The sequence below is a fragment of the Parasteatoda tepidariorum genome, chromosome 10 (assembly GCF_982258835.1).
Source record: "Parasteatoda tepidariorum strain Cologne lab strain chromosome 10, Ptep-v5.0, whole genome shotgun sequence".
NCBI classification, from domain to species: Eukaryota; Metazoa; Arthropoda; class Arachnida; order Araneae; family Theridiidae; genus Parasteatoda; species Parasteatoda tepidariorum.
In genome coordinates, this window is record NC_141764.1 from 70,339,954 (window position 1) to 70,402,066 (window position 62,113).

At 29.9% G+C, this 62,113-nt stretch overlaps 1 pseudogene across 1 annotated transcript; it reads left to right on the top strand.

The window, feature by feature from the left end:
• Nucleotides 1-31,198: 31,198 nt before the first annotated feature.
• LOC107436249 (uncharacterized) lies at nt 31,199-39,916 on the top strand (annotated as a pseudogene). The gene is made up of 4 exons (XR_015429534.1): nt 31,199-31,539; nt 33,445-33,508; nt 36,091-36,365; nt 38,141-39,916. The product of XR_015429534.1 is annotated as an uncharacterized LOC107436249 (transcript).
• The last annotated feature ends 22,197 nt before the right edge of the window (nt 39,917-62,113 follow it).

Here is a 62,113-nt window from a genome sequence, read left to right on the forward strand (position 1 = left end):
GATGAGGTGGCGCTGTTGTCGATGTGTAGAGTGCAAAAAACAGTCGTTCAGCTTAGAAGGGTAGTTGTTGTGTGGCGTTAAAGTGAGGAGTTTCGTTTCCATCGCTCTAAAGCATGTTTTCAAAAGGCTTAATGACGAAAAAGACGAGATACTTGAACCCATCGTGCTACTGTCCAATACGGTAAAGCATTTACCCCACAGGCTTCCACTAATCCTCGTTAGCATTCTGTTGCATTTTTACCACGGGCAACCTCGAATTTAAGCGACGACAGCTGATCACCTTTTGAAAACATGCTTTAGAGCGATAGAAACGAAACTCCTTTCTTTAACGCCACACAACAACTACCCGTCTAAGCAGAACGACTGTATTTTGCACTCTACACATCGACAACAGCGCCACCTCACCATTCCCATATCCTATTTGCGCATGCCCGCCCTTCTGTGAGTTTCAAGGTTAAGTTGCCACTATTTAATTTACAACCCTCGTATTATTCTTAGTATGAAAGGAGTTATTCATATTCTTATTAGATTTATTGCCCTTTGCTTTAGGAGATTATTCTTTATAATGGATTTCTTCCACTCTATCACGCTGACGTCTTCTGAAGTGGAATGATGTCGTTAGGTCACATGTTGTGGCGTAATGCAAGACTGTTCCACGGGTGCATTTGCTTGATATAATGATTTTAAACTTCAGGCTTTGAAGGGACTATGCTTCGTGAAAAAGAGGACCAGTTCTCTGGGCCAGTGAAACCTTTAGAATCAGGCTTTTTTTTAAATCCTGATTCTGGTTTATGTTGATGCAAGTTGATTGTTAGTTCAGATAAACGTACGATATCGGAAGCGGTATGCTATAGGTGTTGGTATTCCTGCGTTAAAGGCGTCTTCTGCTGATTTATCAACTAATTCCTTACCTTGTCTGTCCATATTCGCTTTTACCCAGGACATTCTTATTGTGTTATTAGTTGAAAGCGGTGACAGGATTTCTTGTAGAATACTGTGTCTTGAACTGTAATTTCTTATGACTGTAATTGTGGATGAGCTATCAAACCAAATTGTTTTAGTGGTGGCTGAGTTATTATTAATTTGTGGATTTGATGGCGTCTAGGAAGGCTCTGCCTGAAAGATGGTGTTTTCCTTTCTAACTTTATATTTTTTAATTACTTGGTCAGATGTAATAGTCACCACGGCAGCTACTTTACCTTTATCCATCAGCCGTTAGTGAAAATGTTTATTTGTTACCTTAGAAATTCGCTAATGTGCTAATGAATACGCTTCGCTAATGAATACGCTTTCACTCTAGTTGAAGTTAGCTGGGTGTATTATGTTTAATTTTGGTTTTCTCTCCAGATCTTCGTGTTCAACTACATTGGTGCCGAAACTGATGGTTGCATTTATGCTCTTTTGGAGGTTACTCCTGATGCCTTATTGCTGGAGGACGATATGCAGGGGCTGAAGTGCTGAAATTACTACTAGGACATTGCTATAAGCATTTCTGTATGAGCCAGTTATATTAGTTAGAAATTTGCTTTGAAAACTGTCTAATTGATCTTTTAAATATTGTTTTGGGTTCTGGCACCAGATTACGACGCCGTGTGCCCTTATTCTCTCCATACAGGCTTTGTAGATGATTCTTCTGTGTTTTGGCTCTATGCCCCAGGAACCCCCAACAATTCTATGGTGGAACCCATCGTCTTTATCTTCTTGGATATTAAGACATACTGTCCAGGGTAGGGACTCGATGTTTAGCACTAGAAATTTAAATGTGCGAGACTTTTTTCGATTTCGTCTAGTCCACAGTAAGCTGCCGGATCGCTGCTACATTTAATAAGCAGATAGGTGTATGTTTGCTTGGAGATGGACAGTCCCTTGGATTGACATCAATCACTAAAATTATTAAGAGCTGTTATGGCTAGAATTCTTACGTAATTTTATGTCCTTGCACCTAGGACGAAAGTGAAATCATCAGCGAATGCTCTGAGCGAGATTTCTGCATCTTGTTAATAATTGAGCAGGTTTTTTAGTTTGTTCCAGTCCATCCGAAGTGGCTATCAGCTGTCTTGATCGATGATACAATAAACAACAGAAGTATTTTCATTTGTTTAAATGAAACAACATAATTAATGTGCGAAAAATACGATTTAAAGTTGAAAAGATTTCCAAAATCATGAAGTGATTTCAGTATAAGTTGCATAATTAGATTTGCATAACAATATTCAAACCATTTCTATAAGAATATTCAAATTAAGTGGCTGAAAAGTTTTATATACACTCCATAACAAAAAAGTCGATGCACCAAGAAGGAGTTGTCCGATTGAAACGAAAATGGGCGGATAGGAAGACAATGTACAGAATAGTAAATGATTAAAATTTCAGAACAATTGAATAATTTATTGCAGAGTGACAGAAACAAGTGCAATAAGGTGTTGACCCGCCTCTAGCCTGGATACAAGCTGCCACACGGCGTGGCATAGACCGATAAAGCTCCCGGATGGTCTCCTGCTGTATTTCCTGCCAAATTCGATCCAATTGTCGAACGAGGTCATCAACATTCCGTGCCAGATGCAATCGCCTTCCCATCATATCCCAGACATGCTCGATGGGAGAGAGATCTGGTGATCTGGCAGGCCAAGGAAGAGTTTGACAAGCTTGAAAACAGTTCATAGCAACACGTGCCGTATGTGGTCTGGCATTGTCCTGCTGAAAAACCAGCCCAGTGCGCTGCAAAAGCAAAACAGGTCTTAGGATGTCGTCGACGTACCGCTGTGCAGTAAGTGTACCTCTAATGACGACCAAAGGGGTCCGGCTGTCAAAGGAAATGGCATCCCAGACCATAATGCCTTGTTGAGGGCCGGTGTGGCATGCAATAGTGAAGGCAGGATCCCCCCTCTGCCTTGTGCGTCTCCAAACACGTCTTCGATGATCGTCAGGACGCAGTTGGAAGCGGGATTCGTCACTAAAGACTATACGCCCCCAGTCGGCATCATTCCAGCCATATCTGTTCAAAACATTCATGCATACGAAATTTCAAAGCAATCGGATGATTACTTCTTGGTGCGTCGATTTTTTTGTTATAGAGTAGAGCAGTTACTTGAAATTTCATAAAAAAAATTTCAATGCGCAGGGATATATAAAGTGATCCACGTGAAAAATAGCGAATATTATAACTTTGTAATTGAAAGTTTACTTGACCATTTGAAACAATATAACTCCGTAGGTTATAATTGAGCCGTAAATGCTTATAAACAAGCTTTTATCGATGACGAACAAATTTCCACCTGTTACAACCAAGTTCAACTCTTTCAAATTTGTGATTAAAGCTGAAAACGCACTATGATTATTTTCATCAGCTGCATATTTCCACGAATACTCCAAAGCAATGGTCTTCAACATTTTACCACTGTTCCGCACTCTGGATCCACTTAGAGTAAAACGTATCGTTAAAATTGTACCTAGAACAGCAATCAAGGCAGATCTAATCTTCAACAATTCTGTAAGGAAATTAGCCTCCGTAATCATCATACTCGTCAGATAATAAAACAAGAAAACATAATTACAGTACGACACCAGTGCAATTGAATTCAACGCCTCATCTGCTGATTTGATTAGGTATGATAGCCGATTTGTGGAACGGATAATGCTCGCAATATATACTGCCTTTATATTCGGAGCATTCAGTTTGATTTTCATCTCTTCACCAAATGTTTCAATAATACCTCCCAACACTGTGTAATGTAAATCACAAAGAATAGCCGCTAAGCTTGTTGTTGCTAGAGCCACACAGCTAGTCATTGCATTGCATGCAAAAAGGAAAAATATTGCAAAATTCATAACTGTAATCTTGCCTCGTAATTCAGCAATAAAGGTTTTAATATCTTTCCACACGAAAGAAAATCTAACGACAGCAATTAACTCTAGAAACACTATAAAAGTGAAGTGTAAAATGATGAGAGACCTAACTATTCGATTGTAGCCTACATTAGTTTGTCCCTTAGTCATGAGTGTTTGATGATGAATAGCTTTGAAAAGCTTCCATATTTTTTGTCTGCTCATGAGCATAACAACTCTAATAATGCAACCTGAGATGACATTAAGAACTGCGGTTGTAAGGCGCACATGAAAAGACTTAATTAGTACACTAAACGTGTATAATCCACCAGCAAGAGCGACAGCAGCTAATACATTAATGATACAAGACCAAATCAATTGAAAATGTCTCACGTTTTTTTTCCTTCTGTTATTTTTAAAGGGAATGCCCAGAATACTTGAAATAATAAAAATTATTTTAAATGACTTCAAAAGTTGATGCATGGTTTCGATTGCGTATACTGATAAAAAAGTAGCTAAAGAAATTGCAGGTTCTGAAATCACCAGCAGTTGGTGTGCAGATTAGTCACAACAAAAGAAGCTATTGAATACTAGTAATTCTAATCGAAAATATTTATTTCCAAAAGAACGAACTGAGTGACTTAAAACCTATTTATGATTTAAAACAAACTTTCCTTTTTAATATTGAATCCATATATTTTTTCACTCTTGATAATTATTATTTTCCATATGATCTTTTTATTCTTACATAAATTAGAAATCTTTGGTAGCGTGTATTGTACATTATTTTCCAAATCACAATAAAAGCTATAATATGATTAAAAAAAGGCTTAATTGATTTTTTAACAGTATTAAAAATCTAAAAATTAAATTTCTTAATGTTTAATAGTTTATTTCATGAGACGGAAAATAATCAACAGAAAGTAGTAGTATTTAACATTAGCAGAACTTTGAAAGGGCTATTAGTTATTATTACTATTACGTTACTATTTTAGACTATTATATTAGCTATTTCGCGTGTTTTAAAGAAATTATTGTTGAGATATTAATGTTATTAAAATCTTCTCTTTTTGTGCCTAATATATTCATTCAATTGAAAATCATCGATCGAAACAATAAATTATGATCCCGTTTGAATCACGGTGAAAGAATCAATAGTAAATCAAACATTGACGATGAAAATTTTGTTTTCGATATTATTTATTGTTAATAACATAGACAGGAAAACAATTTAAGACACTGATCAGTTAAATTCAAAAACTGCGAAATTGATCTTTAAAGTACGTTAAAATCTCTTTTGGTTATTATATATATATATATATATATATATATATATTAAACCGAAAAGCAGTTACAGCAAATGACATCCTAAAAATCAAAAGGGAAAAACACTAAAATAGAAATTAAAGAAATTAGTTAGGCACTGACATAAATGACAGCTTTATCAGGGGGGCATTACCATGTAGTCAGTGCGGGAGCAGTTTCTGCGGGTTGAGGTAAATTACCGCAAACAACCATGTCCCGACTACCCAAAGAAAAATGAAAAGAAAGTAAAGACAAGTCAGATGAAGATTATGTATTATGTAATAAATTAATAAATTACGTATTTTATATTTTCCCTCGTAAATTTTCATTATTATTATGTATCTTAAATTGTATATATATATATATATATATATATATATATATATATATATATATATATATATATATATATATATATATATATATATATATATATATATATATATACAATTAGTATAGTATATTTAATAAAACAAACTATATATATATATATATATATATATATATATAGTTTGTTTCATTAAATATACTCAATGCCTCTATTGGTCAAATTAACCAAAAAATTTAAAGAATGAATACATTTGTCTTTATTTATTACTAGCTGTACCCTGCGTGCGTTGCAACGCTTTCAATTTGAGTTTGAATTTTGTATTTAAGTGTGTAAATGACATTTGCGATTATGATTTGAAATGCAAATTTTATTTAATGGTGAAAAAAACCAGTGATAGTCTCAGCAGTTAATTCTCTAGGATATCATTAGTGCATTTTCAAACAGACATGTATGGTGATGCACACGGAGCATGAAACATATTTTGGACAATGATCTGAAATAAGACTGGATCTATGGTGACATCAAGAATTTCTGCTGATATCTGATCAGTTTGGCAAGGTGGTTTTTTTTCAATAAGCCAAATTAGAATGTGTGCCTGAGGCAATCCTCGTTTTTGCCATTCAATAGAGTACACCCAACACCGTGTCTCTCTAAAAACATGACGCTTCACAATGAAATCAAGTAAAGATTATCATTTTTGTTTGAACACACGTGCTATAATATCATGACGATCCGATGATGATTGTCCTGGTAACAAAATATCTCTAATTTCAACCCAAGCAGAATTGCACGTAAATGTAATAAATAAATCTAGGAGCCCATATGCGAGAACATATGTCATTGCATCCTGTGAGTATTCTTACATGTGCCTTGGAGTCCAAGGCACATGTATGAATACTCAGACATGTATGAATACTGCATTTGCAGGGAGTCCAAGTTTTTCTCCCTGCAAATGTAGTCGGCAATCTAATCATTTTCCCCACATCATTAGGATTAACGTTACCATCATTAATTATTGCATCCCGTAAATGAATGCATTCTTCTGAACGTAATTTGGTTTGATTTAATTTAATATACAGTAGGCGTTCAGTTTCAATTTTCGCATACATATCGATAATGTATTAATGAACAAATTGTCGACATTTTAAAGTATGATTATCAGCGTTTTGGCAATCATTAATCTATATGCATAAAAACTTATTGCACTTGCTTTCTTATTGGTTTTCTCGCCTGTTTGCGGACTTCTTAATTTTATGTTAAAATAATATCCCTCCTCTCCTCACCAAAATAAAATAAGATATTGCAATGCATCATATGATCGATAAGTTTCTGAGAACTCTTTGAACGTCACGATTTCTGCGATGAAGAACTGTATCGCGGGAGGTAAATTCTTCGCCAACTATAACAATAGCCACTTCATCCAATGTTGGCGCATTGTATTTTTCTTTGTGGTGGCCTACAGGTGTTTTTTCAGCTCTAATAACAACTTTGTAAATATCGGATGACATTTAGTCAAGGGCAATTGTGAACAGCCTAATTAACTGATTATGTTGATCGAAAAATTTTTGTAATACGGTAACAATTTTTCGTTTAGTGCCATTGTTTACCTGACAACGTTGATTGACTTGATCATTTGTGTTATCCATGAAATAAATTTGTAGAAATTTATGATCTGCGTTAGGCATTGAAAGAAGTGATCCTGCACGATGATAAATTTGGCCTTACACTTTGAATGTTGGGATGTAATTCTCGTTCACGATACGTGTAGCACCGAATAAAGTAATTTAGAAACACGAATTGTACCGGCGTATATGCGCCAAAAAATGTTTCGATTGGTTTGTTTGACCTGATACGAAGGTTGATAATGTCTCGGCACGCGACGTAAAATCTTGTAGTTTCAGTATGCCTCTAGAACAGCAAATTTCAGCTGTTTCATTTTTAAATTTGAGAGCATTACAAAACATACATAATTGATATATTTCTCCGATGATGACACTTGGGGGAAGACTATAGTTTGTTGTCGGATCATAGTGAAATGCACTGAAATTCAAATCAGAGTATTGGCAGCGTCTGAATAGCGAAATGCGTTCTCGGTCGGTTTTCATTCTTGCTTCCCGTTGCTCTGATGTTTCCGACGAACGGGCTTGTGTAGTTCGTAGTTGATTTGTTGACAGTCTTCTTTCCTGTTGCTCAGACGTTTCTAAGGAACGGGCAAAAGCATTCTGTTCTCGATTAGTTTCAAGTCTTTTTCCCGTTGCCCCGATGTTTCTGAAACACGGGTAGTTTTCACTCTTTTTGCGCGCTTGAGATGTCGACCGACTAAGAGCGATTTGCTTAGGCGGCATATTTTTGCAAATATTCTTTCTGACAAAGAAAAAGAAATGTAAAAGTTGACAGTGGTCGCAAATTTGCTAAATCGAAATATCACATACATATTTTAAATAATAAAAAGAGCAATAAAAATGAGATGAATAAGAAATATGAAAATTATAAGATTTAAAACAAAAATCAATTTTATAAATGAAAGAAATAAAATGGATGAATTCGAAAACTTTGCATAAAAAAACAAACAAACTAATAGTTTTCAAATGACAACTGTCACAGCACTGAAATCTTCGAAAAGTATATTTAATTGTGCTAACCTAAAATTACGTAATAAATATAAATATTTCTGAAAACGTGCAATTTGAATGAAATTTGCTTTTGTCTTTATATTTATTAAACAGTTTTCACAGTACTGAATCCGTGATACGACCAACAATTAAGAAATCTATTCTCGTTGATTTTACTTGCTTGTGTTCACCTGACATAAAGAAACGTGCGAATTAAAAATTAAAGTATATGCAATTTACTTTAATTTACTTTTCTAAATGAATAGAGTTATAAGATAGAAAATATCACTGTTGTTATCTTCAAGATATTTGAAAACTGAATCGTTTATAGCAAAATTTAAAACAATGGCTAGCTTTTAACCAATCAGAAAATTCCATTTCGACTTTCACTGATATCGCTGGAACGGTTTATCGCAGAATGTTCTAATGTCGACAGAAACCTTCCTCGTGCTTTGAACTATCTGTATGCCAAGTTTCATAGCTTTCTGTCGGATGGTTTAGGAGTCTATAGAGGACAGACAGACACACATTCACTTTTATATATATAGACTAGTTGAATACATATCCTTCATATTGGGTGAAAAAACTAAACTGGCAATATATTATTTGAACTGAACAACACTATACGAAATTATGCACAAAATTGAAAGGTTCATACCAACACAGTGAATGAAGCTAAAATAATCAAAATGTTTTTATTTATTACATTTTCTCCTTCCCCCGGAGGCTTTACTTTATTCGATTTCTTTTATAACCGTCGTTGAACAGCCGTCGTTGAACACGGTTAGTCTGACGGCAAGGGAGCTCTAACCCATGATCCGTCTACCACTGAGGATATTTCTCGTCAGCACTGTGGTCGGTGCAAGACGGATGCGGAATTCGTATCGACCAGCCATCGCTGGGATAGAACCCCGGTTCACATCATTTGAAGGCGAACGCTCTATCCCCTAAATAGTATGGCGAATATTTTTGCGTTTCTAATATATATATATATATATATATATATATATATATATATATATATATATATATATATATATATATATATATATATATATATATATATATATATATATATATATATATATATAATAGTGCAAAGGTATTCATCTCTTTAATAAAATAGTAATCTAATTAAAAGTTTTTTATTAAATTTCTATTATTCATTAAACAGAAAGAGCATGTAAAATCGTGTAATAGATTATCTTTTTGACAGGAAAAAAAACAAACATATGAAGCAAAATAAATATTAACAAGAATTTAGATAGTATCGGAAAGTTGGATTTCAGGTAAATCAATCTCTTGAAAGAGCAATGAATTATTTACTCTTTAAAAAAAAAAAACTATAACTTTTTTTCTGGAGAACAATGAATAAAATATTAGTGTAGTCAAAATTTTGATTTTCACATTACTGTTATAAATTATTTATCAAATCTGACTGTTGATTTAATAATAAGTTCCAAGCATAAGTCTCCGAACATTTCCTAATGGTAAACGTAGTCGCACCAGGACATTTCATTGCCAACCACGCAGAATGACCAAGTTTTATACAATCATGGCGGCAAGACCAAGTAAAAGTATTATTGATATTGTATGTATGATAGCTGCGATACTTGGAATGCCATTGAATTCTTCGAGAGACAAGCATGGAAAAGTACAAAGTTATGCTATTCCATTTTGGAAGTATTTGTTGAATATCGTTAACTTCGTCTGTTCTATAATCAGTTTCTATTTAATTCACAAATTCGTACCATCCATTCAATTGCGGTTGGCTATGGATACAGCAATAACCTCTGGTCTTCTGAGTCGATTTATATTTTCTTTCAAGAGGAGCGAAATACGGGACACTTTGAGAAAAATCCACATCGTGTCACAGTCCTTCAACATACAAATGTTCGTTTCGTATAAAATTATTGTTGCAGGTATGGTTGGCTACGTAGTCGTCCTTTTATTCTGCGTCGCACTTGTTCTATTTCACCAAGAATATTATAATTACAGGTCATCTTTAGAAACATTCTTAGGAATTACTTCACCTTCTAGTGACATGGTAACAATCGTAACAACAGTTTGTATCATGCTACCATTTCTGCTAGGAGGAGCTACATGTTGCTTTGTGTATTTTCTTTGCCAAAACATCTACAAATCTTTAGGGGACATTCTCAACGCTTTCGCCAATGGACTGAAAAAGCGATTGCAAATGGCGACTGTGGGCAGCAGTTCCCTAGTAAGAGAGATACGAGCAACCAATGACATGTTGCAACTTGTCAGATCTGCAGACCGTGCGTTGAATCTTGGAGCATTGATGCTGTATACTGTTTTCATTTCGTTGGTGTTTCTCAGCATCAGTGCGTTCTTATCAAAGGAGAGCGCGTTCAAATCTGCAGTTGTTATGGTATATCTTGGATGGAACTTATTTATCATCGCCTACTTGTTTAGCAAATTTACTTTGATTGGTTCTCGCATCGCGGAGGAGGGTAAAAAAGTGAAAGAGCTTGTCAGGAAAGAATCGTGGAGATTCGCATCAAGCAGAGATAATTTCGAGGCATACTCTATTTTATCGAATAACTTACGAGATATGAAATTCGCGATGACGATTGGTGAGACATTTTATATAGAGAAAAGGCTTTTCTTCACAACTATTAGCTCTATGGTGACATATGGAGTAATATTATTTCAGATAAACTATTGAAGTCTTATGATATTGCAATAGCAATATTTTGCTTCTTAAGTTTCGTTTTTTGAGTTTTCTTAGCTATGTAAGAAAATAAGCTATTCCAAGTTTCGATATTTAATTCTATTATTCTTATAGTAACTATTATTAAAACTGCATTGTTTGTCTTTCACACATTCACTTAATAAATTATTGGAAAAATTACTAAGACCATATGTTTCAGATTACGGATCTTTCTCCCTTTATTATTTTCGCAAAAATCCAAAGAAAAAAGTGTTTATTCCAAGAATGTACGTCTTCAGGTTTAGATTCGTAATTTCAAATACTGCCTTCACACCTTATGCAGAATTTACGGAGTGAATCTGCAGTACTTTCTTCGTAAATCGGTATTGGTCTACGACATCAACAGACAGAGATTACAGAGAGAGAAATTATTACTGCAAAAATTTAGCTTAAACTAACTTATATGTCGAAAAATTTGAAAATATAAAATCCTTATGCATAAAAGCTTAACGTTTTTAAAAATTTTAAATTTAGATTTTATGCAAAATGGAAGGAAAAAATACAGAAAAATCCTATTCAGCTAAGTCTGTGATCAAGTAACAGAGAAAGAATAGGTTTTTTCTCATTTCAGCCTTTTTATTTTTATTAAAAACACGTTGAGAGATGTTTTAAAAAATTTCAGCCATTTATTTCTTTGCTTTTTAGCAGTAAAATGAAAATTCAGATTATAAATAATCTACAGATTCTTAAATAATCTGCAGAGCCCGTTGCCGTGATGAAGGGTTTTTGCAACCGGGGTCTGCACAAACTAGTTGGTATATTTAAGATAAGACTGGTGTACAAAAAATTTCTATATAATTGAAAATCCGATTACCAGATCAAAAGTTAGTAAGGTGTTCTGTTTTTGTGTACTTGACGTGCAGATTAAACTTAACTGTCATTTATCAAAAGCAAATAGAGTAATGTTTAATTTTTTCTAAACCTTTAATTGATTATTGTATATTATGAAAATTCAGTGATTTATATGGAGCTCACCAACTTTTACTGGAAGACGCCTCATTGAGAAGCGTTCATGTGAATTTGCACTCTAAATATTTACAAACATTTTCATGATGAGCAGCGGTTGCTAAGGGGATAGCGGTTGCTCGTCCCCCAACCATGACTGGGAGATACAAATTCCGCACCCGGCTTGCATCAACCATAGAGTTGAAATACTGGGTAGAGAGAGAAGAATAACCCCCGACCCGTGGACAAGATAAAGTCACGTGACTGTAGCCCAAACTTGCCGCTCACTGAGACCGCTTCGATTCCCGTCCATTCGTTTAGCATTGTGATCCTCTGATGCAATTAACTGTCTGTCTTTTTAATTCAGAAATAAGAATGGTACAAAAGTTCTGAGCATTTTGCTGCACGGAGAAGTTTTCTAGGGACTGTCCGATAGCTTTTTACAAGAAAGGGCGACATTTTTTTTCACTTTTTCTATTTTAAAATTGATTTTAAAATTTTTCCGATACTCAGTCATGCTCTGATAATCGTATTTTATTTGCTTTAATAATCAATTACGCTCGTTTTTGCTCACTTTTTTTGCATTTAACATAAGTTTTTATTGTTTCTTAAACTTTAAACTTATAATGTTTAAGTATATTTCAATATATATTCTATTTTTAGCTGAAATAGCTGCAAAGCTTTGTTGGCTTCCTTGGCGAGATACTTTAGCGCCAAGGAACAGTTGAGTAAACTTTCGGTTTTGTTTTAGTTCTCTTTAAATGTCGATATCATTTCTGTATATTCTGAAGATTTTGTATATCTTTACCTCTTGATTACTAAAACCCAATATTTATCTTGTTCTAAAATGTTTCCTTTAAATATATATATTTAAATAAAAAATATGGTACATAAGAAGTTGTGTTTTTTTAAATTACATAGGAATGCTTAAAAACCAAATTATTTGTATATTCTTATATGTTTGATGAATAATTAAATTCTATGAAATATTTTTAGTATTTAAATATAAAATAGTGTATAGTAGTTTTAGTGTTAATTTTTAATAAAATTATATAATTCTGTTACTATACATAAAATGAATACAAATTATGTACTATTTAGAAAATAAATTAAGGTATATTTAATATAATCATTAAGTACTTGTTTATCTTCTTTTTATTTAAAAATAGTTGCTTTATTGGAAATACTTTATTTTACTAGTATATTAAAGCGTAGAATTAGTTTGATTTAGTGCAACAAATTTAGAAAACATAACATAGAAGTGGATAAGTTGTATAGGAGTAAATTAGTGCAGTAAATTAGCGCATGTAATGCATTGGTATGGAATAAACTGCTCAGACGGCCAAGGCTAACAGCTGGCTGTGGTGCAAAGATTTAGCATCGTGAACCTCTCTTGTAAAATTTCAACTGTTTTTACCTTTATCTAGATTGTATATATTTAATTTGCAGCTGGCTAAAAGATATAGTTTTAAATGCACTTACTATTTTTAAGAAAATTACATTTTTTATGGATGGGCATTGTAATTTTCTTAATGTCCATAAAATGATTATGGTTCTTTTATTTGTAAAGTAAAATATTTTTAACTGCTACTTTTTAAGATACTGGTTTTCTGCATAAAAATTATTAAATATACATTGACCTATAATAGTTGCATAAATTTACCTCATAAAAAGTTGCATAAATTGCAATTTCTATCACAAATAAAAGTAAGATATTTTAATTATAAGTTCGTCATTAGTTTCAATCTACATTTAGTACAAAGTAAAAATTCTAATTGCTTTCTCTTTTATTTAAGTACTTTTTGTTTAAATTTCGAAAGCTTTTCTACTAGTCTCTTTGTGTGTACAATTTAAACTTCCTAGTAATTTATGGAATTAGATTGTACATGAAATACAAAGTAAAATTTCTAATTAAACTCTTTTATTATTTTCTTTGATTAGTTTAATGCTTTTAATCTTATATTTTTCTCTATTCGGAGCTGAAAACTTTTATATTAGAATAAATATTTTATTTCATATTTAGACAAATTGTTGAGTATTAAGTTAAAATGCAACAGCAGTTTATTTTTGAAAATATCTATTTTAAGTGTCAGGAAAAAAAAAAAAGTCAAAATTCTAAATTAATAATGTAAATAATCTTTATTGTATAAATAATTTAATGTATTCAATATATAAATAAAATTCTAAACGTAATTAAATTTAATCAAAAATATGTTTTCTAACTAATCTGTTCTACTAAAAACGGGTTTTATTTTCCCCGAAATTTGATATTACCTCTCGAGCATTCTCTTGGTGAGCATAAATAAAAATGATAAAAGTGTTGCAACATTAACGTTATTTCTAAGCATCGAACTTTTTTCAGACAATCTGTTTAATTTTACAATTTGTTTTATCTAACAGTGATAAAACTTTTAAAACGTAAAGATTAAATTAATTTTTTAAACGAACTTGTGTTTCATTAAAAAAGAAGGGCAACATTTTCAAATTCACATTTTAAGCCCTGGTAGATTTAAAAAAAATCCTGATTTTTGTATCGAAGTTATTATTTTTTTTAAAAAAAATAACAATAGTTATTACAATACATATTAGTAATTTTTTTTTTTTAAATAGGTCTTTGCAATAAAAACATTTTTAAAAAAATTTCTGAATATAGTAATAAATATAAGTGATGCAGAATATCATTTTTTATTTTTATATAATGAATAAATTTTAAGGAATAGTGTTAAGGGTACAGACGAGAACTACTGAATTTTTTTAAATAAAGGCAGTACTTTAATTAAAAATTATTTGTTAAGAGAAAAAAAACTCCTCATGTTTTAAAAACCCATTTAATAATATTAAAGAAATATGATTAACGAAAATATTTTTTTTCTCTCTTTCAAATGCTCCGATTATTTGCGCATCGGTAATATCGAAATAAAGCTGTTTAAAAACTTGTCTTTCAAATACTCCGATTATTTGCGCATCTGTAATATCGAAATAAAGCTGTTTAAAAACTTAGTGCGCCAACATTTGTAATACTGCGCCAAGTATTGCACTCTTTCCATCACGTGATTGTAACTCTTTGCTTGCTATCTGTGGCGTGTCTTTTCGGAAGGAATAAAGCGGACTTGGTTCCTCTACCTACTATATCAACTCTATGGCATCAACTACAGTGCAAACTCAGTGGTAGACGGATCATGGGTTACCTCCCATGGTTAGCCTTTGCCGTTAGGCTAACGATGTGAGGTTTCCGCTGTTTTTCTCTCCAAGTAGCGATCATGTCTGTCCCAATACTTGATTTAGGAGTTCCCTTGTCTTATGGATTAGGTTCAAAATTATAAGGTTACGGAGTTGAACATTGCTGGTCGCTAACTCAAAATTGGGTCGGCTGTTACACGACGGATATGAAATAAAATTAAAACAAAAACATTTTCCTGCACGTATTCTCTCAACTGAGCCTCGAATCTGTATTACAGATATAATAGTTATGATTAGTGATTGCAATACTTAAGGTAGTGATTGTTATAGTTCTGGCTAGTTTTTAAGCTTTATGAACACTTCCTTTTTTTATTTATAAAAAGTGTATTTGTTTCTGCTAAAGATTCACTTCATTAGTGATACTGATACGATAAAGTATGGATTTAAGATTCTCATTTTACCTGGAGAGTATTAACCTTAATGGCTTTCCTATCGTTAAAGCTTTGTATTATAGTTTTTTAATTGTCATCATTGGACATCGGATATACAATAACATCGGAGAACAGATTTTATTTTGTTTTCTGTTGAATCAGATTTTTTAACAGAGCTTATATACACCTTCGTATTGCTTACGCAATTGATTTCTCTTTCCAAGCTGGTTTTTTTAATGACATTTTTAGTGTATTTCTTGTCAAAATGTACAAGTTTGAAAAACATTACACATAACAGAGGGTTTCATAAATGTTGCGAGAAACTTCTACAGGAGTTAGGGCACATCATCAGGATAAAAATTAGCTGTGTAATAAATTTTTTTCCTATATATTTAAAAATTAAAAGTAACGAAATTTTAAATATATCTGTTTTCTTAACACTTAAGCACAACTATAAAAAAAAATTCCAACATTATATCTTATTATATATAAGTTTTATTAATGCACATATCATATCTTCCGACCCCCATTTTCTAAAATTCTGAATATTTATTACGACACTCCAGAATAAATTTCACACTGCAGTAATTAAGTATTAGAAAAATCATGACAAACATTATTATTTCATAAAATAATTATTTTTTTAAAAACAAAATACACTATAAAATAAACTTCATTCAATTATAAAAGCATCATATTCTTACCCCCATTGTTTAATATAAACATCTCGATAATCTTTTGGTAAAATACAAGTTAAACACGCATATTTGTTATTAAATAAAATAATCTTTATTCCAAAAAGCAACAGCTGGACTATGGGCTTTTATTTTATTTATTATTTTTATTTAAATTTTTTCTCCAAGACTTTGCAGTTATTTCATGCAGTTTAAAGTTTTTATTCCTTGAATTGCAAGTTTTTGTTTGGTTGCAACTATTTTTCTGAGCAATAAACAGAATAATCTTTAAATGTTTTTTTGAAAGATTTGATAAAATGATCAGCGACAGTTAATAATTTGTCAAAATTGAATTGTGAATGTGAGAAAAAAAATTAAACTTTACATTGAAAACACTTAATTTAAAAGTATTAAGCATTAAATATTTATTTGAAACTCAATTATTTAATTTGAAAATGTTTTTTAAAAATGTGCTATCTTTTATAACAAAATACAATGGGTAGATTTCGATATATCAATACCTGCGCCAAAACATCCCGGTATATTCGTAACCGCAATATATAGCTTAATATTGTTTTAAGAAAATTAAATAGAAACACCGCACAGATATTAAAAGATGAAATACTAAACTTAAAATTTGAAACAAATATTTTTCTAACAAAATTTTAAAATGTAAGTTTCCTTTTTACAGACTTTTTTGTTCAAATGTTATAGAATGATAGCTTCCTTTTTTCCTAGCTATTGAAAGTTATCTAAATAAATAATAGTATATTAGATTTAAAAAATAAATAAAAAATATGGTTAAAAACAATTACGCCCTATGAAGAAAAAAAAGTTTTAGAATATTTTGAATAATTACTTAGTTTAAATTGATATTTAAATAAACCTATATGAGGATTTTAACTTTTCCCTGCTTTATAAAGATTTAAAATAGCAAAAACTTCAACAGTAAAGAAATTCTGAGGAAATATAATCTGATACAAGAAAAAATATCTTATTAATTACGAAACAAAAGTGCACTGATTTTAGACACTATGAATTTTAACTTCGCAATTCTGAGCTATCGCATCCAGAAAATCTTACTTTTTAAAATTTTTATCAAGTACATATTAATGTATAAAATCATCACAAGATGGAAGCACCAGGAGAATGCAAAGACTTAATTTCTGATAACATTTTACTACTGTTTTTGTAGAGATAAATTTATCTTAGTTCACTTATAAGGTAATTTTCCTAATTTCTTTGTTTTAATTATGATTCTAACACGTGTCTGTTTGATGTGATTTCTGATCTAATTCAGTAAACAGCTGAAAAAATTCTAATTAGCCATTATTAAATTCTTTTTTAAAAATGTATGGAATTTCTTTAATAATTTTATTATTTTATACAAACAAGAAAAAAAGAATAAAAGAAGGTTTCTTTTTCTTTTTTTAAATTTTATATTGAAAGGAAGGGAATCGAAAAACAGGCGGAATTTCTTAATACAGGTTGGATAAAAAAAAAATTATTTTTTTGTTTATATCACAAAATTATTAATTTATAAATTATGAAAAATAACTATTTTACTCTTGAATACGTCACCACGTTCTATACGTTACAGAAATGTATCTTTTTTGGAAGTAAAAATAGTTACTTTAATTTTAGACCTTTTTCTTCATTAGGAAAGTTTAATATTTACGTTATAGAATGCTGAAATTTGAAGATAAAATTTAAAAATTCGAAAGAAATTTTTTTTTTTTTTTTTTTTTTGAATAATGAATTCAAAATCTACTACATAACTCAGAATTTCAGTTTATATTTTATGTTTTGTTTTTCAGAGCCGTTTAAAAAGCTGAAACTATAACTCAAAAGAGAACTGAACTATTTATAAGCTCCGTTCAAAGAGAAATCGTTTAAAATTTTTCTTTTAATTGATGAAATGAGAATAGTAAATATGAGATCTTCATTAAATTTGTATGTTACAAGTGACAAATATTCTTTAAATTATTTTATTCTATTTTTCACACTATCAAAAATTTATGCACTTTCTTCCATAAAAGCAGAGAAAACTCTTTTTTACTGAAATTTAAGAACTTGATTTAGTTACAGCATATTTTGTTATAGTTTTAGAGAATCAAAAATATTTTTTACAAAATACAATTTTTTTTCCTTATTGCAATGGAATCATAAAATATTCTTTGCACGAGCTTGCTTCTAAATATTATGAATATAAGGAATAGGGTACTTCGAAACATCCTTCAAATAAAAGAGTGAATTTATTTTAGAGATAAAATTTTGCAGCTTTTCTAATGCAGTGCTGTTTAATCATTTGATCAACAATACCTTTTAATTTTATAAGAGCCCATTAAAAAATAAATAAATTATGAAAATTTAACTTTAAATATCATGTTGTATTTGCAAATATGTAAGTGGAATTTGTTGAATGTTTTAAAGTAAAATATTAATAACATAATAAAAAGAATATTTCCAAAAACCATTTAACTAAATATTGTTTTAGTGATTATCTTTTACTCTATAGTTTTTTACTAATGTAATTTAGTTTAATCCTACATATTTGTGCCTATTTGACCAAAGCACCCTTACATAAGAGCTCATTGAAAAAGTACAAAATTAAAATTTTTGATAATTTGAACAGCAATAATTCTCACAAAAATAAAGATGATATCTAACAGAAAATCAGACGAAACTATAAAATTCGAATAAATTTTCCTTATTCTTTAGAGTATATTATCTTTAAAAATTAATGTAAAAGTAAAAAAAAAAAAAAAATACAGACCGACACTCCTTTCTAAAATCATCCATTACATCATAGCATATTAAACTTTTCGTTATATTTCGTTTTATCTATCTATCTATTTATTTTTTTCAAGTATTTACCATTAATTTTCTCCAGTTCCATCTGCAAAAGGCTTAAGCGAAATTCGAAGGCTGACAAATGATGTTCAAAATCCCTAATTTACATAATGATGGCTTATGGAAATGTTCACATTTATAGAGAATGCGTGTAAGTCTGATGAATAAGAAATATTTGAAAAGGGATTCCTTAATAGAGGGACATTCTAGCTAATTAATATGTTATTTGTCTGGATTAGTGATGGAAAATACCATTCTGAGAAAATAACTTTTCTTTTTGTTATAGTCATCGAAAATCTAAAGACTTATTTTTTTATGTACTGTTATTTTTAAGAGAACATGACAGCCATTCATTAAATTCTGCATTTAAACTTTATATTTTGGGTAACAAACGTCACAACCAAAAAAAAATTAAAAATATATGAACGAATTTAAAAATACAAATAAATAAATAAGTAAGTAAAATTAAATAAATAAGAAAAGATGTGTGAGTAAAATTTATAAATAAAATTAAATTTAAAAATTAATTTCTTTGATTTGAAATTGATACTACAATATTGAAACAATAATCATAGCCAATAATGTATCAACATTCATGTAATTTTGATTCTATATGTAGGGGAGAGGGGGGCACATGTGAACAAATTTTTTTATTTCTTCACTTTCCGAAAAATATCATCAATTTTTCATAGTAAAAAAGTCCATATGTTTAAACAGTATTTTCTTTGTCTTGTGGAATTTTTTGAGATTTTTCAATAAAATATTTCTTTACTTTATAATATTTTAGAAAAATGACTTCAATTGTTCACATGTGCCCCTATTGGGGGCACATGTGAACAGGCCTGGGGCACATATGAACAAGATTAAAAACACAAAGCAATCATCATATTTCAAAGAAAAAAAATCTTTAGTATAACAGATATAGATACGCATTATACTGAGGGGGTTGTAGCTCACTATGTGAATTTAAATTGTACAACAGTACTGTCAATAAGAAAATAATTTTTCAGCTGTACAATAATTTATCCGTAATTGGGTTTTTCGCAACTTCATGTTCCACGGGTGTTGTAATGGGCCTTTTTCTTTCTTCTCTAATACTCTTTCATGCTTTTTTTTTCATTTTTTCTATCTTTTCATTTGTAGCTTTAGCAATTCTATTTTCTCAGGTGTATCAGTTAATAGGCGTGATGCGCGATCAACCATTTAATAAAAAAAATTTTTTTTAAAGGAAAAATTAATAAATTAATTATGGAAAATTAAATAATGATAATTTTAAATGCATACATATTTTTTAAACTTATAATATCATGAGGATAATAATCTTAATACTATGTAGGGGCACTTGTGAACTGTTCACATCTGCCCCAGATGTTTTGTTCACAAGTGCCCCCATCATCCTTCTTAAACCTAACTTGAAAAATAATGAACTTTTAATTGAGTAAAAAAAAAGAATAATTGTCATAAACTTACCTGAATGTTCATATAATGATCTGCAATAGTTAATTTTAGTTTATTAGTTGATTTATATTATGCTTTCACTTGGAGAAGCGAGCGATTATAATATATGCAACACCAGCTGATACAAAGAAATTGTCAGAATAAACCAACAAAATGTCTCATTGCTCTGAAAGTTTTTCAGAGAGGTAGGACTAGTACTGCCATCAATTGAAAATTTTTCGAGATTTTTTATTTCAAATCATATTGGTAAAACATACCATGTTCACATGTGCCCCCTGTTCACATGTGCCCCCCTCTCCCCTACTTTTTTCTATTCAGTTCTTTTTATTATTTTTTTTATTTATTTCTTTTCCTTTTTTGACCGAATGTAAACGCCATTAAGGTATTCGACTAGTTTTGACAACTTTTCTTATATGTATTAATATAAAATTTTTATAAACTAGTTTATTTGTTTTAATATGTGTAAAAACCTTTAAAACTAACAACAAAAAAATTTTATTGTTATTTTTTTAATAAACTGGCATTTTTAGGCAAAAATAAGGTATTTTTTTTTGCATAGGAGCTAAACACCGTGAAAAAAGTTCTATCGCCTGAAACAAATTATCCTTTGAATTTTTTGTTAGAAGGCTATCGACTATATTTTGCACTATTATCTAAAGAGCAAATGTATATACTACTGAGTTAGGGATCAATGTACTTAAGAAAGCAAATTTTTAAATATTTCCGCACTTGCGCAAAAAACAGGCATAAAAAATAAAATTCTACTTTTTTCTCTTAGTCTTCAAAACATGTGTGCTATAATTATTAACACTCATGTATAAAATCTAGAAAAAAAATCTGATTTTGAGATAAACGCATTAAAAACTTAAAATCATTAGATTATCCATTGTTATCACCCTTCAGAAAACTGCTATAACTTAGTAAATAAGTACAAACAAAATTAAAGTATTTTTAGAAATCAAATAGTTCAAGGATTCTAAATGTATAATAAACTCAATTTCAAAAATTATTGTATATAATTATCAATGAATCCAAAACAACAAATAAATAAAGAAGCGTGTGAAAGTGATGAGAGAGAGAGAGAGAAAGAGATCTTAATTATAACAAACAGTCTAATAAATACTAAAAATATCTGTTAGATTATCGGATTATCGGAATTATATTTATACTAAATTATAAAATTCAAAAAAAGTAATTTAAATTTTTTAAAATTCATGTTCAAAAATTTATCAATTATTGATTATGTAAATTAAAGAAATTCCAGTAAGGAATAGCTGTTTCTGTTTGAACTTACTTACTTACTTACTTATCCTCTACGTGCCTTGGGCACTTAAGGCCTCTAGCATATCCCTCCAACGCCTCCTGTCTTTAGCAATAGATCTTGCTTCCTCCCAACCAGATATTCTATATTCTTTTAATTCGCTCAAAAACATGCGCTGGATGGTAAGTCTGGGTCTTCCTCTTGTTCTTTTACCATCAGGGGCCCATGTAAGCGCAATCTGTTTGAACTAAATAACTCTAAATAAGTGCAAATTTGAATTTTTTTTTTCTTTTTTTTTTAAATGAACCGGTGTTTGAAAGATTTTATCTTTAACTGAGAAAAAGACACTGGTGTCTCACGCCGTATTTCAAAACCATAAATTATTAAAATGCTAAATAATATAATTTTTACTCATTTTGACTCAAATTAATACAGATCCGTGGTGGCTCAGGAGATAAAGCGATCGCCTCCCAATGAGGTGAACCGTGTTCGAATCCCAGCAATGACTGGTCGATACGAATTCCGTACCTGGTTCTCACCGACCACAATGCTGACGTAAAATATCCTCAGTGATAGACGGATCATGGGTTAGGGTCCCCTTGCTGTCAGGCTAACCGTGGGAGGTTTTAGTGGTTTTCCTCTCTATGTACCGCAAATTCTTGTTATTTTGATAAAAAAAAGTCCTCCAGAAGGCAAATTTCTCGCAGTACCTAATCCAGGAGTTCCCTTGTCTTCTGGATTGGGTTGAAAACTACTAGGCTACGGCGTTCAACGACGGTTATAAAATAAAATAAAATAAAATAAATGAATACAAAATAACGAAAAATATTTTTAATAAAAATTCTGCGTCAAAGGTTTTTTTTAGAGAGTAGAGAGAGAGTCTTTTTCGAACTGATGATAAAAACAACTAAACTTGTGTTTCGAATAGTCATTTACGTTGAAAATTGAGTGAAGTATTTAACTTCACTTGTCTATTTTAGAATGCTATTTATTCTACTTATAGGTTATTTTAAGAAGATTTAAGCCATCTGTTAAAGCAGGAAGTTATTTAAAAAAGAATTATAACTAGTGCCAAAAGTATACGGTTGTTTGGTTAAAAAGCTAAAGGATGGACGGATAGACGATTAACTCTATTATACAACTTAAAGCTTAAAGTAAACTTTCCTCGTGTTTTACTTTTTTTAGACTTTTCATTTTTTTAAACTACAAAGTTAGTGTCAGACAAGCTTTACGGATAGTGACAGTGAGTGCACCCTTTCCTTTTTTTTTGTTTCTTTTTGAAGAAAAGAAAATAACATTTTAGCACCAGACCATGAACTCAGATTTGACCGTGAAATAAATAGTGTATCATAGGCAGTTAATTTTTAATTTTAAGTACATACACACTATTGCACTTCAGTTAAAGTTTACACAGTGGCATTAATTGTAGTATTACTATTTAAAATATTATAAAGTTCATTATTTTTTCAGTCACGATAACTAATATTTGAATAATACGTGCATATATTGTTTTTAATATATATTAATTCGCAATAAACTTAAAATCAGTAAAATATTAAAATATTTACTATAAAGTTCATTATTAGTTGCAGCGATAAGTAACGTCTGATTTTATAAATTATACTAGAAGAATAGATTTTATTTATAACTATTTTATCAAAAACTTCAAGAACTTCCGCTTAAAATGAGATACAATTTTTTAAAATCCATTTATTCTATCCTTAGATATTTATTTTAATTAAAAACAACTTTAAAATTTAATTGTTAACATCTTGTAAAATAAATTAAACTAGTGGGCTGCGCCCCCTGCTCGCTAACGCTCGACAACACCCAAAAATTGCTACGCAATCTTATATGGTTTGTTTCGCTCGCTACTGCAACTAAGGTACACTGCAACTGCACAAAATTCTAAGAATTCAAAGCAATCATTCAAATCCACATAACAACCTTTCTTTAAAAAAAAAAAAAAAAACATCTTTTTAGTAAATACTAAGTCATAAAATAAATTTGAATTCAAATAAATGGCATGTAATTCGTTAAACCTATTAGAAATGTGCTATAGTATAAAATCTTAAGATAAAATTTCTAAAACTGATATCTCTTTAAAAAGATTAAAATTTTGGCTATAATAAAAAAAGTCTATTAAAAATTGAAACAAGTGAATTGCAATGGAAAAACCTGCATAAGCAAATAAATGTTAGTAAAACAAATAAATTCGTGATAAATCAAAAATTGTCAAATAAATTCGTAATATTAATAAATTCGTGAAAAAAAGCGCTTTCGACAAAATACTAAAATAGAGATCTATCTACAAAGACTACTTACTTCTGCCTAGCTTATGCTATCTCTGGTTATTTCAGTTTCCGTTTTTAAAAGCGCTATATGTTGAGCCATCTCAGCTAGATTTGGCATGTGACATTTTTAGCGGCAATCATTGGTTGATTTTCTAACGTTGCCATTTGGGGAGTTGTAATGAGGCTTTTTTTTTAATCGCCGTGTAAGAGAAATATATATATATAGATTTGAAACTTTAATAAACGATCATCTTTACATTATTGTGACGAAGCATAATCATTTTGAAGATTGTCTGCGCGATTTAACCAAATCAGAATAGTAAACCATAAGTTATGCAATGAATATTTTTTTAAAAATAATTTACACTTGACTACTGTTTTGAGAAATAAATTAGAAAATAAAAATAAAGTGAAATTACTAGAAAAAAATTAACTGGTGGTTCGCAGACACAACCATTAATTATATAAAATATATTTTAAGGATTCTTCTCAAATATGAAGTATTAAAAAATAGGAGTTAAGGATTAAAAATAAGTATTTAAGATGGATAAGAAAAAGTAATTCAAAAATATAACGATTTATTATTGGGGTTAGTTTAGCGCTTAAACGAACCAGAGCGACAGTGGAAGAGTGTATATATATATATATATATATATATATATATATATATATATATATATATATATATATATTGTATATATATATATACAGTAGAGTGCCGATAATCTGAACTATATCCGATTTTTTTTTCTTTTAAGTTAAGAATACTTTTTAACCTATCGAAAAATTTTCTAAATTTAGAAAAATAAATAATAGCCACTACATCGGAAGACCATATTTAATTCAGTTGATTCATTTAAAAAGAATAAGGGATATGGCTGCTCAAAAAAGAGCACCTTCTTTGAAACAAAGGTCTTTTCTGGATTTCCTTTGCAATGGAAAATAATGAAAAATGTAAAATCAGTAATATATAAATCAGTAATCAGTGTATAAATATTTGTAATCGAAAAGCATAGAACTAGAAGAGACTGTAATTTTTTTGCAGATTTTTTTAAATTAATGTTGTGTTACAAATTAGTAAAAATTTGAAAGATGAAGTTAAATATTACTGCCTTTCTAAAAATACGCCATGAATAATTTCAATACATTCTATATAGTAGATATAATAACCATTTAACAAATTTTGTTTAATTATAACTATTAAATAAAATTATAATTAGTGATAAAATATTTTCTATTTAAATGCTTAATGTTCTTAGTTTCAAAAATAGCTGATCATCGTTTCCTATCTTTTCAAAAGAACTAAAAAGAGTAAAACTTCTGGCTGCAAACGATAATTAAATTTTTTAAAAAGCTCACTTCAACTCAGCTCCGTGACGTTCTTTTCTATTTACTACCCGAAATGAAGCGATCGTTCTTTTCCCATTCCAAGAGATCACACAGAAAAGACTTCCCAATTACCTTTTCAGCTATCATCACTCACTTCTGTGCACTTGCAAAAGTGGCGCATAGTTTATTTTATTTTAATTCAATTAAACCGAACTTTTTTACTCCATCATTGAAGGACTTCCAACTTCCTGTCATGGCGGATGGCTAGCGCGTGGCAGTAAAATGGCGCAACCTCTTGTCATTATTGCCAATGACATGTGGGAATCAGCAAAATGTCTTTTATGAGTTTCTGTCTGAAAGGTGGTAATTCCATGAATTGAGGAAATAGTACATATGGCGTAGACAAGAGCTTGCTCCCTCCCCCCACTTTTTTCCCGTAAAAAAACGCAGATGAAATGTGATACATTAATGACCTCAGAAAAATATTTGGGTTTCTTAATATGAAAGTGGCATAAGTCACTTTTTCACAAAATCAAGTTACAGAAGAAACAAATGATTAATAATTGATATATAATAATTGTAGATTACAATATAAATTGTAGATTATATGATTAATAATTGATATTAATAATTGATGATGATATTGTATTCACCTGTTCTAACGGGGGCATTTTGCTATGAATTCCGTTCCAATCTGACTTTAATCGCACTAGCTTCGCAAAAGAGGTCACCAATGATTCATGGAAAACAAATTTTATGTTATAAATTATTTTTTTTTCATAAAAACAAACTATGAGAAAAGTTATGAAAATTAAAAAGATTTGATTAACTAAGAATAAACCGCGTTGTACTACATGTGTACATATCTCCGACATGTGTAAAGAATATGTTGCATGCAGAACGTAATTTAAAATTTACTCTTTGCAATTGCAGTACAATTATTTAATTATTTATTTTAATCTTTGAAAAAAACGATGCAAGTATGTTAAGCGTTATAATTTAGGGAAATAAAGTTTAGAATGTGACCAATCAAAAGTAAAATAAAATTTTTTGCAAAAATTTTTTTAAACTTAAGCAGGAACTAACAAAAGAAAATACCCAGTACATTTGACTATTAACTTATTTCCATTCCATTAACTTATTATTATTTCCGTTAACTTATTTCTATTACCATGATGGTGATTTTCTTGCTATGATTTACTGAGATATCATATAGAAAATTTGAATAATGTTATAGTTAAAATCGCAGCAATATTAATTAAAAATCCACTTGTTTACACGACCGGCTTCTTTAATTTCATAAAACTAACATTTTTCTATATTTTAAGTAACAGATATATTATAAGCAAATTTTATATATTTTAACATCTATTTTAAGTAAAAACTTACGACCATGAAGCTGACTTGGTCCTTGATTCGGGATCAGGACAAAATTATTGATGAGTTAAAATGAATAAGCGAATTAAATTACATATTTCTTGCAAGCAATTAACAAGTTTTAGTTTTAAGATTTTTCTCGACTTTTAAACTTGATATTTTAAGAATGTCAAAAACAGTCTTAATCTTGAGACATTTTATTCTAATAAAATTTGAGAACTATGCACCTTTATGTCCAAAATTTGGGACAAACATATTTCTGCGTGCAACTAAAGAAATAATGCATCAAGTCAAATGAAATTTTTTACATAATACATCCAAGTATGACAAAATACGATAATAACAAAATGGTAATGGTCATGACAATGGTTTAGTGAGCACCAAAGCAACATAATAAAAAACACACTCGTGTAGGTTGGTTAATATTGGTAATGACCCTTGGTTATGGTAATGAAGGTTTCACAATAAACTCTTATACTGTTCACGAAGTGAACAAATGTTATAGAACGAAGAGACACTAATACCGATTAAATAAGGTGAGTCACTAATGCCAATTTCTCCATCAAGGCATTTCTTAACTCGGCGAGGAATCTGGGAGGGAGTGACGAGTGCCAAATGCTCCCTCAAGAGCACTCTAGAAATGTTCTGTATCGTTTAGGTGGTGAGATTTATCTGACCACTGTATATTCTAAATGTCTTCGGCTTCAAGGTATTCCTCGTTCTATCACGCCCAGTGTAGATACGCGATGTCATCCGTGACAATAACACGACTCTAAGCAATCTTACTGAAGGCTTTGAGAGCTCAGCCCTATATATCAGATAAATCAAGGTGCCTTCCAGAAAGATGCGTTGGTCTTTGCGCCGGCCCAGACCATGATACCTTGACTTTCATAGTGGTTCACTTCCGAAGTATCGGATTTCTGGTTCTCTTCATCTGTGAACACATCGGAAATCATTATTCAGGCTGAATCGAGATTCATAATACCTACTGAATCGAGATTCATAGTGAATAAAACAGATCCACAGCGTCTGTGTCCGAAATTGATGTCCTGCTGGTCAAGAAAGCTGTGGATTATCAGGAAAGCAATCTGGCCTTTTTGAGATATAGAACTTACATCTTAAAGCTCTATATATGTTGAAAAGCACTGCAGTTCCTCTTCATAAATGATGACGAGATATGCATGATTGGACAGGTCGAGAAATGCTTTTGAAGCTGAAGATATTCAAAGAATGATGTGGTCAAGTAGATCTCCAGACCAGAATACCATGGATCATATTTGAAGTGTTTTTGGCAAAGTTGCTACTCGCCATCCCCTCCCAGAACTTAAGGATGATAATAAGTGCCTTAATGAAGTGGAATTTAATGTTCCAAGATCTTATAAAAAGTATGAGAGCTCATTCTGTCATATCTTATGTTAAGCCTGTCATATGTGTTCTTTTGCTACAACATTTATTGACTACATTGCTCTAATGCCTATTAATTAATGATCTTGAGTTCATGCCATCAGCTTTCTTTTTTCTCATACTTTGATACATTTTTATATTAAATTTCACTTGATATTTGTTCATTATTTCTTAACCTTCAACGGTCCAAAAATATTTTTGGCTTGCGTGAGCCCGAAATAATAATAACTATACCTGGTGGGAAGTACTTCCCACCAGGTATAGTTATAATGATTAATTACAATACTATAATTAAAATTATTAATCATAACATTACTCATAGTTCTATAATAAATTGGAACTAAGTTGATTGCAAATATGACAACAATAAGTGCAATAAAAATGGTAAATTGATTTTAACCATCATATGCACAGTATTTAGTCCAATAAGTGAAAGTATATGGGTTAAACTTCAAGCATTCATTAACAACTGTTTAAGAAGGATCTTACGTATCAAATGGTTTGTAATGCAGAAATCCTTGGAAAAGCGAAACAGAAACCAAGTGATCTTAAAATTAAAAAAACGTAAATGGAAATGGATTGGCGACGTTCTACGTAAAACTGAAAAATTCAAAGTAAAACAATTTTTTGATTGGGGTCCTCAGGGCGATAGAAAAAGAGGGAGACTTGAAAATACATGGCGATTGCGAACGAATTGAAAACAATGGGAAAGACATGAAAAGAGACAAAATATCTTGAGACGAGAGTTGAAATGGAAAGCACTGTGCTCCATTTCGGTGTGAAATGGACTGTTAACTCGTTTATAAGGATTTTACGCAAAAATGTTTTTGTTCCTTTACTTTTGAACATGAATTTAGAATAATATCAACAGATTTTTACAGACTTAAGAATTAAAAGGAAAGAGGGAAAAGAAACTCATATGATTTAAAATCAAGTCAAGAGCAACAGGTTAGATAACATCGTAAGCTCAAATCTCATTGAAAGGATTATGGCTTATGCCACTTTTAAAATGAAGAGTTTATTTCTCCAATTTGATCTCCGAAACCGGCAGCTTTTGCAAATGCGATGCCTCCTCTATTTAGTTAAATTGCTTTAGTGCTTTCCTTCTGCGCTTTTCCATTTTTGTTGTATTGGCGCAATTCAAGTGAAGTAAAATAAACCGGATTCGTGTTGATAGATAATTCTTTTCATTACACTCCAGAATCATTTGTCAAAATTAACTGTTGCTCTTATGCAAGCATAAAGAAATTGTTTGAAAAAATGAAAGGATGGCAAAAAGTTATAACTCAGGAATTATTTTAAGAAAAATAATAATAGAATTGAATTAAGTGAAAATAAGTATTAAATGATACAATAGGATATCCTATGTGAAATATTTGGCAATTTAGTTGGATTGTGTGGTAGTGAAACAGATTATGAGACATTATTTTTGTGTCCTATCTTTTTTCAAAAGATATATAATTAAAACAGAGGCAAATCATTTGTATTTAAAGAAAGGAAATTGGTGTGTGTCATTATGAACAATACGTTTTGCAGAGTTTAAACGACAAAACAATGTTCGTCCTATATTATAATTGAGGGCAGTATTTTGCATAGATAAAAATAAGCAACGGTCATTATGAATAAAAAAAATACAGGTTCTGGATATTTCATGTAATATGCACAATAATGCAAAAATTCGTTTCCGATTTTGTTTTGCAAATCTAAATTGGTTTAAGTGTGTAAATATAGCATTTAGGAAGGGGGGGGAGGTAAGTAAGTAAAGAAATCGGGTTAAAAATGATTTCAAAATTTATTTAACATTATATTTAGTTCAACGGTTGATTTAATCTTTAAATTTTCCTGAAATCTGGAAATATAAATATTCCGAAATCTGGAAATTGCTTTTAAAAAAATTTTTCATGCCTAAAATGGATGTCTAAAGTGCGTCCTTTTCCACAAGGTGAGCTTCAATTTGCATTTTAAATGTACTGGGGAAAACCAAAAAAATTGCGATCTCGACAAGTGAGGTTTTGCTTCTTTTGTGTCTTTTTTATATGAAACCAAATTTAAGTTAATACGAGAGAACGAATAGTATGAAAGTTTAAAAGGTTTTATGCATTAATATGTCAAAGTCGAGAATTCTTTAACTAAAAAAATTTCATAACTTTTAAACCATGCCTTGATGATTTATGTTTGTCTAATTGGATTCGCAAAACAATACCTCACTTGTCTAGGTAGGAAAGTCAAATGAGTAAATATGTTATTTTATGTTTTCCTTCTTAGGAAATTCAAAATGGGGGCTAAAGTTTACATTTGCTGGACGGCGGACTTTATTTTTTTTCATCTTGGATCCAACCCAAAACCTATTACATCAATTTCAAGCTTACGACCAATTTCTTAAGCCCTTTAAACAAAGATAATTTAGGTATGTATAATGATCTGTTCGCAATTATCAGTTTTTTTTATTGTTAACGGAACTGGTCTATTAATTTTTGGTCAAAACATTTATAAAGTACTTTCTCAAAGGAGGATACAGTTATATCCTCCTTTGTTATTGATAAGGCAACGGACTTATGTCTGAACAAAAAAATTCTAAAGTTCCTCAGAGAAATACAATTTTAGCTATGCATATAAATTTATTCGTAAATATTATTTTTTTATATTGACATGGGAACTTGAATATAAATTTTTGGTTAAAAAATTTCCAAATTATTTCCCGTTAGAAAAATAAAATCTTCGGTAGGCGTAAGGATTTTTTTCTTAAATATATATTTTTTATTGAAACGGGAACCGGTTTATTGATTTTTAATTAAAAAGTTTCTAAAGTTCTTATAAGAAACACAACTTCCAATATGCTTGAGTAATCAAAAGTAGATTTGTATAATTAAATGCTTTATCTTAATATAATAATTATAATCAAATTAATTTTTAATTAAATTTTTAATTAATTACCATAAAATTAATTATTAATTAACTTTTTTTAATTAATTATAATAAATTAATTATAATTAAATATTTTATCTTGAAACAGCTTAACTCTTTTCCATATTGCCATATAATTTTATTATCAGGAACTTTTAACGGTCAAAATTCATTTTTATATCTTTAATGAATGAACAAAGTTCGATTTTACCTTCGATAGATATTTCGTTCCAAAGGTCCTCCATTCAATAGAAAATAAATAAATTACCGAACCTGCCGGTTTTCCAGACATCGCAAATATCCGTTTTATTTTTAGACGCATTCACAAAAGACCTTTGAAACGGAAATTATTTTTAGAAATACGTCAATTCTGTGAAGAATGGGCGGGTGTAATCTTGAATAATCGAATAATTTTCAAATTTATAAGTGTCTTAAGATTAATTTATGACTCAAAATTTGGTCAAAGTTTCTAAAGATAATTTATAGTAATTAGAGAAATGGAGGATCTTGAAATCATTTATATTGAGAAGTTTCAGAGATTTAGTATCATTAACTTGCTCTAGATGTACAAAGCACTCTTTAAAGGCTCTTTTATTTGTTTATATTTACAGCTCTGCAAAAGGTAATACATTTATGAGTTTTAATTTTTATTTATTTATTTTGATGACATAATTTTTTTCTGATGATGCTCATTAATCTTTAATTCATTCATTTTTACTGTTTTAAATGAAATTATTTTGAAGAAATTTTTTTTTGCTTACAATTAAAAGAAAAAAAAAATTTCTTATAAAAATTTATTTAAATTTTTTTTTTCCTTTAAAAGGCTTTGAACCTTTTTGTTGTCACTCATAAGAGCTTCAACATACATTTTCTAAATTGTTCTTCCTGAATCCAGTTTGTATGTAGGAAAAATATTCATGGTAATATTTTAAAAAATCGTGTTTATTTTTGTTTCGTATTTATGAGATGTATTTTTACAAGTGTGAAGTGCTCAAAATAATAACCCAAAATAAAAAAAGGCGTATTTTTAAAATTTGATTTCCCAGGAACTATTCGACGGATTTCACTCAAAGTTTGTGTTTTGAAATTTAAAATTATGTAAAAACAAATATAAACCGTACAATTCAATTTTTTTGACCATTATTAAATAAAATAATAAACATTTATTAAAAGTATGCATGATTAAGAATTAAATTTTAATAACATTTAAATTTTAATGCATAAAAATAATTGAAATTATCTATTTATTCATTATTATGAAATTATTATTTATTTATTTATATTTATTTATTTATTATTATTCATTATTATGAAATTATTATTTATTTATTTATATTTATTTATTTATTATTATTCATTATTATTAAATTATTATTTATTCATTTATATTTTTTACGGACTGTTTATACAAAATTGGTTAAGTTGAATTAAATAATTAAATTTAAGCTATTAAACCAACAATATTTGATAGAATATATGCATGATTAAGAATTAAATTTTAATAACATTTAAATTTTAATACATAAAAAATAATTGAAATTATCTATTTATTCATTATTATGAAATTATTATTTATTTATTTATATTTATTTATTTATTATTATTCATTATTATGAAATTATTATTTATTCATTTATATTTTTTACGGACTGTTTATACAAAATTGGTTAAGTTGAATTAAATAATTAAATTTAAGCTATTAAACCAACAATATTTGATAGAACGTATGCATGATTAAGAATTAAATTTTAATAACATTTAAATTTTAATATATAAAAAATAATTGAAATTATCTATTTCTTAATTCTTCATATTTAATGTACGAAAAAAAATTTAAAAAGCGTTATTAAATGTTATTTGTTTATGTTTGGAATATATATATATAATTTTTACTCGTATTGAGCTGTATATGCATAAAGCCAAGAAGATAACAGCAGTATTACGAATTGATTTTCAAGTTTCTTTAAAAACTAGTACAAAAAATAGTTTTTGAAAACTTTAAAAGAAAATAACATTTTCTGTTTCAGTTAGATAACATTAAATTTAAACATTAAATTTTTTACTCTACAAATAAAAGTAGTTGGTAAAATATGCTTTAGGAAAGGATAAAAAAAAGTTAGTAGCCGTTAAACAAAGAAAATAATTATGCCATAGTCTTATAAGAATAATAAAAACTAAAAAGACTATAATTTAGGTAAGTAAAACTTAGAACACTTATTTGGTAGAGAGAGAGAGATAAAAAACCTTTTTTTTTTATTTCTTTGAAGTATACTTGGCAGCTATGCAGTAATATTTTTTTATCTGAAATGTTTACATGATATTCGTTTTTATTTTATACTTGATTGTGTATGTTATTTTAAATGAAATGAATGATATCAAACTAAAGTTACTCTAAAGAAAATTTATTTTAATGCTGAAATAAAATTGTGAATGAAACTGTTAATAAAATAATTGGCAATAAAATTGTTAAAAAATGTTCATGTAAATAAATTTATGCATGTAAGTGAAATAATCTACCATATTTCAGATGAAGTTTACTAAAGAAGGAAATATTCTTGTGTTATTTTTGATAAGCACACTATTATACAATGGTAAGTTTAAGAACACTTTGTTGTAAGTTTAAGAACATTTTGTTAATGTGTTAATAGAAACGAAATACATGATTATCTAGATTTGGAAAAAAAATAACTGGACTTGAAGAAAAATTAACATTAGTAATACAGATTGTGAGATTCAATTAGAAGAAACAAATGCAAAGTGGTTTAACTCGTTGATGATTCTTACAACAATTCAAATAGGGAATGGTTTTTATCGCTGTTTATAAGTTTATTTTTAAATTTTAAAAATTTGACTATGAATGTTATGACTCATACGTGGTAACATGTAATTTCTTTCTCTCACTCTTTCTCTTTATTATGCTACTTTTGTTTGATTGATATCTGCTTTTGAGCGGTTTATAAACTAAACAACTGGTGAGAATGAAATAATTTTTTTGTTTATCTTACCAAAATCATAATCACAGCACTTCGGTAAAAATTAACGAGCCTTCTGGTGTTTTCACAGAACCAGAAACACGCTAAATTTTACCATAATCTGATAGTTTTGACCATACCGTTTCTTCAGTGTAAATAGTTTGTTCAAAATTATAGCACATTTCATAATTGCGTCAATAATGAGCGACTGATAAAAATTACAGTATAATTCATAATTGTTCGTATAAAAAGTAACTGAAAATTTTTTATTAGAATGATTCCTTATTTTGTGAATAAAGGGTAACTGATCAAAATTATAGTAAAATTCATAATTGCTTCAGTAAAGAGTAACTGAACAATATTGTATAATTCCTAATTGTGTGAATAAAGAGAAGCGCCAAAATAAGAGCTAACACTGGTGAATATAACCTCTAACTGAGATTCTGATTCTAAATAGTCGTGAAGATTTTGATAAGAATTTATCTAATCACTAATGTCAGATATCTGTCTTTTCTAAAAGACACTTTTTTATCGTATATACAACATAGCGTCAGTTTAGCATTAGGAAATACAAAATGATAACTTTATCAGTGAATAGTAAATAAACAAATTAAAAATTCATAAAATAACAAAGTCTTCTCCATGTAGAACTTCTACCACGATATCTTTTAAAATTTTACTGTTGGTTTAAAAGTAAAAGAGAATTTCAAAAAAAAACTGAGATTTCATCCAGTTTATTATTAATATTATTATGAATATATTAAGAACCTGAAAAATAAATGAATTAATTTCAAAATAATTATGTTCTGAATTTTTAACTGAATTTAAAGGAGCTTTTTCTCTCTATACCTTTTTCTTAAATAGGTTTTAAATAAAGAAAGGGTAATGTAATAACAGCTTTTATTAATTTTAGCATTCCAAAGTTAACTTTAATTGACTTTAAAAATTGGTTTTGCTGTTGAATATTCATTTGCAAAGTTCATTAAAATTAGATACAGATGCACTCAAAATATATTTAAAAAAGAAAGTTTTTAAATTTACAAACTTATTTTATACATTTTTAAATTTCACATTAAATCTGAAGATAAAAAAAGTAAATAAAACGATAGTATCTAAGAATATAAAAATGATATTTTTCTGCTAATTTGAAAACACACCCAATTTTTCGGCTTTAAGAACGAGCAACATTCTAAACTTTCAAGACGGTCTGCTGGTAAGGTTTTACAGAGCTATAAGCACGCTGTTGATTGTTGTTTCATGTTGTCTTCTTTTTAAGCCTACTTTTGAATTAACAACATGGCCATGTTACAGATAGATCAAGATGAACGTCAATACAAAATAAAGATGGATCACCATGAATTCCGTACCCGGCTCACACCGACCACAGTGCTGACGTAAAATATCCTCAGTGGTAGACGGATCATGGGTTAGAGTCCCATTGCCATCAAACTAACCACGGGAATATTTTGTTCTTTTCTTTCCTCTCCATGTAACGCAACTGCGAGTTAGTTTCATCAAAAAGTCCTCCACGAAGGCAAATTTCTCCCAATACTTGATCCAGGAGTTCCCTTATCCTCTGGATTGGGTTTAAAATTACAAGGCTACGGAATTGTACATTAGTATTTGTAAACCCAAGAATTTGGGTCGGCTGTTCAACGACGGTTATAAAAAATAAAGTAAAATCATGATGCAGGTTTGAATTACAGCAGTGACTGGTTGATACGACTCTACTCCTGGCTCATACTGACCACAGTGCTGACGTAAGATACTCTCACGGGTAGACGGATTATGGGTTAGAATCCTCCTGTCGTCGGGCGAACCATGGGATGTTTTTGTGGTTTTCCTCACCATGTAACGCAAGTGCGGGTTAATTATATTAAAAAAAATCCTCCACGATAGCTAGATATCCCAATGCTTAATCCAGGAGTTCTCTGGTTTTCTGGGCTTGGTTCAAAATTATAAGGCTTCGGAGGAGAGGATTGATAGTCGGACTGTTCAACGTTGGCTATAAAATTATAAAATAATAATTCGCCTGCTACTTATAAAACATAAATTACTTCAACTAGTTTCCAATTACAAAAGACATTTTGCAAAAGAACTGATGCTTTCGAGAGATTTTTTTTTAATCCAATTCCTTCAAATGATGAAACGTATTTTGCTCCTGATGAGGTCTCATTTACAAATATGTTTCTTGTTTTTAGTTGACTGCCGTCACATCCAAGAAATCTCACAAACCAAACAGAGGGATATCAACTGTTTGAAGACTAACATCGACGACTATTTGGACAATGTTTTGAAAAGAGCTAGCAAAGAGCTTCCAGACCCAATGAGGTTGCCACCAAGATCAGCTGTTGTTGATTTGAAGGATGGACTCACGTGGGGTTTGTCGACGCTTGCAAAGCTGGGAAATGCAGTTGTTGATTGTGATGGACAGAATATCACACTAAAAATCAAATTGACAGTCGAGGAACTAAAAGTAAGTCATTTTATGTTAGTTGTTCAATTTATTTTTCAATTTCATTGACGGATGACTTCGCATACTTTTTAAAGAAATATGATTTACATAGTACAGTGACCCATTAAAACAGCTCCGAGAAATAGCTCAGAAGTAACTCTTTAAAGTAGAGCTTAAAAGCGAAGTTACTTTGAAGCTCTCTTTTCAGTTCCTCGCGTAGGCTAGGATAGCCTGGTCGGTAGGTCACTGGGCCCATGTCCGAGAGTTCGTGGGTTCGAACCCGGCCGGCCGAAGACTCACCGTGTAGTAAAGTTCCCATAACAAATCAATATCTCTGGAGGTACTGGATTGGAGATCGATCGTTCTCTGATTCAGGTCAAAATTACGATCTGCGCATGAATGAATGGGTGTATGAGTGGGTCAGTCTTATGGATGGTGTTTTCAGTAGAAACATAAACAATAACAATATCGAGCTGTATGCTTGCTCTAGTTCCGGTTAGAAAGTTTGCAACTGCTTACTACATGTCATTCTGCGAGGCGATACTTTGAAACGGATGGTTTTGTTTTCAATAAAAGAAATAAATTAGATAATTTCTGAGCTCAAATTTGCCGTACTTCATAAGATATTAATGTTATTATGTAATTCTGGTAAGTTTGAAGTGAAAATTTGTTTTAGTTATTTAGAGATATATTCTTAAAAAAAGTGACATGGTTGCCAGATTTTGAATAACTCGCTTTTTTGGCAGTCTTGATTTGGCCTCTTTCCATAAGTTTATTACTGTTTGTTCTTGTTGCAAGCTGTGCACCATCTTATGTTAATGTTAACACTTTTAGCATTGTAAACACAAGTATTGTTAGCATTGTAAACACAAGTAATAAGGAATCAAATACATTGTTTGCAAGAATCTCGAAACACAATGATGCCAAATGGCTTTAAAATACAACGGAAACAGTAACCCGGAAATTTAGGCGGTACCGAGCTTGCAGCGTTCCCTAGTGTAGAAAACACCATCCATAAACGGGTGTCATGTATCGTGTGGTAGAAGTCGAATTCTTGGCCACAGATGAAGCCACTGGAAAATAAGAACAATCGCACCACTGCCTAAACAGGCATACGCCAACAACAACAACAGTTCCTCGCGTGCCATTACACGGTAAATAGAAATCTTTTCAAGTGACGTATGCTTTTGATACTGATGTTTAAGTCGTTCCTTTTGCTCTACTTTGAAATGCTGCTAATATTGGGTTTGGGCAATTTAGTATACCCTTTAAAAGTATAACACGACTGAAACAAAACAAACAATTAAAAGTAAATAAACAATATTTATTACTAACTAGAAGCATGTTGACAGAGTTGACAACGTATAAAATATTTTGGCTCATAATTTTAGCGCGCAAACTGCGGTTTACGCAATTATAAATTTTACTGTTGCTCAATAACTTTACAAGCTGTGTAAAAGCAACTTTACAACAAGTTGTGTAAAAAAACATTCATGGTGTCATTTAACACCTAGATCCATAAGAGTTATGTATGGTGTTTCTTTACACCACTTTAAAGTAGTAGTGGCACCATTTTCAATCATGAGATACACTAAAATGTTCCATAGCGTTAATTTCAGTGTTATATAATGTTACAGTGTATTAGTCTAATAATCGTGAATCAATAAAAAATCTAAAAAAAAAAAAAAAAACAGTAATGAAACTCCCGAGGATCTATCGTGAACACGTTTTCCTTCATTTTTTTAAGTAAGCAATTTTTTTTCTTGTATAAATGAATATGACTTTTTTTTTGTCAGGGAAGGTATACGTGGATTAAGGAGACACGTAGGAGACACCGAGAAGGATATGTCACTTTCATGTCAAAGGATTTTGTAGCAGATGTCATCATCACCATCAAAAAACATAGCGGCGAAGTTTCCCATCCTCATCTTGAAAGACTTGAGATCAAGAAATTCAAAGACGTCAAGGTGGAGGTACTGGAATGGGACTCATTTCTTGGGCATTGGGAGAAATCACTACACTGTTGTCCGGAGTATTTCAAAGAACAATTGCTAGCGCTGTCCAGAGTCCACTTGCAGAGGCGATTGAAAGGCAGATGAGGGACATAAATATTGCTTGAAATGTGGACTTTTCTTCAATGGAAGAAATTAAAACTCGAACTTTTAATTAGAACTTTTAATACTGTCACATTTGTGAATATTCGGTTGCAAGTAATTCAGTTAAAAGACAAGTAGCTGAAGAAAAATAGAATTGTAAATATTTGTAAATAGATTTTTAAGGTAAATAGCAGTTTAGAAGAACATAAAAGGTGTTTTGTAACCATCACCCTTAATCTATATTTTCAGATTCCTCTTTCCGCAAACTACACGTAAAAAGTATAACAAATTATATTTCGCATATTGATATTATCATTCATAAACAAAAATTCTATTGAAATCAAGTGAATTACAAGTTTGATAGTTTGGTGAAATATCATGTTGATTCTAATAATTGCTCTTTTACTCTGCAACGTTTTTCCTGATCAATCAATCAGGTTTCAATGTTTTCAATCCTGCATTTATCAGTATTAATTCGTTCGATTTTAATAGCGTTTTTGTTTATTCCCCCAGCTTAAGATATCCGACTAAATTCAATAAAAAAAATTTGTATATTAATATAAAATTTTTTGAAACTATTTTATTTGTTTTATTATGTATAAAAACCTATAAAACTAACAAAAAATATTTTTAATGCTATTTTTCTTAATAAATGTCCATTTTTTGGTAAAAATGAGAAATTTTTTTGCATATACTCTAAACACTGTAAAAAAATTTCTTTCGCTTAAAACAAAAAATCATTTGAAGGTTTAAATTCAGAAGGCTATCGACTATGTTTTGAACTATTATCGTAATAGCAAGTGCATATACTACTGAGTTAAGGATCAATGCACTTAAAAAAGCATATTGTGAAAAATTTCCGCACTTTTCTTTGCGAAAAACCATGCATAAAAAATGAAATTCTACTTTTTTTTTCTTAGTTTGTGGTTGAAAACATGCGTGCTATAATTATAGACACTCATGAAAAATTGTAGACAATTCTTACAAAAACAACATGAGATATCGTGTTTAAGTTGGCGGAAAATCTGAAAAAAAATCTGATTTTGAGCTAAACACATTTAAAACTTAAAATCATTTGTCTATCCACTGTTATCACCCTTCACAAAACCGCTGAAAATTTCTAAATAATTAGATTACAAACAAAAAGAAAGTATTTTTAGAAAGCTAAGAGTACAGGGTTTCTAAATTTATAATTAACTCAACTTCGAAAATTTTGCTCAAAATCATGTTTTTGAACTAATCCACCTTAAATATTAATTTTGAGCCCTTTATGACGATACATTTTTAACCTAATGTTTGACAAGGATTTTTAAAATACGCAATAAGGGTGACCATTACGAAACACCTTTTGTATCAAGCCTTGAAAGCATTCTTATACTATACGATTTATATAGTGCAAATATGTTTTTGAAATTTATGTAAAATATAGTAAGAAAATGTATAAAAAAACTATCTGCTATATGTGTAAATATTAAAATATATAATGTTTAATAAAAATGTTTATATATTTTAAGTGAATAATTCGTATTCATAGAAATGAGTTTCAACGAAATATTTTTTCACGATGTTTTTACAAAAAGAAACTCAAAATGAGACATTCTATTATTTATTATTATTTTTATTATTAACAAATTATTACCCTAGTTTTTTCCAACTAAATGGCCGCTTTAAACAATTATAGACATAAAAGGTTTAAAATCTGATTTGCTTTAAATCATAACAGAGTTCAATGTGAGAAATGAAACCGTTACAGTTCAACAACTTTACTAATAAACTCGAATATTGTTTGTATTGTGATAAAATATTTTAAAAACAAATTGAGCGTTCTCAATTATAAAAAAGAATCTAAGGATTTTTGAGCAGAAAAAATTGATATATTTTGGTGAATTCAGCGATAGAGAATGTAGCTCATTATTTAGATTTGTTGTAGAAGATTGAAGAAATTTAGTTTATGCACGATGTCCACAAATACCATAACTTGCAGCAGTTGGCTTTAAACTACACAGGTCAGTTTGTAGTAATATAGCACGATTCATTGCTAAATTTCACCAATATGTTTATTTTAATTCACATTCCACGTCCATGTTTTTAAGTTGAAGGTCGGCTTAAACAGAAAAGCAACATTTAACAGCTATAAACAGCCTGTTTGTAGCTTTGTTTTTGTAGCGTTAATGACGCCAACATAACGTTAAGAGGAAAAAATATACTTGAGGGTGCCCTTTGGCGAAATTGGCGACTTATGCTTGGCGCCATTCCTGCTTGTGTGGAACACCGTGGTAACAGGAATAGCGGCCAAAACATAATGATATTTCAATTAAGACATTGGAAAATTTCAACAAAACATCGGCCAACACTTTATAAAATTGCAATGAACCCAATATAAGCAAAATAAATAAACCCAATAAAATACATTTTGAATCGAAACAAAAATTAATGGAGTAAGCACAGACAGAAAAGGAAAAAAAAAACAACAACTCACTTCTTCATTAAACTTGAATATCCTCAGATTTAGGTGCACAAAATTCACTAATAGCAGTTAAATACTGTTTAAATGCATCATGAATAGAATCTGTGTACTTCCATCGCCACATAAATTCGGCGAAATGCGAATCGAAAATGGCGTGCGTGGTACGACCGGACTGGCGGTGACATTTTTTTCTAAAGTCCCTTTTTATGACTGCCCACATACCTTCGATCACAACTTTGCGAGGATCAAGGGGCACCCTAAAATATAGTCTACCTAAATTTTACTGAATAAATTTTTTTTATAATTACAGAGATGCCAACTGGACAGCAAATAAATGCTTTCGAGTGGTAGTTTATTAATGTGTGATTCTTAGTTTAATAAATTCATTTTATTAGGTTTTCATTCATCACTATTTCTAAATAATTCGAAGGCTTATATAATTCGCCTTTTTGTTACAGTCAAGTCATGTTACACAGCTTAAAAAGTAAGTAAAATTAGTCAAATATTTGCAAATTTTAGTGTGTAGTTGTTTACCATTCTTTAAATTATTATGGTGCTTCCGGAGCAGTTGGAATCTCTGTAATTATGATCCTATTTTCACCATCGACTGTCATTTTCATTATCTTGCTTTCATAATAATCTTAAATTATACCATCTACACTTCCAACCGCAATGAACTCGCTATTATAATTATTATGTATCGAAGATGCAAACGTTCTAGGATCAACTTTAACTATAGTACTGATTAATTTGTGCAGACGACATTTCAAATTACAACATAGGGTGAATAAAAAGTTGCTCATTCATCCTTTTTTAAAATGTTCCATTAGACGCATGGTAAAATTTGTGAAAAGTAAAATTAATTACAAGGGCCTTAAACTTTCGACCGCTGTCTCGACAAAACTCTTTCGACCATTATTTCGTAGATTCATCATATACACAACTATCCCAAACCCGTTGAAATAAAAGTAGGTTTATTGAAGGAAAGTACGTTTCTGTGAATGATTTTGAAGCTTAAAATATCGTCTGCCTGTAATAATTAATCAGCATATTTAAGGTTATTCTCTTAAACCGTCAATATAGCATTTTAGTACGTGATCATTAACCCATGGGACACCGGTATCCCTTTTATATATTTGTTTTTCTGATGCTCTAATTAAAAGCAAAACTATAATTTTGGTATTTTTAATTATAAAAACAGTTTAATAGTTATTTAAAAATATGTTAGATTATCGGAATTATATTTGTTCTAAAATGTAAAATCCAAAAATGTAGTCTGAATTTTTTTTTTCATTCACATTCAAAAATTTATAAATAATTGATTTTGTAAATTAAAGAAATTTCAATGATGAATAATTGTTTTTTTTTTAGATCTAAATGACTGCAAATAAGTGCAAATTTAAGAAGAAAATTATTGTTTCAAAGATCTTACCTTTAACGGAGGAAAAGACATCGGCGTTTCATGTTGTATTTCATAACCATAAACTTAAAAAAAAATGCTAAATTTAATATTTTCATTTATTTTGACCAAAATTACTACGAAATAATGAAAAAAGTATGAAAAATACGTTTAATAAAAATTCTAAATCAATGGATTAAGATGTTCTCTTTTTTAATTTTGTGCATTAAAACTTTTTTTTTCGTCCAAAAAAGTGGTCATTCTCGTTATCAAACTCTAATATAAGAAATTTTAACTTCTAAAACAAATTTTATTTAAAAGAAATAAATAAAAAGAACAACTTTTGGAGTAATAAAATTATAGCACTTTTATGGTCTTGATGTTTCTCAAAAAGTTGTCATCTTCGTTTGCAAGACTTTTCCTTAATGACTTCAGTAATAATTCTGACCTTTAAAAGTTTTGCTCATTTACGTATTGATGAATTGAATCAAGCCATGTATTCTTTTAGCTAGAGTTACCATTTAAAGCCTTTTGCCTGTCCCAAATGTATTACATCCTGTCGTAGATTTTCGTTCATTCCAAATTGTTATGTTATTTGTAATTGCCTAGTGTTTCGCCCACACTTTAAATAGCCTTTTTTTCGCTGCTTATATTAATTCTATACTCTGTTGCAGGATAAGAAAAAAACAGTATCTTTATGAAGAGAGCCTGTTTGCATCTACGTGCATGTCAAATGAATGCCAAGATCCCAGCGCGAACGTATATCAATATCGCCAATTCTTGTAGGGCAATTCCACGAAAGTGTCAACTTTTAAGTGAATTTTTTTTTTATGAATTGCATATTTTAATTTTAAAAATATGTTCAAAAATAGCCAAAGTCTACATATTACTATTTAATTTTTGATAATTTTAAGTTTTTTGAATCTGGCAGCATTCTAAAGTAATCAATGACTGACAAGTGAATTATTCACATTTGTGCTCAAATTGTTTTCTTGAAAAATACTTATAAAATAAAAGAAATGTATCTTTCTTTTGCAATATTTTGATAAAAATATGCATATAGTACAAAATTTAGACATTTAAAACATAGCCTTTAAGTCATTTTAAGTTTAATATATTAAATAAAAGTAACTTTTTTTGTGTCATTCCGTCACATGTTTTAGTATATTTTTTTAAATAGCAACTGCGTTTTTGAATGAAAATGTGTATATTTTGGAATATAAAGCAGATGTGGCATAAGAATCAATGAGAAATTGTAAAATTCTATGCATTTGATTATTAACTTCCAATAATTAGCGTGACGGAATGACACATCTTCGGCAATGGAATGACAAAACGAGTCCTTGAGAAGCTTAGTAAAAAAAAAAGAGAATTATTTTTTTTTTCAATTAACCTAATGGCTAAAACAGCTGTTGAAAGACAGATAAAATGTTGAAAAAGACCAAGATCCCTATGATATGATGAAGAAAAAAAACAGAGAAAGAAAGGCAGAGAAGAAAGCTTCCGCGACAAAAGTTGGACTTAAAAAACTCAGAAGTGCAAACGCTGTTGTGCAGAGATTGTGTAAACAAAGAAAAAATCAAATTCTATCAATCTCTTCACATACAAATAATTTAAATTCCCCATACAAATTCCTGCAGAGTCTTGGTAAAGCCATAAAAAAAAATTGTACACTCACCATAAAAAAATTTTTTCACTCACTTCCAAAATCACCAATAGAGGTAAAAAAATTAATTCAGTCTTTATGTGAGAAGTATTTAACATCGAACTCAAAAGAAACTAAGTGAGAAAAGTAATGTTGATGAGCTGCTTAATTTGGTTAAAAAAATTTTACTGTCAAGATGATGTTAGTTACAAGCCCCCAAGTATGAAGGATTCAGTCATAATACAAACTCTTACAGAGTAACGAAGAGTGCAGATGCAATATATACTTATGGCCTTAAAAGAGGCTTTTCATAAAGAAGCATATATTGATGTAAAGTGTGTCTTATCTCATTTTTGTTCTTATTCTCATTTTTGTTAAGTGTATTTCCTTAATACCTCACAGCACATGCACCTATAAATACCATGTAATTGTGATGTTGCTCTAAAAGGCCAAACAAGATGTTGGCTGCTGTAAAACGGCCCATAATATGTAAAAGAATTTTATGATTTCATAAAGTCGAAGCAACAAATCGTTGAAATTTTGTTTTTGTCCAGCTATTCTATTTAAGAGAGGGCAAAAGAGAATGACTTCAGCTAGACACTTGCTACATTAGCATTGCCAGGAACAAGAGACCTGCACTAGATGCTCATGTAGTTGAGAAGCGAATCATCAAAATTGGAATGCTTTCTAATTTTAACCAAAACCAAGTGTATGATTTGAAAAGCCACTGTTTTGAAGAGGAAATGGAAAATATGATTGAGGAGTATGCGGCTCTTTAATCATTGTCCCATACTGCGAAAAAAAAGAAGGCACATTTATATGCAGCGCAAATTACTTTGATAAACAAAGACGATTTAGATGTTAAAGTATTTAAAGAACATGGGACAAAAATTGATTTATGCATAAATTTCCTGAGAACGAAGATAAGATGTGACATTGGCAAGTTAGATATAAAACCTCTTTTAAAACAACCTAATTTTCAAATTGTTGAAATTTTAACTGATTCTTACGTAAATATTAATTCTGTTCTGTAAATATACATTCTGTTTATCATTTACATATTAATAAAACATTTTTTAAATGAACACTTTCTTCCACTAAACTTTTTGTCATTCCGTCACGGTCATTCCGTCACAGCAAATAGATGTTAATAACTGCTAGCCAACCTGAGGTTAATTTTCCAAATTCACAATTTACATTGCTTACACATTATACTAAAAGTCAAAAATAGTTCAGGAAAATAATAGTTGCAAAATTCACAGAAATTACCAGTTCTAAGCGGCATGCCGAAAGCTTGGTTGCCAAAATGTCATTCCGTCACACAAATAAAAAGTTCATAAAATTAAAAATAAAAAAAATACAAAATTCTTTTTTTTTAGTTTATGAATCACATTATACCAATAATAATGATATGCCTGAGAAAAAAATCATGTTTATTTGAAATTAGATGCATAGAAACTTCAATTAATTGTCATCATGCAAGTCAAAATGTCATTCCGTCACATATGGAATTGCCCTGTATCGACGTTGCGCGGCATTATTTTTGTTTGCTTTCTTGACAATAATAACAGTTATTAACAATACTAATCAATTAAAAAGTAATAAGAATTGATAAAGTGATATCTTAAAATCGGAAATATACGTCTTTCTGTTCACATTTAAAGAAACTGATAAAAAAAGAATAATAAACATTGTTTTTTGCAATCGCTTTTCTTCTACAGCGAAACTAAAGTATAAATTCCTTATCTCACATTTGATTTGTTAAGGGCATGTCAGCATAGGACACTCTATTTTTAGTGATCCAATCAAATCTAATGATGCTCTACCAACGTCATATAGTTGCTTCTTTTTCAAGAACGAATGTTCTCCTTATTTATCGAAATATGTCGCCAAGTCTAAAAATCCAGTAAAACTACAAGACCTTCTTTTTTAATAATTTTATGATATAGATTGTACGAGATAGCGCGAATTAAATTTCTGCTTGACGAGTTTAACTTTTAAAAGCTTTTATACTGTTTTGAAAGCATATTTGTACAATTTGATATCGTAATAAAATGGAACTATGTGCAGTCGCGGAGGATTACTTAAATCCTATACAGCAATGGTCTTTTCCTAACTTGCAACGGAGTATAACATTAAATATTACTCAAAGTTCTAATTTCTGTCATTCTAGTAAAGTTGTGAACCGATTTAGTGCGATTTGTTTATTTTATTAGAAATATTCTGAATAGAAATATTCTCACTGTGATGTATTATTATTATTTCTATATTATTCTATGTTATTTTTAAGATTTAGTTTGTATGTCATCTATAGTAAATTGAAAAACAACAAAAAAATCATAAAAACCGATTTCCAATAAATTTGAGGCTAATCTTAGCATTATTCTTGGAACAATTAGCATAATCTTTTATGGAATAATCTGAACACATAAGATATAAAAAGTTGGAATGTACATTTGCCAACTTTATGAGTGGCAATCTCTCTTTCTACACTTGTAAACTAATCATGTATAGTACGCAAAGAAGTGAACCACCCTGAATAACTTTTGATCCAATGATCGGACCCTCACGTTCTAGGACTCTATTCTAATGGTTCGAGGGGATGACCTCAAACTTGCTGATTAATTAGTATAATTAATAGTTACTATATTTTGAGTTAAAAATTAAACAAAAATCTACCATTAGAAAAATTGGTCATGGGCATGCATGGCAACGTTACTTTTAAAAAGTAACGAGTAAAAGTACAAGTATTTTTAAAAAAAGTAACGAGTAAAAAGTAAAAAGTTCTTATTTTAAAAAGTAACGAGTAAAAAGTACAAGTAAAAGTACAAGTACTAAACAAAAAAGTAACGATTTAAAAGTACATTTCTAGGAAATCGAAAATCCAAAATGACCTGAAATTTTATTGAATAATATTCTTATGTTCTTTAATGTTTTTGCAAAATTGTTGTTATTTATTTAATTATTTTTAATTTTGAAAGTTATGGACATTAATTTATTTTTAAATTCGGAAGAATATTATCATATAATTTTATTATATAATCGTATAATATAATTTTAAAATCAAATATAATTTTAGTATCAAACTTTTTATGGATTAGCACGAAAAAGAAATTTTATCTAAAATTTGAAAACTGCTTCAAAGAAAAGAAATAAACTGGTTAAATTTTTACGAGCAAGCAAGTCCCTCTAACTTTAAAATATCGTTGGCGCGACCTATAGTACACAATTATAATTCATAAGCCTCAATATAGTTGATTAATGAGAAACGTATATCAAAATTTACGGAAACGACAGTTCTTTATTCTTTTCCTAGTCTTATTAACTATTCCCTAGTTTAACTTAAAGAGAGTCTTTTTTTAATTTAAATAAAAATTTATCTTTGCTAATTCAAAATAAATATTTGTTAATTTATTTAAATTTAAAAAAAAAAGGTAAAAGTGGTAGAAATCATATTATTACGGAACAAAATCTAATTCGAATGTTACAAAGCTCCTTCAATAGTGAACATTTAAAATACCCAGCAACCAAACCAGAAATCAAAATTATCTGTTAACATATAAAAAGGAGCTTACATTTATGTTAATTTTTGAACTATAAAATTTTTTTTTTAAATTTTGTTTTTATTTTCGGAAACTTTATTTAATAAATAAATTAATTTGTTCGATAAATTTGATAAGCATTATAACTTATGTTAGAAAATAAATTTTAAAAAAATGCATTCATATACAGGAAACCCCTATAAATCCAATAAACTACAAATTGCATTTTGTTTTCAAATATAAATTTTTTTTATTTTAAAATATTTCATAATTGCAATTTTTGGATTTGTAATAACGATGTGCAATACTAAATCCACTCATAATCAAAAATTATGAGCAAAAGTTTTATTTTAAAATTTTATCTAATGCATTTACGTAATAGTATATATGTTACGTTAAATATAATTCCAAAAAAAATATTTTGTTGCAAAATAAAAAAAATTATAATATTTTAGATTTTTTTTAATGCATACTATATTTCCATTAAATAAAGCATTGTTTTTATAATTTAATACTTTAATGTTAAAAAATGTAAAACTTGCGCCAAAATTTTTTGTAATAGTAATATGAAATTAGTTATTTAAATTATTTATAAAAGCATCCAATGCGCACACATTGTTAACAAAATTTTTAATTAACATATTTAAATGAATGAAGAATTTTTCAAATAAATATAAAATGCTATTTTATAAATAGAAAACAATTAGATATTAAAATTTATATGAAGTATAACATTTTTATGAATAATTAGATATTAAAATTTTTTGGAAAGTTTACCGAGTTTTAGAAAAAAGTAACGATTTCATTCGAGATTTCCGTTACAAATACTTGTACTTTTTCCCTAAAAAAGTAACGAAAGTACAAGTAAAAGTACTATATTTAAAAAGTAATGAAGTACAAGTAAAAGTACGTACTTTTTACTTGTACCGGTGGTACAAGTAACGAAAGTAAAAGTACTGCCATATATGGTCATGGGTTTACTATAAAAAATATCATAGGACATTCCTATGGGATTTTGCCTGTGGTGAAATTTTGAAATAAACACGTGACAAACTTTTTCCCTACGCCTATGGTAAACTTTTAGCTTAAGCGTATATCAAATTTTTGCCATGCGTTTACATGGCAAAGGTATATGAGAACATTTTACCATGGGTAAAAACCACACAGGGATGTCCCGTGGAATATATTTATATAGCAAATTTTTACCTTAAAACTACAGTGTGCTACAGCCAAAGATGACGACATTTTTTCACAGTCCTTTGATATTTTATCATACAATTATTCATAGGCAAATTTATGCATAAGCAAGTGTTATTAAATTACAATAAGCTTTTGACGCTTTTTCACAAGAATGATTATAATGAGTGAAATTAAGGGGAGAGATTAAGTAATTAAAAATAGGAGAAAAGACAATAATTACTTAGGAAACAAAGGAATTCTTACCAGACAATACATGAATGATACTAGTTTGAAGGCTAAATTAAAAATAGTGCGTGGACTCACTCCGCGCGGAAGAAGTTAAACTTCGCAACCAGCAACGTTAATTGTAGAAGAATTAGCAGTCGTAGAAGGATCACTAGTTCTATTCAACGACTCTTTTTCCTGCTCCGCTCGCTTCCGTGTTCTCTAATCACGGTAATATTGTGCATTTTTCCCTCCTGGACCTCTTGAACCAGTGGAAGTGCTTGTGGTTGCCTCATCGTATCGCCCTGGAAAATGTATTTGTATTAATAATGTAAGTGAATGCGTCATAATGTAATTTCAGAAGAGAAAACCTAACAATCAATTGATATTCACAAGAGACGTACCTTGACATAACCTTAAATCCGTCGCATTGTCCGTGGTATTGTTTTCACTCATTTTTTACAATTGTTATTCACTAAATTTGAAAATAAAAAATACTACCCTATTAAATTATTTGTGTATCAAATCAAACTAAGAAAATATTTATAGAAAAACAATACTTTTATGACTTTTATGCTAGTGAGAACCAAAACAATAAGGAAATGAATGAGGGAAAACTGGATCCTACCACGTGATTTCCCGACCAATAGAAATGTAGCGTTAAACGTTTAACGCAACCTTGTTGGAAGTCGCATAAGAAGTATAATTTCAATAACAAATCTTAAAAATTAATTGGAAAAAAAGTTTTTTAGATAACAATTAAGGGAATATGAATAGTTAAAACAATGAATTGGAATGCACGTACAGATTTGTTGGTTCGCGACTGCTCACTACTCCGAAATTAATCACGATATCAATTACTTAATTAATTAATCACGACATCAAGCATTGAGTACAATATCAAAGAAGGGTACAAAATACAACGCTTGATAATGGTACATTTCGGTGAGAGCTAATTTGGTTCGTCTGAAGTCCGAAATCAAATTGTTTATAAAATCGACTAAGTTAAAAATGTTAAGAAAAATGTTGTCGAAACTAGTAAAATATTGATAAATTTCAAGAAGCTTGAAAATCGACAAAGTCAAAAATTCAGACCGGATAGAACTCCGTCGAGATATCGGCGTCACGCTTGACTTGCCGTCGTCGAAGTGGAAATTTTAAAAGTTAAAGTGCTCAAAATTCTCGTTAAAATAATCGAAAGCAGTTTTAAGTAACTATAAATTTCTATAAGGTGAGTGAACTTATTGAAAAGTAGTAATGTTTTTGATGGATTGGTTTAATGAACGCAGAATTGAGCTGGATTGTCGGAGTAAAGCACGCCTGCTCCATTCTGTGACCATGTCTATTCTTCCATATGAATACGCATGCGTATAGCGTGTATGCATTAGTTTGCCACACATCTATAGTACTTCGTTTTAACCATTACACCATTAGGTTATGGTATCTCGCCATAGAATACAAAACTAATTTCTATTGTTTTCATAGGTTTATGGTGTCGAACCATATGAAAACCATACCATTTTTTACGGTAATCATAAACTTACAGTGTCTTGCCACGTAAATGTCATTCAAATTTTTATTTTTACCTTAGCTTTATGGTATTTGCTATATAAATTTCTATGATTAGCACAGGTGTGTCTATGGCAATTTTCTTAAAGGACTTTGTCTGATTAAAAATACCTCTTTTTCGATGAAAAAAAAGGTAAGTTTGTACAGCGAAAGCACGTTTTTGTGTCTGATTTGGTTACTTAATATATCTTCTGCACTTATTTATTAGCATATTTGTAATCACTCTCTCAAACCATTGACATCAAGTCCCAGAACGTAAAGATCCGATCATTAGATCAAAAGTTATTCAGCGTGGACCATTTTTTAGCTCACTGCACATTTTTTATATACCACCTTCTGGGGAACATTAAAGATTTTTTAATTTTTGCGAAGGCGCGTTCTTAAAATGACCTCTCGTTTTTGCCAAATTAAGAAAAATTAAGTTAATTTTTCTTCCGTTGACTCATTTTTGTTTACAAAATCTTGAGGTACATAATTTCGAGAAATACTATCTTGCACAGGGTCAGAATCAGTTGTACATGTAATCATCCAAGAACCTAATTCATTCTCTCCAGGACGTAATCACATGGACAAAATTTAATGCAAACATAATCTTACGAGGAATACAATCTCTCGTCTAAAGATAATGTTGCAAGGAACAATCTCGCGAAAAAAAATAATATTCCAAAGACGAATTCTGACCTGAACATAATCTTTCGGGAAAAACTTAGCCTGGTTTAATCTATTGTACATTTACACAGAAACATAATCTCGCATGAACATTATATTAGGGGGACAAGATCTTGTATGTAACATTATCTGTCAAGAACACAATATAACATATATCTAATATTGCATGCATAAAATATCATATGGGCATAATTATTCTGTGAGCACGATAGCACAAAAACACAATATCGCGTAGACATAATGGTGTCGAGGACAATATCTCGCATGAACTTAATATTGCGAGACAAGATATCCCGTAAACATTACTATGCTAATGCCATAATCTCTTGTGAATATAATGTTACGAGGACATGATTTCGCAAATACGTAATCTGCCGCGAACGCAATCTTGCATGAACATAATATTACGAGAACAAGATATCTTGAAATCATTACTATGCCAAGACCATAATCTTTTGTGAACATAATGCTGCGCAGACATGATTTCGCAAGTACGTAATCTGCCGAGAATACAACCTCGCTTGAACATAATATTACAAGACCAAGATACCTCGCAATTATTACTATGACAAAGACATAATCTCTTATGAATATAATGCTGCGCAGACATGATTTCGCAAGTACGTATTCTGTCGCGGGCACAATCTCACATGAATAACATAATGCAGATGACATGATCTCGTGTAGACTAAATTTTCCAAGCACACATATTTGCATGAACATATTATTCTGCAGCAAAATCTCGGTAGGTACTTTATTTACGTCGCACTAGAGCTGCACAATGTGGCGATGGTATGGAAAACATCCCTGAGGATGATGCGAAGACATGCCATTGCAATTTTAATCTTCTGCAGAGGGGATGGCCCCCTGGATTGGTAGTAACAACCTGCTTGCGAAGTTCTGCATTTCACTGTAGAACGGTTTAACGAGGACCGATACCTCCCACCCTCGATTCCTAAGCAGGCTGATCAAAGTGGTCACCCACCTGCACACCGACTGCAGTTTAGAATCACGTATAACAAATATTTAAACTAACCTTTACAAAAAATAAACAATTAATCACTTTGATCACACTTTTACATCCGAATGAGCAGTGCGCAAAATAAAAAAATGGATCACCTTCAATAACTTTTGGTTTAAGATCGGATCTTTACGTTCTAGAACTCTACCTTAATGGTTCGAGGGGGTGACCTCAAAGATGCTAATTACATATAATACCTCAAATTTGTTAATTACTAAGTACAGACGATATTTTAAGTTACGAAATCAGATACCAAAACGTGCTTTGAATCAACTTAATCTGATTGAAAATTTATGAGGGATATTAAAGAAAAAACATTGCTCCAACAAACAAGGCTGAATTAGTGGAAATTATTATTAAATTTCGGCTAATGTGGACAAAAAAGACTGCAGAAAACTTGTTCATTCTATGCAAGATCGTTGATATTTAGTGATCGATTCTTTTCAATACTTTATCGTTCTGTCCTCGTGAGATTTTGACATTCCGGGAATCATCCACAAATATTTCGTCTCCTGAGATGTTCACCCAAATTATTGCTCCTCTCATCTCTTCAAATGCTGAATTTAATTGCACCTTTTTCAAATAGTGCGCAGTTGAAAGTATTAATTGTTGCGTGGCATAAATTTAATGAGTCTTTTTCCAGGTCGTGACATTTTTAAGTCGCACAATGGGATTGTTGACAGCGCGATGGTCATGAATCTTCATCCTAAGCTTTTAACTGCCAATCAAGAGAATGTCATTACTGGGCTGACATTTTAATATCTTGACTTTCAAGTGACCTCTGTCGCATGCATTTACCCGAATGCTTTTTGCATTTTTCCCATCCATCATTCTTTAAGCATAATAATAAGCTTCGAATGGGTGATCCTGCTGTTGGAAATTGCTAATACCATTAAATATTAAAGAACTATTTTAAATTTTCAATAAAATCATTCTGATATTAAGGAACTTCGTTAAATACAGTGAAGGTAACTTGATTTGTTTATTTAATTGCATAACTGAAGTGTAAACTGTTTTGGAAGCTTTAAAGTGGTACAATAAAAAGACTTGCACTTTACATGACGTAATAAAGTGAATTTTCATTAAACCGATTGAAGCATTAAGAGGAAATGAGACACCATTAAAATGAAAATTTTAAATCTTTACATTAGGATAGTAACATGACTTTGAATACTTTTAAATTTATAAAAATATAAAAGGGATAAGGGACCATTACTAAGAAAATTTTAAAATGATTTAATAGGACATAGAAATGATTTTAAATTTATTTAAGTATTAAGGAGATACGAGACCATTAAAGTAAAACTTTTAGCTTTCTTGAAATGGAATAATAATATGACTTTAAATTTAGATTGATTAAAATATTTAAGGGACGTGCGGCCTTAATATGAAAGATTGAAATATTTGCAAATGGATAAAATAAATTTAAATTTAAGCTAATCAAAGTATTAAAAAGATACTGGATCATTAAAGTAAAATTTTTAGTTTAGTTTAACAGAATAATAGAATGACTTTAAATTTAGACAGATTAAAATATTCTAGGGACATGGGGCCATTATTATTAAAGCTTGAAATCTCTTCAATTGGATAATAAAATGACTTGAATTTCTTTTAAGCTAATTAAAGTATAAAGGTAATATGTTATCGTTAAATTTAAAATTTCAGACTTTTTTTATTTAAAGTGATACGAAATGTTTTGGTAAATTTTATCAATTACTTGGACTAATTTCGAAATGCATAACAATTTCAAAGGATTTCCAATGATTAAGCCTGGAAAATTGTATAAAAGTATGTAGTAATAAAAAGTTCAAAATTTCCCCTTCGTATTAGTGAATCAGTGAATCCAATCAGTAATTTTTTAATGAGTGGATCAGTGAATAGATGAATCAGTAAATTTAGAAACCAGTACCTTAGCAAATTATTTCGTAAACCAAAATAAAAGTTTATAAGTGTATAACTTTTGAAAATAAAGTTGGAGAGCACATATTTTTTTAAAACTTTCGCTTCATTTATTTATTTATATTTCTCTTCTTGTATAAAAAGGTTAGGGAAATAACCGTATGGATATGATGTCTTTAACAATGACAAACCCCGAAAATAAAAATAAAAAATTAGAAACAGATAAAATAATTTTATTGAATGTAGTTGACACAAATTATTATGTCATGAAAATTACAAGCATGTAAACTTTATACTTTTATAAATATTTTAAGATAGTTTTGATACTGTTATTCAAATTTTACATTTAACAAATTGAAAAGGAATGTAGTTTAACATTAATTATTTTACAATTGTTGCAAAAATTAAAATTATTTAATTGTAATTATTTTGCTATATGTTCTTCAAATCTTCAGCTATTAATGATGCAGCCCTAGCTAAAATATCAGCAGACGAAGTTTTATCTTTTGTTTTCATGTTTTCTTTAATGAAACGAAACAAATTACAAAATGAATAAATGAAATATCTTATTAATGTATAAAAGAATCGTTAAATAATAAGACTATATGTTATGACACAAAAAGCATGTTTGTTATGGTACAAAAAGTAATAGTCTATTTCACAGATAATACTGATAAGACGAAACAAAAGCGATTCTTTAATCTCTATTTTAAATAGTTGTTATTGATATATAACTTAATTAAGTCGTTTGCATATTTCGAGCGTTTTTCCTAAACATTATCATTATATAAAGAAAAAAAACTCGTTAACCTCATTTAAGTTTATTCTGATAATGAAAAATGATATTATCCTTTAAGGAACTGAGAAAAATGAACAGCCGCTTATTAAGAACAAACCATAAAAATATTTATAATAACTATTTAGATTTAAAAAAATCGCGCATTAGTAGTTTTTAACAAACAACAAAAGTCAAAAGAGCTTGTGTATTTCAAAACATAGACATCTCATTAAGCTGTTTTAAGATATATACACCGCTTCCTTAATCTTCTTCTTCATCCTAATAAATCTATTTTAACTAGAAACACTGAATAAATGTAAAAAAATGTCGTTTGTTTCCTCATAAATCGATATTTTTTCCCTAAAAATATTTTTTCTTTGTCTTTCATTGGGAAGCCATTTTAAGATTTAGTTTTCCTGAAGCCTTATAATATCTTTTCATGTTAACTCATTGAGCCAGAAAGAAAATAAAAACAGAAAAGGATTAATTTTAAGAATGAATCTTTTTATTTTTGGGCGGAGAAAACCAACTCGGATTAAAGTGTCATTTACCGAAAATTCTTTGTATATCGCAAATATTGCATTTAAGACTTTATGGAATGCTTTGTACTTATTTAAATGTTATCGTTAAAGTGTATAATTCAGTTATTTCGCAGAATTCTTAGGTATTTCATGAAATAATTAGACAAGTGAGTTAAATTATATAATAGAATTTTCTCAGAGAAAGGCGGATTGAAAAACATTAAAAAAAACAAAAACAGATTAATTGCTTCGGTTTGAATAGTATTTGAATCATAGCAGAACAATCACCTTCAAACTCCTCTCTGTTTAATCCATCAATCAAACAGGTTTTGATGTATTCAGTCTCGCCTTTTTCAAAAATCGCACTTGAGATTTCAGTAGATTTTTTATTTGTTTTAATATCAACTTTCTACCACTGATACTTTAAAAAAAAAAGATTCCAAAAATATATATTACGGATTGTCTTTATAGTACTCTGTATATACACGTATCTACATCGATTCCAAATTTTTTTGGTGAAGAGCACAAGAGTTTTACCCCTTAACGATCGGTTAATTGTCAAGAAAACGGTCACAAAAGTGCCGATTTTTTTGGATTTTGTGCTTGTATAACGTATTTGATTAGTGCTGAAATCTAGTATAAAATAAACTATCTACAATTACCTTAAAAAATTTCCTGTCACTGCCATCTGGTGTGTAAAATGAGAAATAAAATGTTTTCCGGCAAAAGAAATGAAGTAGTTTTATTCTTATTGGCGCGTTACTACTGAACACTCCAGCCCGTCAATATCACGGGAGTGAGAAATAGCAGGCGACAACTCACCCCGTCATTTTCACGGAAGCGGGAAGGAAGGGGTTAAGGAGAAAATATTATTGAAGGTTTAATTTTTGAAAATGGAAGATAAAGTTCGTCAACAACGTAATAGTTCGACGCCATTCTGATATTACCTATCCCTAACATTTGTCATATCCTACTCCAAGAATATGCCTTAAAATTTATAATAAGCAATCAAACTTTAAATTAAATGACTGGAAATAGGAGTAAATAAGACATTAAAATTCTTATTCTTGCACAATAATATATTTTAAGAAAAAGAAAAGCAGGTAAACAGTATTGAAACTTTATTTTCCCTCCATTGTTTATAATACCATATCAGTAATTCATTATAATCAGTTAAATTTAGTTGTCGTAAATAACCTTATAAAATTTCCCCCTTCAAACATTCCCACAAGAGAGTAAGCGTGTCCATCGCCACCTAGCGACATTTTTCAGTGATCTCCAAGACCTGTCACAACTAATGAGGCTCGCGATTTGTTACGTCTCTACATTTAATCTAGTTAAGAATAATGACTGGCTAACGGGAATGCTTCTTCACTTCAGGAAAAGGGGTGAGAATGTTTTTGTTTTCTGTTCTCTCTCTCTGAGAAATGACATAAGGGCCTGGTGACGTTGCCAATTCTTTAATGATGTCATCGCTTCGTTCTTGAAAAATTTAACAAGATTCCGTGACAAGACAATAGATTTTGAAGAGGCGGATATATTTCAAGAGGTTGAAAATTAACCAACCGCAAGTTGTAGTACAAGAAAAATAAATAGTAAGAACTTGTGTTGATGAAGAGTTTTCTGTTTTACTTCTGGAGAGTGAGATAAAGTTAAGAAGGCGGTTGCTTTGACTGTTAGAGCATGTGTTAAGTTGTGCAGAGTAGTTCTTTTTCTTGAATAATCCTTACTACCTATTTGCTTTTAAATGTGTCAAGAACAAATGGGGATTCGTGTTGTTCCTAAACTGCACTGGAGTGTATATTATTTATGATTTAGTTTAAGTTCATTTTTAAAGGTTATCATAGTCTATTTTTTTATTATAAAAATGTGCAGTTAATAATTTTTAATAATAAATCTAGCCGTTTATATATTTTTTAGAACCTTTGATTAAATATATATGGAACGTAAGATTACTTCGTGGTAAAAAAAATAGCTAAGTTTATTAGTTCTAGAAAATAGGAATTCTATTGGTTTTGTAACTGTAGAATGTAAAGTTGGAATGGCTACATGTATAACGATGCGATATGGCTATACTCTGTTGCAAGTTAAGAAAAAACCACTGTCCCTCTGAGGAGTGACCGTACGCTAACTCTATGCCAAGCTCCCAGCGCGAAAGTGTATCAACATCGCCAACTCTTGACTGTGCACACCCTTCCTTTTGCTTACTTTCTTATTAATAATAACAGTTATAAACAATAATAATTAATTAACAAGTAATAAAATTAATAAAAATGATATCTGAAAATCATAAAAAAATATACATCTTTATGTTCGCATTTCAAGAAGCTGATGAAGGAATAATAAAAAAAAAATGTTTCTTGCAGACGATCTTAGTCTGCAGCGAAACCAAAGTAAAAATTCATTATCTCGTATTTGATTTGCTAAGGGCATGTCAGCATAAGATGTGCCGGTTTTAGTAGTCCAATCAAATCCAATAATTGCAATTGCTACGTCATACAGTTGTTTCTTTTTCAAGAATGAATGTTCTTATTTATCGAAATATGTTGCTAACTCTAGGATTCCAGTAAGACTACGAAACTGTAACCATTTTTCGAAGTTATACTTCTTATGCGACTTCCAACAAGGTTGCGTTAAACGTTTAACGCTACATTTTTATTGGTCGGGAAATCACGTGGTAGGATCCAGTTTTCCCTCATTCATTTCCATATTGTTTTGGTTCTCACTAGCATAAAAATAATAAAAGTCATAAAAGTATTGTTTTTCTAGAAATATTTTTTTAGTTTGATTTGATACACACATAATTTAAAAGGGTAGTCTTTTTTATTTTCAAATTTAGTGGATAACAATTGTAAAAAATGAGTGAAAACAATCCCACGGACAATGCGACGGATTTAAGGTTATGTCAAGGTACGTTTCTTGTGAATATCAATTGATTGTTAGGCTTTCTCTTCCGAAATTACATTATGACGCATTCACATACATTATTAATACAAATACATTTTTCAGGGCGAGACGAATCACAAGCACTTCCACTGGTTCAAGAGGGAAAAATGCACAATATTACCGTGATTACAGAGCACGGAAACGAGCGGAGTAGAAAAAAGAGTCGTTGAATAGAACTAGTGATCCTTCAACGACTGCTGATTCTTCTACAATTAACGTCGCAGGTTGCGAAGTTTAACTTCTTCCGCGCGGAGGGACTCCACGCACTATTTTTTTAAATTAATTTTGTGATATATATCCTAAAAGATAACAGGAATTAAACGTCTGTCCTACTAGTTGTACTTTTACAATCTTTTTTATTGTTTTGAAAGCATATTTGTATAATTTGATAACTAAATATAAAGGAACTATACGCAGTCGTGGATGATTACTTAAATTCTATACCTCAATGGCATTTTCTTAACTTGCAACGGAGTTTATAGAAGAATACTATATGGCTGACCAAGAACAAGTATGCTGTATTTACAATCCTCAAAACGTTTTACTAATAAATTAAATATTAAAAAAAAACTAACGTAACTTTTTGTTTTCTAATAGGGAGATTTCGTACTTACATATTAAATTCCAGTACGCATGATTTGAAATAATTGCGTATGCACACTTACAGAGCGAATGCTCCCGGGAAAAAATATCAGACTTACAGGATTAAAAATAAAGAAATTATTATAAAACCCCGTGACGTAAAAGTGTAATGGGTTTAGTAAAAAACGATAACGTAGTGAAATATCATCTTGACCACAATATCAAAACAAAGATTTACAATGGATATGGATGGTATGGAAGAAATTTCTACCAATTTAAATTGTAAAGTAAATAAATAAAACAGATAAATAAATAAAATTTTAAAATAACGAAAAAAATGTCTAATTTATTATGTCTACTTCAATCTTAGAGCAAGTAGGCAGCCATAATTTTAAACTAAAACCAATGAAATTTCTTTTAAATTAAATCAATGCTGTAAACATTTCTTTGCAATAACGGATCCTCCATCTTTATTTTGTGTTGGCGTCCATCTTGATCTATCTGTGACATGTCCATGTTTTTAATTTAAGAGTAGGATTAAAAAGAAAACAATATGAAACAGCTATGAACAGCGTGCTTATAGCACTGTAAAGCCGCACCAATAAACTGTTCAAATAAATAAATACATAAATAAACGCATGCGCGGCTGCTTTAATTCTTAACTGTTCCCTCCGCAACAATTATTCAAAAGTTTAAAATTGTTGGCATATTCCTCTTTTGAACGAACTTTTTTTTATGAATACCTAAGGATTTTTGATTGGGATTTTGATTGCATCAAATTTGAAATAAGTTGAAATTTACATTTCTCTTCGAAACTGGATTGATTATTTATTTTAACCCTGAAGAATACAAGATGGACTCCAGAATAATAATTAGAATATGCAAAATAAAAAACTTTAATGTAAGATAATTTTTTTACACTTCAAAATTATTATTTTGATGAAAATTATTATTTTTAAAAACAAAAATTGTGAGTAGTATACACATTATTCCGAAGTGACCACTTTTACTATTTTTTTTTTCTTTTTTGGAATCCTTTTCTAAAATTATGACTGCTAAGAACAAGCAAAAACACTATCAAAACACTAGTGTGATTGTCTGATCAAACGTAAATGTCCAACAAAACAGAAAGGGTAAATTTTTGTGCTATGTAGACTAAAGCAAAAAACGACGCAAATAAAGCACTAATGAAAGTACCTAAAAATTAATGAATAAAGCACAAATGAAATTTTTTTTATCTACTTTCATTTGTGCTTTATTCGTTTGCATTTATTTATTTATTTTTTTTTTTTTTGCTTTAAACTTAAATGCTTTTCTAATATACTCTTTTCAACTCTTCTCTGTTCCAAAAGATATGCATTAAAGGTCATTTTTACGGTTCACCCTTTCATCGCCCTAAGCTCAAACCAAAATACTAAAATCGCTTTTTTTCTACGCATTAATAGCTTTTTCTACTCATTAATAGCTAGCAAGCACGTGATGCTATCATTGTTTTAGAATTAATTATCAGATATCATTTTAACATTTTGCTGTTTTCAACGCTAACCACAAAGTAAACAAAATATTGTAAAAATCCATTGAAATAAACTGTTCTACTTTCGCCAAACTGAAATAATTGTGACAATTTTGGTGTTTTATTTTAAATAAAAAAAAATAATCTGCCCTTAAAGAGTTAAGATGAATTAACGATGAACATTTTATATTTTCAATTACAACATTTATTACTGTAATTTCTTTTCACTTCTGAGAAGCATAACAGCGAAGCGACTCTAAAATCGCGTGCAAAGTACAAAGAAAGATTAATTTTCAGCGAGTGAAACACAGTTAATTATGTTTACGTAAACTGATACTGCAACTGTTGAATTCAGGACCGATTAACATCCTCTTTTTCCCTCTCGTCTGGCGAGAATACAGCAATTTAAGTGCTTTAGAAACACCGTAATTAAAACCAACGCTAATTACAAGCTGTTGTGCAAAAAAATTAATAGCAGACGACAATTTGCTTCAATAACCCTGAAATTAAAATAAACTTCTTTTGCTGATCTGATGTTGCCAACGAAAGAAAGATTAATTCAATAAGAGTATGAAGAAACACGATGGCGCTTTTCTTAATTAGTGCACTTTAGGTTAGTTAAAGTTTATCTTTCGAAACTATTTGCATTCAGAGAAGCTAGATTTTCTTTTATTATTTTCAGAAATTCCTTATTTTGTGGGGAAAAAAGCAAAAAATAACGATAATTTCCTTATTTTGAAAGATAACGATTATTTTATTTATTTTTTTAAAAATTTAGTCTAATGTCAGAAGTTATATTTTTTTAATCGTTTGTATGTACTTGCTTACGTTAAATGCCTAAATAATTGGCCATGTTTATGTTTTTTATTATATTAGATTTTAGAAAAGATTACTTAAATGGAGCTTTTATATTTTATTAATTGCCTGTTAAATTTTTAAAAATGCAATATGAATAAAACATAAGTAAAAGGATGTGCAAAAAGAGTGCTGCTTGCAACTGCGGTTGAAAGCTGGTGGTAGGTGAGTTCGATCCAGGAGGCCAACTCAAAATTTGGCTTGATACAGCAAGCTGCTCGTTTATTTCGTCGCAACTGAAAGACCCTCCATTGATTTGATGTGGAAATTATGGGTGGAGTGTATCAGCTCAGGCGATCGACCACGTCGTTTTTTCGTGTTCAAAACAACTTGGAAGTGTGGTTGTTACAGATAAATAAAGATTTAACATACAAAAAAAAATTTGGATTAAACTGTAAATGGGAGCTAAATAGTGATTCAAAATTTTTTTCATATTCAGGCAGTGTTTACAAATATTTATACTAATTTGCAAAATTTTTATAAGTTAACGTCTTCAAATGCGGTTAAGTTTAACAGGAAAACAAATTTTTTTTTTTTTATATATTTTGTTAATGAGCTGATAGGTTCAGGTCTAAAATATTGCGTGTGCTGAGTAGTATGATTGCTTATTTTACAGTGCTTGCAAGGTTCTGCTTAATGTCTTGTTAATATAAATCATTGGTTCCTGAACTTTTTTGCCTCGTAGACTCCTTGCCATGTTTTTCGGGTTTGGGTAGAGCCCCTGCTTACCTGATATTGATTTTTTGTTAATTCATCAACTTCAAATGTATTTTTGACAGCTGGTATAGTGCTACTCACTGTGAAAGATTTAAATTTCTAACTGTAGTGAAGTGTAGTGCGAAAAACTTAAGAAAAAAACACAT